We start from the raw sequence: 64,654 nt of genomic DNA, 5'->3' as shown, positions 1-64,654 counted from the left end.
TACATTTGAGTACAGTCATGGTACAGTGTTTTTTCAGCCCTGGTCCTCAGAGCTCACTCATGTTTTTCATGTTGCATGTTTTAGATGTTTCTCTGCTCCAACACACCTCTCATTCAAATGATCAGCTCATCATCAACCTGATCATTGGAATCAGGTGTGTTGGAGCAGAGAAACATCCAAAACATGCAGGGCAGTGAGCTCTGAAGGACCAGGGCTGAAAAAACACTGTACCATGACTGTACCCAAACGTAAAGATGCAACAAAGTTTAAAAAAAAAAGACAAGAAGAAAAAAAGTGTCAAGAATGACCAACACAGATCACATTAAGACTTGTTGTTGTTCTTCCGATGACATGGTGCCAGCAGCATAAACATGTACAAATTCCATGTTGTGCCTCTGTTTATCATATTACATCTGTAAAATATACATGATAGTAATCCTAATGCATCGAGGGAAGGGGGGCTGAAGTCGCAGAAGGGGGGAATTGAACTGGAAACCTCATGACAACAAACCCAGGAAGGAAACCACTACACTAATCCAACCGCGCCACCCACCCCCGCATTTTTTTTTTTTCTTAAATGTCAGAAACTCGGTGGACTCGGCAGACTCTTGCTGAGGTGGGACCGACATGGCTGTGCTACACTTGGTAGACGTGGTAGACTTGGTGCACCAACTAGACCTGCACACTTATGAACACCAGCCATGTCACCACTACGTCAGCAGGGGGCACAGTCTCCACCACTTGGACTGGCCTATTTTTCACACTGTTTTTCACACTGGCCTATTTTTCACACTTTATTTGGATCCTTTCAACTTTTTTTTTTAAGGTAAAATCATCTGTGGACTCCATAAACATGAAGACCATAACTAGATCACATAGGTAGACAATCTGAGTTATCTCAAGCGTAAAAAATAAACAAAAATGTCATAAAAGTGATCAATAAGAGTTCTCTGTGATTGTGATTCTTGTATGATAATTAAAAAATGAAGAAGAACTCTTGGGAACACATACACAGTTGGATTGAATCATATCAAATAATAATACGGTGGTGATAAATGTTCTCCTCCAATCTTCCAATCTTCAGACACTGAACTCTGGAGTCTAACCACCAGCCACAATTTCCTCAACTGTGATAGGCCAGTCCAAGTGGTGGAGACTGTGCTGCCCCCTGCTGACGTAGTGGTGACATGGCTGGTGTTCATAAGTGTGCAAGTCTAGTTGGTGCACCAAGTCTACCACGTCTACCAAGTGTAGCACAGCCATGTCGGTCCCACCTCAGCAAGAGTCTGCCGAGTCCACCGAGTTTCTGACATTTAAGAAAAAAAAAAAATGCGGGGGTGGGTGGCGCGGTTGGATTAGTGTAGTGGTTACCTTCCTGGGTTTGTTGCCATGAGGTTTCCAGTTCAATTCCCCCCTTCTGCGACTTCAGCCCCCCTTCCCTTGATGCATTAGGATTACTATCATGTATATTTTACAGATGTAATATGATAAACAGAGGCACAACATAGAATTTGTACATGTTTATGCTGCTGGCACCATGTGATCGGAAGAACAACAAATCTTAATGTCATCTGTGTTGGTCCTTCTTAACACTTTTTTTTTTTTTTTTTTTAACTTTGTTGCATCTTTACATTTGAGTACAGTCATGGTACAGTGTTTTTTCAGCCCTGGTCCTCAGAGCTCACTCATGTTTTTCATGTTGCATGTTTTAGATGTTTCTCTGCTCCAACACACCTCTCATTCAAATGATCAGCTCATCATCAACCTGATCATTGGAATCAGGTGTGTTGGAGCAGAGAAACATCCAAAACATGCAGGGCAGTGAGCTCTGAAGGACCAGGGCTGAAAAAACACTGTACCATGACTGTACCCAAACGTAAAGATGCAACAAAGTTTAAAAAAAAAAGACAAGAAGAAAAAAAGTGTCAAGAATGACCAACACAGATCACATTAAGACTTGTTGTTGTTCTTCCGATGACATGGTGCCAGCAGCATAAACATGTACAAATTCCATGTTGTGCCTCTGTTTATCATATTACATCTGTAAAATATACATGATAGTAATCCTAATGCATCGAGGGAAGGGGGGCTGAAGTCGCAGAAGGGGGGAATTGAACTGGAAACCTCATGACAACAAACCCAGGAAGGAAACCACTACACTAATCCAACCGCGCCACCCACCCCCGCATTTTTTTTTTTTCTTAAATGTCAGAAACTCGGTGGACTCGGCAGACTCTTGCTGAGGTGGGACCGACATGGCTGTGCTACACTTGGTAGACGTGGTAGACTTGGTGCACCAACTAGACCTGCACACTTATGAACACCAGCCATGTCACCACTACGTCAGCAGGGGGCAGCACAGTCTCCACCACTTGGACTGGCCTATTTTTCACACTGTTTTTCACACTGGCCTATTTTTCACACTTTATTTGGATCCTTTCAACTTTTTTTTTTAAGGTAAAATCATCTGTGGACTCCATAAACATGAAGACCATAACTAGATCACATAGGTAGACAATCTGAGTTATCTCAAGCGTAAAAAATAAACAAAAATGTCATAAAAGTGATCAATAAGAGTTCTCTGTGATTGTGATTCTTGTATGATAATTAAAAAATGAAGAAGAACTCTTGGGAACACATACACAGTTGGATTGAATCATATCAAATAATAATACGGTGGTGATAAATGTTCTCCTCCAATCTTCCAATCTTCAGACACTGAACTCTGGAGTCTAACCACCAGCCACAATTTCCTCAACTGTGATAGGCCAGTCCAAGTGGTGGAGACTGTGCTGCCCCCTGCTGACGTAGTGGTGACATGGCTGGTGTTCATAAGTGTGCAAGTCTAGTTGGTGCACCAAGTCTACCACGTCTACCAAGTGTAGCACAGCCATGTCGGTCCCACCTCAGCAAGAGTCTGCCGAGTCCACCGAGTTTCTGACATTTAAGAAAAAAAAAAAATGCGGGGGTGGGTGGCGCGGTTGGATTAGTGTAGTGGTTACCTTCCTGGGTTTGTTGCCATGAGGTTTCCAGTTCAATTCCCCCCTTCTGCGACTTCAGCCCCCCTTCCCTTGATGCATTAGGATTACTATCATGTATATTTTACAGATGTAATATGATAAACAGAGGCACAACATAGAATTTGTACATGTTTATGCTGCTGGCACCATGTGATCGGAAGAACAACAAATCTTAATGTCATCTGTGTTGGTCCTTCTTAACACTTTTTTTTTTTTTTTTTTTAACTTTGTTGCATCTTTACATTTGAGTACAGTCATGGTACAGTGTTTTTTCAGCCCTGGTCCTCAGAGCTCACTCATGTTTTTCATGTTGCATGTTTTAGATGTTTCTCTGCTCCAACACACCTCTCATTCAAATGATCAGCTCATCATCAACCTGATCATTGGAATCAGGTGTGTTGGAGCAGAGAAACATCCAAAACATGCAGGGCAGTGAGCTCTGAAGGACCAGGGCTGAAAAAACACTGTACCATGACTGTACCCAAACGTAAAGATGCAACAAAGTTTAAAAAAAAAAGACAAGAAGAAAAAAAGTGTCAAGAATGACCAACACAGATCACATTAAGACTTGTTGTTGTTCTTCCGATGACATGGTGCCAGCAGCATAAACATGTACAAATTCCATGTTGTGCCTCTGTTTATCATATTACATCTGTAAAATATACATGATAGTAATCCTAATGCATCGAGGGAAGGGGGGCTGAAGTCGCAGAAGGGGGGAATTGAACTGGAAACCTCATGACAACAAACCCAGGAAGGAAACCACTACACTAATCCAACCGCGCCACCCACCCCCGCATTTTTTTTTTTTCTTAAATGTCAGAAACTCGGTGGACTCGGCAGACTCTTGCTGAGGTGGGACCGACATGGCTGTGCTACACTTGGTAGACGTGGTAGACTTGGTGCACCAACTAGACCTGCACACTTATGAACACCAGCCATGTCACCACTACGTCAGCAGGGGGCAGCACAGTCTCCACCACTTGGACTGGCCTATTTTTCACACTGTTTTTCACACTGGCCTATTTTTCACACTTTATTTGGATCCTTTCAACTTTTTTTTTTAAGGTAAAATCATCTGTGGACTCCATAAACATGAAGACCATAACTAGATCACATAGGTAGACAATCTGAGTTATCTCAAGCGTAAAAAATAAACAAAAATGTCATAAAAGTGATCAATAAGAGTTCTCTGTGATTGTGATTCTTGTATGATAATTAAAAAATGAAGAAGAACTCTTGGGAACACATACACAGTTGGATTGAATCATATCAAATAATAATACGGTGGTGATAAATGTTCTCCTCCAATCTTCCAATCTTCAGACACTGAACTCTGGAGTCTAACCACCAGCCACAATTTCCTCAACTGTGATAGGCCAGTCCAAGTGGTGGAGACTGTGCTGCCCCCTGCTGACGTAGTGGTGACATGGCTGGTGTTCATAAGTGTGCAAGTCTAGTTGGTGCACCAAGTCTACCACGTCTACCAAGTGTAGCACAGCCATGTCGGTCCCACCTCAGCAAGAGTCTGCCGAGTCCACCGAGTTTCTGACATTTAAGAAAAAAAAAAAATGCGGGGGTGGGTGGCGCGGTTGGATTAGTGTAGTGGTTACCTTCCTGGGTTTGTTGCCATGAGGTTTCCAGTTCAATTCCCCCCTTCTGCGACTTCAGCCCCCCTTCCCTTGATGCATTAGGATTACTATCATGTATATTTTACAGATGTAATATGATAAACAGAGGCACAACATAGAATTTGTACATGTTTATGCTGCTGGCACCATGTGATCGGAAGAACAACAAATCTTAATGTCATCTGTGTTGGTCCTTCTTAACACTTTTTTTTTTTTTTTTTTTAACTTTGTTGCATCTTTACATTTGAGTACAGTCATGGTACAGTGTTTTTTCAGCCCTGGTCCTCAGAGCTCACTCATGTTTTTCATGTTGCATGTTTTAGATGTTTCTCTGCTCCAACACACCTCTCATTCAAATGATCAGCTCATCATCAACCTGATCATTGGAATCAGGTGTGTTGGAGCAGAGAAACATCCAAAACATGCAGGGCAGTGAGCTCTGAAGGACCAGGGCTGAAAAAACACTGTACCATGACTGTACCCAAACGTAAAGATGCAACAAAGTTTAAAAAAAAAAGACAAGAAGAAAAAAAGTGTCAAGAATGACCAACACAGATCACATTAAGACTTGTTGTTGTTCTTCCGATGACATGGTGCCAGCAGCATAAACATGTACAAATTCCATGTTGTGCCTCTGTTTATCATATTACATCTGTAAAATATACATGATAGTAATCCTAATGCATCGAGGGAAGGGGGGCTGAAGTCGCAGAAGGGGGGAATTGAACTGGAAACCTCATGACAACAAACCCAGGAAGGAAACCACTACACTAATCCAACCGCGCCACCCACCCCCGCATTTTTTTTTTTTCTTAAATGTCAGAAACTCGGTGGACTCGGCAGACTCTTGCTGAGGTGGGACCGACATGGCTGTGCTACACTTGGTAGACGTGGTAGACTTGGTGCACCAACTAGACCTGCACACTTATGAACACCAGCCATGTCACCACTACGTCAGCAGGGGGCAGCACAGTCTCCACCACTTGGACTGGCCTATTTTTCACACTGTTTTTCACACTGGCCTATTTTTCACACTTTATTTGGATCCTTTCAACTTTTTTTTTTAAGGTAAAATCATCTGTGGACTCCATAAACATGAAGACCATAACTAGATCACATAGGTAGACAATCTGAGTTATCTCAAGCGTAAAAAATAAACAAAAATGTCATAAAAGTGATCAATAAGAGTTCTCTGTGATTGTGATTCTTGTATGATAATTAAAAAATGAAGAAGAACTCTTGGGAACACAGACACAGTTGGATTGAATCATATCAAATAATAATACGGTGGTGATAAATGTTCTCCTCCAATCTTCCAATCTTCAGACACTGAACTCTGGAGTCTAACCACCAGCCACAATTTCCTCAACTGTGATAGGCCAGTCCAAGTGGTGGAGACTGTGCTGCCCCCTGCTGACGTAGTGGTGACATGGCTGGTGTTCATAAGTGTGCAAGTCTAGTTGGTGCACCAAGTCTACCACGTCTACCAAGTGTAGCACAGCCATGTCGGTCCCACCTCAGCAAGAGTCTGCCGAGTCCACCGAGTTTCTGACATTTAAGAAAAAAAAAAAATGCGGGGGTGGGTGGCGCGGTTGGATTAGTGTAGTGGTTACCTTCCTGGGTTTGTTGCCATGAGGTTTCCAGTTCAATTCCCCCCTTCTGCGACTTCAGCCCCCCTTCCCTTGATGCATTAGGATTACTATCATGTATATTTTACAGATGTAATATGATAAACAGAGGCACAACATAGAATTTGTACATGTTTATGCTGCTGGCACCATGTGATCGGAAGAACAACAAATCTTAATGTCATCTGTGTTGGTCCTTCTTAACACTTTTTTTTTTTTTTTTTTTAACTTTGTTGCATCTTTACATTTGAGTACAGTCATGGTACAGTGTTTTTTCAGCCCTGGTCCTCAGAGCTCACTCATGTTTTTCATGTTGCATGTTTTAGATGTTTCTCTGCTCCAACACACCTCTCATTCAAATGATCAGCTCATCATCAACCTGATCATTGGAATCAGGTGTGTTGGAGCAGAGAAACATCCAAAACATGCAGGGCAGTGAGCTCTGAAGGACCAGGGCTGAAAAAACACTGTACCATGACTGTACCCAAACGTAAAGATGCAACAAAGTTTAAAAAAAAAAGACAAGAAGAAAAAAAGTGTCAAGAATGACCAACACAGATCACATTAAGACTTGTTGTTGTTCTTCCGATGACATGGTGCCAGCAGCATAAACATGTACAAATTCCATGTTGTGCCTCTGTTTATCATATTACATCTGTAAAATATACATGATAGTAATCCTAATGCATCGAGGGAAGGGGGGCTGAAGTCGCAGAAGGGGGGAATTGAACTGGAAACCTCATGACAACAAACCCAGGAAGGAAACCACTACACTAATCCAACCGCGCCACCCACCCCCGCATTTTTTTTTTTTCTTAAATGTCAGAAACTCGGTGGACTCGGCAGACTCTTGCTGAGGTGGGACCGACATGGCTGTGCTACACTTGGTAGACGTGGTAGACTTGGTGCACCAACTAGACCTGCACACTTATGAACACCAGCCATGTCACCACTACGTCAGCAGGGGGCAGCACAGTCTCCACCACTTGGACTGGCCTATTTTTCACACTGTTTTTCACACTGGCCTATTTTTCACACTTTATTTGGATCCTTTCAACTTTTTTTTTTAAGGTAAAATCATCTGTGGACTCCATAAACATGAAGACCATAACTAGATCACATAGGTAGACAATCTGAGTTATCTCAAGCGTAAAAAATAAACAAAAATGTCATAAAAGTGATCAATAAGAGTTCTCTGTGATTGTGATTCTTGTATGATAATTAAAAAATGAAGAAGAACTCTTGGGAACACAGACACAGTTGGATTGAATCATATCAAATAATAATACGGTGGTGATAAATGTTCTCCTCCAATCTTCCAATCTTCAGACACTGAACTCTGGAGTCTAACCACCAGCCACAATTTCCTCAACTGTGATAGGCCAGTCCAAGTGGTGGAGACTGTGCTGCCCCCTGCTGACGTAGTGGTGACATGGCTGGTGTTCATAAGTGTGCAAGTCTAGTTGGTGCACCAAGTCTACCACGTCTACCAAGTGTAGCACAGCCATGTCGGTCCCACCTCAGCAAGAGTCTGCCGAGTCCACCGAGTTTCTGACATTTAAGAAAAAAAAAAAATGCGGGGGTGGGTGGCGCGGTTGGATTAGTGTAGTGGTTACCTTCCTGGGTTTGTTGCCATGAGGTTTCCAGTTCAATTCCCCCCTTCTGCGACTTCAGCCCCCCTTCCCTTGATGCATTAGGATTACTATCATGTATATTTTACAGATGTAATATGATAAACAGAGGCACAACATAGAATTTGTACATGTTTATGCTGCTGGCACCATGTGATCGGAAGAACAACAAATCTTAATGTCATCTGTGTTGGTCCTTCTTAACACTTTTTTTTTTTTTTTTTTTAACTTTGTTGCATCTTTACATTTGAGTACAGTCATGGTACAGTGTTTTTTCAGCCCTGGTCCTCAGAGCTCACTCATGTTTTTCATGTTGCATGTTTTAGATGTTTCTCTGCTCCAACACACCTCTCATTCAAATGATCAGCTCATCATCAACCTGATCATTGGAATCAGGTGTGTTGGAGCAGAGAAACATCCAAAACATGCAGGGCAGTGAGCTCTGAAGGACCAGGGCTGAAAAAACACTGTACCATGACTGTACCCAAACGTAAAGATGCAACAAAGTTTAAAAAAAAAAGACAAGAAGAAAAAAAGTGTCAAGAATGACCAACACAGATCACATTAAGACTTGTTGTTGTTCTTCCGATGACATGGTGCCAGCAGCATAAACATGTACAAATTCCATGTTGTGCCTCTGTTTATCATATTACATCTGTAAAATATACATGATAGTAATCCTAATGCATCGAGGGAAGGGGGGCTGAAGTCGCAGAAGGGGGGAATTGAACTGGAAACCTCATGACAACAAACCCAGGAAGGAAACCACTACACTAATCCAACCGCGCCACCCACCCCCGCATTTTTTTTTTTTCTTAAATGTCAGAAACTCGGTGGACTCGGCAGACTCTTGCTGAGGTGGGACCGACATGGCTGTGCTACACTTGGTAGACGTGGTAGACTTGGTGCACCAACTAGACCTGCACACTTATGAACACCAGCCATGTCACCACCACGTCAGCAGGGGGCAGCACAGTGTCCACCACTTGGACCTATTTTTCACACTGTTTTTCACACTGGCCTATTTTTCACACTTTATTTGGATCCTTTCAACTTTTTTTTTTAAGGTAAAATCATCTGTGGACTCCATAAACATGAAGACCATAACTAGATCACATAGGTAGACAATCTGAGTTATCTCAAGCGTAAAAAATAAAATAAAAAATGTCATAAAAGTGATCAATAAGAGTTCTCTGTGATTGTGATTCTTATATGATAATGAAAAATGAAGAAGAACTCTTGGGAACACAGACACAGTTGGATTGAATCATATCAAATAATAATACGGTGGTGATAAATGTTCTCCTCCAATCTTCCAATCTTCAGACACTGAACTCTGGAGTCTAACCACCAGCCACAATTTCCTCAACTGTGATAGGCCAGTCCAAGTGGTGGAGACTGTGCTGCCCCCTGCTGACGTAGTGGTGACATGGCTGGTGTTCATAAGTGTGCAGGTCTAGTTGGTGCACCAAGTCTACCACGTCTACCAAGTGTAGCACAGCCATGTCGGTCCCACGTCAAGCAAGAGTCTGCCGAGTCCACCGAGTTTCTGACATTTAAGAAAAAAAAAAAATGCGGGGGTGGGTGGCGCGGTTGGATTAGTGTAGTGGTTTCCTTCCTGGGTTTGTTGCCATGAGGTTTCCAGTTCAATTCCCCCCTTCTGCGACTTCAGCCCCCCTTCTCTCGATGCATGAGGATTACTTTCATGTATATTTTACAGATGTAATATGATAAACAGAGGCACAACATGGAATTTGTACATGTTTATGCTGCTGGCACCATGTGATCGGAAGAACAACAAATCTTAATGTTTGATCTGTGTTGGTCCTTCTTAATACTTTTTTTTTTTTTTTTTAAACTTTGTTGCATCTTTACATTTGAGTACAGTCATGGTACAAGACCTTGACTTTGACTTTTTTCCCTCAGAATTCTGACTTTAAATTTGAAATTCTGATGTTTTTTAGAATTCAGCCTATTATTGTCTCAGAATTATGACTGTTTTCCTCAAAATTCTGACTTAAAACTTTTCTAATTTTTCTCAGAATTCTGATTTATAACTCAGATTTTTGACTCTTTTTCTTGGAATTCTGACCTTAAATTCATGATTTTCCCATTTTTTCCCCTCCGAATTCTGACTTTAAACTCACACCTCTGCCTTTTCCTCCTCTCAGAATTGTGACATTAACCTCAGAAGTGAAATAAGGATGTTCACATGGCTTCTGTAGCTGACACTCTGTGTGTTTCAGTGGATTTCTGCAGGTGTGTGCAGTGTTGTCGTAGTGTACAGTGAAGTCAGCAGCTGAATAATTACTGTACACTAATAAAAGGGCTCTTTGAGCTGGCCTGTTTCCAGACAGCAGGCCCCTTCAGTGTTTCATTACTGAGGGTGAATTTTCCAACAAGACGAGCCGAAACAAAACGTATTAAAAACACAAGCGGGGGAATCTCCCGCCGCGGGTGGAGACTGTAATTTAAAGGATGCCTTAATTGAGCCTCATTACCAGAACCAGCAGGTGGGTTTACATAATACCAACAGGGAGACACTACTGGGTACATCTGTGTGTGTCTGTGGTACACAAAAGCTATTTTTGATGTTGATATATCTTTTTATATGTTAATTAGTATTTACCAGTTGTTGTGGGTCAAATAAGGCTGGTATCATGTGAAATGTTCTGAGACTGATGCTGATTCCACACCTGAAATTCAATAACTAAGCAAGTCTTTACTTTTAATTGTCTTCAAGCTGGCGTAAGCACTTTATTTTTTGCTGTCATTAAGCAAAAGTTCCTAATAATCTTTGAGCAGAAGAAAACTAAACTTCTGCTCCTCCTCTTGGCTGTTTTTAGGCTTTAGAACATCCTCTGGCCAATCACAGGTCAGTAAGACAGCTGATTGTTTAGTCTCATTCCTGAAAAGTCAGTATTTGACAACCTGGAAATGAGAGAGTCAACCACCAAGAACTTTTTCTAGATAAAAAAATTGAAAAATAATCCAAACTCATGGTCCAACTCACATTTTCCTCAGGCTTTCAGCTGTAGCCTGTGGTCTTCATTAGTGGATGAAAAAAAATGAAAGAGAAAAATGAATGTTTATATAAATTCAACTGTAAGTTAATTAATTTATTTCTAATAAATACATTTAAATAATAATGCACTTGCACTTTGCCTACAGATGAATGTGTTTCCCCCTGTACAAAACATTTGCAACACAGATTAAAATATAAAGTGATCCTGAATTAACCTCCATGTCAGTCTAGACTTATATAGTAAAGACTTTGAAGGAATTTAATAAAAGTTAGAGAGCTGAACATTATGATGTCACAGTGAAGCTGACCTCTGACCTTCTGGATATAAAATGTCATCACTTCATCATTTTATTCTACTAGATGTTTGTGTGAAATTATCTATCTATTTTTTTGTGAAAATGTATTTTTATGTTGAAGGATTTATATACAGTGTATGAAATATATGTATAATTTATGAAATATTCTGGTTTGTTTTGATTTTGTTTTTCAAATTCTAGACACTAAACACTCTCATCCCAACAAGAATTCACAACTTTATACAATTTAAAAATGTGTTAAAATCTAAAACTAACAATACCTGCTTATAACATAGGTTTTAAGATATATTTTTTATGACAATGTTGGCCCTTTAAATCTGGGACACGATTTCTGTCAACTCTGTCAGATTTTGACAGAAACGAAAAAAATGATTTAATCAGGCATAAAAATGGTCAGCTATACCCTAAGGACCCCTGTCTCACTTCCTGGTTTAAAAAAACGCAGAATACTGCTCAGGCACTGGTAAACTTTCTGTTTCTAGACAAATTCATTCAATAATATTCCTATCAGATGTGTCTCAGCCGTAACATTTTGGCAATTCTGTCAGATTTTCCGTTTTAAATAAATGTTATCACCAGGAGACTGGTTTAATATTGAAAAGTTTGATCTTTCAAAATATATTTTCCAGCATAATTGAGGAGTAAAAATCAAAACACCCTCAAAATAAATCTCTTTCCCCATAATACAAGAAGAAAAACTTTAAACATGCTTAATGTGTCAAGCCATGTTCCTGGGTTGAAGCCAGTTTTAGAAAGTCAAATGTGATTAATTTTCCTGCTGTTTGAGGCAAACGTTTCACTTTAAACCTCAAATAGAGCAGTGACAGTTCTTCACAGCTGTCACCGTCATCATTTCTGTTTTAAACCTGCTGTATTCAAGCGTGTGACAAACAAATACAGTGAACAAGAGGGGAACTCGAGAGTGCAGACATCCGCCAAGACCAAAAACCCCGTCTCGCAATGTTAACGAAAGTGAAAAATCATTTGCGTATCCGTCCCTTGATTCAGATCGACTCCAAACTTTAATGGAAGCTACAATCATCATAGCTGTGAGATGCTTTTAAGAAAGGAGGCCGTGGGTCTGTTGAGGAAGTAGAGTGCACAGCAGGGGAGCTCCCTCCTCCCACCGACTGTCAGAGAATATTTCACAAGAACTGCAAGAACAAGTATTGATGTCCGGTGCCAAGTCCTTCAGTCACCCTGCTGCATTGATATGTCGTAGTAAATTAAACAAAGGTCTTATTTAATGTTCCACTTGGTGCCGTTTGAGTATTAAGGGCCTGCCTGTGTGCAGATAACACAACAGAATCAATTAGCCTCCTTCCTCAGTGAAGCAGTACGTCTCTACAACATGCAAGTGTGTCCTGAGGGAGGAGCGGCTCTCATGCAGCAGTTGAACTGATGGAGAACCTGCTCACATCTCCCGACGCTGGAGGAAATCAAACGGTAACCCGGCAGCGGGAGAAAGCCGGCGGAAACGTCCGGCACTTCAAAGAGCGCGCGCCATCCTCGTGTCCTGGGGGAGCTCCCGACATCCATGACAGCGGCGTGGACTTCCTGTGAAGTGCTGCGATATCCTTTTTTTTTTTTTTTTTTTCCTTCCCTCACCGCTTCAAGCTGGGGGAAATTAAACGCCTCCTTGGAAAATTGATGAAGAGTCCATGTTCACATGAGGGCTTTTCATCATGTTGAGCTGCTGCCACATAGAGCAGAGGAGAAGCTCCAGACTGGAGTGTGTGTGTGATAACACTAAATCTGATTCAAGCTCACAATGATACACACTCTTTCACGCTCTGCTTTATAAATACACACCGAGGCCTTGATCCTGGGGAAAAAAAAAAAGAGCAAGATTCTGCCAAACAAACCAACACAGGTGGTGTTCACGGTCCACACAGAGCTGCTGCATCCATGTGTTTGAAGTTTCTACGCAACATCAAACCACAGAAACACTTGCTCTTGATGTTTTTTTTTTTAATTTTATTCAGAAAAACTAAAATCACAGCAGGAAAAAAAATACAGCAAAATCCGTACAATTCCCTCTCACTTCAGTAAATGGAACTTCATGCTTGTGCTTGGAGTCAGTTCTTCCCGTGACGGGACGTGACTGTCAGCTCATCCAGGACTCTCTCTTCAGGAACCTCACCGCGTCACTGAAACCTTCTTCACATAAACACTGCATGCGGCCGGTGGATGGAGGGAACAGAGCCTGGTTCAGGCGTTTGATGTTCTCCACCGAGAACTGAGGGAACCAAAGAAAAATGTTTCATTTAGGTCAAATCTTTGAGAAAAACCAGGGACAGAAAGTCTAACTGCGAGACATTGATCCCACTAAAAGGAACATACAGCAGTGTTTCCCAAACTGTTTATCTGGGGACACACTTTTTAAAAAGACTAAATAAACACATTTTGGCAGCTCACATTTTTTCTGCTTATCAGTAAGACAATAAAACACATTTTAAATCTTAAATGAGAAGAATTTCTTCCATTGTCTTTTATTTATTTGCTGACCCAAATAAAATCTCCTGTGACCCCCCTGTGGGTCCCGACCCAGTGTTTGGGAATGACTGACATGCAGCATTTATTATTATTAAAGGCATGGGAATGCTTCTCAAACTTTATCCTGACATAAATCACAAAGACTTGCCTATTTATTTTTTTCCTTTGGCCACACATATTCTAAATGTAGACTTTAAAGGGATAGTTTGTATTATTTAAGTTGTATAAGGTACTAATCCACAGTCAGTGTTACCTACAATAGATGGAGGTCAACACGCCTCCAGTTTGGAGAAGCAGCAGGAGTACTGGTGTAGGAAGCTACGTAATGTCCTGTTATTTTGATAGATGGTTCATCGTTTGTCATTTTCCAAGCAAAAATGTCAAACATTTGCAGCTTCCAGCTTCTTAAATGTGAGAATTTGCTGCTTTTCTTTCTCATTTATGATGGGTAATGAAGTTTTGTTGGACAAAAGAAGACATTTGAAAATGTCACTTTGGACTCTGGGAAATTATGATGAGCATCTTTCAATTTTCTGTTGACATTTTATTGTCTAAACTGGCATTTCTCAAACTTTTCAAACTGGCTGAACATATTCAGTTCGTGCAGGAGGCAGACTGTTGCCAGTCACTACCTTCACAATAAGACTCACTGCCATCACAGTTTAGCTTTAAACTAATTATACAGGACGTGTGTGTGTGCTACATGCATGAACATGACTGAGTAGCAGGCTGATACTGAAATAGAAATATTACATAAAATATAAAATCTACTTAAAATTACATTTCAGTGATCTCTCATTAAGTCAGTTTTTTATCAATAATTAAAAATAGTAAACACATTCAAAGGTTGAATTTTGGTGAAATAAAGGTCAGCAGGATAGAAACACCAAACTTGTTTGTCTATTTCCCCTGCATAGATCATATTCATTCAACTTTGTGTCATTCTTTACGTCTCCCCGGTTTTCTGGAACCCCCTAAATTTTTGTTTGATGAGCCGACACAGCGCCCCCTACTGCCTGGCAGCGAAAACAGGAACTGATGGAAAATCTTGTCATTGGTGGGGAAACATTGTGTCTTAAGATGGCATATTGATGGGTTCCTACATGTAGATCTGAACTCACTAACTGATTGAAGCAGCAGTAGACCAGCAACTGCTGTGTTCTGATATTTGGACCAAATATCAGCGGTTTCCCATCAGAAAAGTCTGTCTGGCAGCGAGGTAAAGTGCTGGAAATATTCTAAATATAGTGTACACTTACACTGATATTAATTTTTTAGTGTAGCTTCCTACACCGGTCCCTGGACGGATAAGTACCTCACACAAGCGCACTTCAAATAATATGAACGATCCCTTTAAGGGTCTGTTCAAATTACACAAAAACTAAATCGTTTCTTTTTTGCATCTCATCTCATCGTGCAGATAGTTTTGGGTTGAGATTTCTGTATCTACTCCAACACAACAGGTGGGTGGACTTTGGTTTGAGCTGCTCACAGCAGTGGAAAAATGACACTTTTCAGCAGCGACTTGTTGTTCCAGAAACAGTCTCCCTGTTACTGTGGCTAATCCACAGAACACACTGTCAACAGTTTTTGCTGGAACTGATTATTGCCAGTGTGCTCTGGATATTTTTTGATATTTTCAGCGGTGTATGCGTCAAAATAAACTACAGCGTGTTCATGGTAATAAACAGTGCAGTATGGCACAGTACAGCAGCCAGATGTTTGAGGAGAAACATCAGATTCTACATTTGTGAGTCGCTTTTACAGATTTCTGTCTTCAGTAGAAGCTGGTAAGCTTAAGGCTTTGAGAAGTCAGAAAGAGTTGAGAGACAGAGATTGTTGGTTTGGGTATTTTCAGGGGATTTGTTGATAACTCCACCATTATCCTTTAAAGTCTGCTGCAAAATGTAACACACCAACCGAACCATGCAAAATGTTTGCGGTGGATGCCGCCCGGCCTGTGTGGGGCTCATTAAAAAGACACAAGCATTTGTCGTATGCCATTTCTTCAGCTGCAGTGTTTCCAGTCTGTCCCCCAGAAAACAATAATCAGCACAGGAATCTGACTGGCGGAAAACTTGAGAATTACTTGCTGAAGATCATTATTTTCTTCCACCATTAGCTGGGAGAAAATATTAAACCCTTTGGTATGTTTCCATTACTCACCATAACGTTCATGTTTGCCAGTCTGAGTTGAGTGTTGTAGCGCCCCCTGTGGACAGGACACACGTCCTGCAGTCCAGCAAAGGGAGACACAGTGATGGTTCGTCCCACGGGCAGAATGGGCAGGCTGTCAGTGAACCCTCCGTCAATCCATTTCTAATAAAACAAAACCAACGTATGAAGACAGACAGTCATCCAGGTAACAGTGTCCACAACATGTCTGGACAGAAATATATTTCTATTTATTTATAATTTTTATATATGTTTAAATACAACCTATGATTTTTAAAACTAAACATTTAAAATTTTTTAACATGGAACTTTAACTTTGGAATTTCTTCAGATTGACACAGTAAATATGCATGTCATTGTGTGTCTGTATGTTGTCTGACTTTTCCTCAGTACTAGTATATTAGTCATTGTCAGGAATTATGGGTGATTAAATTTTTAAAGAGCCAAAAATTTTATTTTATATATTTTTGCCAAACATGGGACTCTTATTTTGGAGTATCTCCAGATCAACACAGTAAATATTAGTGATAGAGTGTGTGTGTACTGACTTTTCCTCAACACCACTTTACCAATCACTGTTAGGAATTATGGATAATTCTGTCTTTTTAAAAAATCTAAATTTTCAAAATAAAACATGTCCAAATATGAGACTTTTACTTTGGAATTTCTCCAGACTGACAGAGTAAAATACTTGTTAGTATGCTGTCTAAATTTTCTTAAGTACCAGTTTATCAGTCTCCAACAAATAATGGGCTACTATGTTTTTATAGAGCCTAAAATTTGAAAAATGAAAAATGAGACTTTTACTTTAGGATTTCTCCAGATTAGCACAGTGCTTTTACTTTGGAATATTTTCTAATTCATACAGTCAGAATACTTGATTTGTAACTGTGTGCAGACTACAGTAAATGTTCAAGCACAGTGATCCGTACCTGTCCTCTGAATTCCACTGGTCTGAGTCCAGCATAGACAGGGACGTAGCTGCTGGCCAGCAGAGCCTGGAGGAGACACAAGTGGAGGACAATTCATCAGTGAACGCTAATTAACCCACAGTCACAAGAACCGAGGACTCTTCAGCAGGAACGCTGCACACTTTGACCTCGTCCACATGTAACATGAGCAACACTTAGTGTGAATGTCACATATAGGACATTTGTTCCACTGCAGACATGCAGTATGTGGACATTCATTACACATGTAGTGACTTTGTTGGAGTAATTTTGTGGTCAAAGCAATAAAAAAACCAAACACTGAGCTGCAGAATGAAGGAAAACAAGGATGTAAAATGATCATAAACATTTATGACAGCATTTTAAACTGAAGGGATGGGCGTTGTGTTTACAGACTGGGGGTGTGTACCTTTATGAGCTCCTCCCTGGAGGTAAACCTGGATACGATGTGGTTCTTGCCACTTCTGGAGTGTGTTATTGAGACGTGGAGGCGGTCGGTGGCCAGACTGTGAGCCTCGCTGGGCAGAATCTCTTCTATCCCCTCCCTGGAGAGAAGCAACACACAGATGCTCATTTGTCAGCTTTTTAATAATAATATCCCCACAGGGCATCATAAACACAGTGCTTTTTTTTACTGCAACATGTAATTATTACTCAATCTGTTCAACATATACTGAAGCAGCAAAGCATACTAATGAAGGCAACAATGTGACGAGCTGAGCCTCACGCTTTTTTCTTTATCTGCATAAAACAAAGTAGATTTGAACAAATACTTCTAAAATGTCCTCATGAAGATTTGTTTAGACTGAAGGGCAACACACACTGACAGCATATGACGCACATTAAAACACCCACATCCACTGTTTTCTATGTGACCCTGGATGACGGTGTATCCTGCTGGATCCAGCTCACAGATGCTCTGTGGCTGTGATTTTCTCTGTTTTACTGCCACATCAGTTTCCTGAACGGTGCATGTTAGCAGCAGGTAAACCATCTTTTTTCTTTTTTTTTCAAGAACACAACTCTAGTTTTTCTCTGTGTGTTCTGTGTGTGTATATTTTCTTTTATTTTACACCTGCTATGGAAATGTAATCATCTGTTATAAAGCCATTAGCTTTGGAAGAGGATAAAGGCCACATGTGAATTCAGGTATAATAATTATAATAATTCAGGATATAAATTCATAATTCTGAGAGTAAAGTCAGAATTCTTACATTAAAGTCAGTCTTAAACAATCAAAATACTGTGATTAAAGCCAGAATTCTGTCTTCAAAGTCAGAATTCGATGCACAAAATCAAAGTTCTGAGGACAAAGTCAGAGTTCTGATAATTAAATCAGAACAATAAAGTCAGAATTGACAACAAAGGCATAATTTCTGAGTTTAAATTCAAACTTCTTAGAATAAAGCAGTCAAACCTGCTGCACCGCTTCAGATTTGTAGGTGGTCCATGAGGTTGCTGCTGTTACCCACTTTTACATGCAACTACCTTTTTTGATGCAGGTATAGTTCAGCTGTGGTTTAAGAAATGTTTGGCTACAAATTGAAGTACTGGACAGATTCAAATTCTGACCTGATGATGGCGCTAGACGAAAAGTCAGAGGACCACCAACGTTAATACAATTCATCTTGAGGGTGACGTGAACGTCTGGACCCAATTTGATCCAGCGGTTGTTGAGACATTTCATCATTACATTACATTTGATGTCCGATCTAAATTCAGTCTGCTTATCATGTTGGAGTGAGACAACTCTGATTCTCACTCTGAGGTGCAGAGGAGACGCTCCCCAGTGCTCCCACTGTCCCACACTGTCCCACACTGTCCTCACTGTGCACCAGCTCGAATATGTCTGATGAGGTCATTCACCAAATTAGTAATAATATGTCCTGCTGCAGAGGTGCCAGGCTCTTCACTACTGTAAAACAAATAGTGTAAATAAAAAAAATATGCGATCATATATCAGGCCAGTGCACCTGAACCTGAAACTTGTATATTCTACACATTCTGTATAATATATATATAATATCTTGCACAACCTACAAAAGGCGAAACATCCCGCGTTCATACAGTTACCTACTCTACCTCAGAGGCTCTGACTCTTTGAGAAGTAGGTCAACACAGCTGACTTCCCTCTGACATCACTTCCAGTCCACGAAGACAAACACGACGTAAACAAAACAACTATATATCCGTGGAATGATCCATGCGTCCTGTGCGCACGTCCAACCAAACGCGCAAAATGAGAATCAGCAAGTTATTTACTTCATATACACTATTCTATTCTTAGTTTGGGTGCTTCAAAGTGGCGGTGGTCTGTCTAACAATTTACTGTATATTTCTTTAAATGAGAAAGTATGATATGGTGTAGCTCGGTGGGGCGCACAGAACCAGAACCTGCACCCAGCATGATATACACAGTGTTCACCACTGTGTGGCAGCAGAGAGCGACGGGCTTGATCTACATCTGATAATGAATACAGTAGAGTGAGAAGTGTTGACAGGTGGAGTCGTCTCCTGAATCAGCATCATCATCATCATATTTTTTATTTATTTATTCTCAAATCTTGTTATTTTCTAACAGGTTTCAGTGTCTCCATACTTTTCTTTCATTTCATCTTTTCATCATTTCAGCACAACAAATTGTACAATAAAGAATAATTATTATAAAGGATTTAAACTAATTGAAGTACCTTAACTTACGTTAACTAAGCAAGTTCCATTAGGTTATAAAAATGTTTATTCAGCTCAGAAAATACAATTAAAGGCCTTTTTGTATATTAAATATACTTTCTGAAAGGGATATATTAAGGACAGCGCACTTATGATGCACCGTCACCTGTTAGTTTATTGTATTTTCATCTGTATGCATTTCGCTGTTGTTGGTCATTTTAAAGCAGCACGCTTTCACTTTTTTCATTCACTGACATTGCATTATATTACGTGTGATTGTGATGGGCAGGGCCTCGTTTAATAATGTTGCATTAGAGACCGGTGTTGACTCTTTGCACCACTGGTCAAACACACTGTCCAAGAGAAATGAGTGTATGAATAAATAAATAAATAAATTACCGTAGTGTGAGCATGAAGTCAAATCCTGGTGTGATGGCTCCAAACTTCTGTCGCCTCACAGTGTCAGCAAACTTGTAGGTGAACTCTTTACAGCGCTGAAAGACAAGGAAACACACACTGTGATGACATCACCTCATTCCTACCTACCTAAATACCTACCTAAAAAAAAAAATCAATTTATGATGACAAAACTATGATGAAATCAAGTGATGCCTTTCATCAACAAATGAACATCCTCTGCATGAAAACACAAAAATGTGCGTCGAACAAAAAGGCCTTTACAACATCAGACTCACTGTGATGCAGTGGATAGATCTCAACATCCATCCATACATATATGTACATATTAAAAGGTGTCTTTACATTTCAAGAATCCGGCGCCCCCTGACCTTCTGGATGGAAATATCAGACCTGCACAGATACATTTCATCAACTTCTACAAAGATTTATCTTTATTTAATATCCAAATGGGGTTATCCATGTATCCAAATATTATGATCTGTGGATGATACATTTTTAAGCTGGTGTGTGTTAAATATTAAGAGGAGAGACAGTCCTCCTGCTGGGATGTCAAGTTTTCATGTTGAATTTGTGAGAGCAGCACTTCAGCCCGGCAAAGTCTTTAATTCCACACTCAGTTTGTAAAACTGTCAGCACCACAGAAGAAGAGATTATACTGGTGACAGTTACAACTACAGCATAATTTTTTTATGAATTATATTCAACTTTCTTTTCTGGGACCTCTACCCTCAAAGACCCCTGAGGGTTCCCCCAACATTCCCGCTCGACTGTGAAACACTCTACCTCCAACTTGTCAGGAGCTGTGATCACCACAGCTGCCACCAGGGCCCCGGCCGAGGCCCCCGCACAGGCCCTGAGGGAGCCCAGCAGCTTGTCCCCATGGCGAAAGAGGGCCTCCACAGCACCTAGGTGGTAGATCCCCATGAAACCAGCGGCAGCAAAGGACAGGTTCACCATCCTCGACCTCTGCACACACACACAATGACACACATCAGCGGACAGTCATAATGAGTATCAGGGCTGAAAAATTCATTCATTCATTCATTAATATTACTGAAATAATAATATAGCCAAGTGCAACGTCCTGATCACAAATGCTGCAATTTGTTTGATGAAGGTAAAATGTTTCACAACACGCCATCATCAGTGACACATGCAACAGATGCACAAATTCATTATTTGTACTAAGGAGTGAAAACTGTTGGAGGTCCTACTAACTAACTTAAAAATGTTGAGCACAAGTAGTTTTCTTTCTTCTGTGTTAATTAGACTCACAAATATTTTAAGAGAATAATGAGTTTTATACCTAAAATATATTTACTTCCTTTAACTTAATGCAGTGAGAGGTGTATAATAAATAAATAAATAAATAAATAAAATAAAGTTTAATTTTATTGTAATCAAGGAGTGCATGTGCCTTGTGTATGTCATTGATATGAGCTGTATTTGGTGAAAAAGCTGTTCCACAATGTGGATTTGTGACATTCAGCCTCTATAACATGAAGTGTTACACTTTGTGTAGTTTGTGTGGTCACAGTCTGCAGGCTGTCTTACACTTTATTCATACCTTTAAATATTTATGTTTATGTCTGATCAGACATATTTAGTTTATAAAATAAAATCAGACAGACACAAACGTGTCTACAGTGTGTGGAACGGTGTAACCTCTGCTCAGGCGGAAGACAAGAAGAGGACGTACCGTGTTTACAGTCTCACTGTCACCATAGAAACCTGTAGCGTTATATCAGCTCATTGCGACACTTAACGTGTCCTCTAGACGTAAAACAACTCGTTACTGGTCCGTATAAGTAAGCATGCAGCCTGGGATTCGTTGTAAAACAACACTACCGGATGTTCCTCTCACTGTACTGTACGGAGTCAAGCAGCCTGACATTAAATAATACTGCTTCCGCTCGCGATTTTCAAAATAAAACTCCCATCCGCCATAAGTAATAACCACCGTGCTCAACCTGACTATCAGTTAACCTCCCTTTTTCATTCATTATTGTTCAATAGCGGCTCAGGCCTCTTATATAACTAAGTAACTAATTACAAATAGTAAGTAAGTCTTTTTGAGTACTTGTACTTTTATGAGTAGATGTTCAAGACTGTACTTTTACCTGTACTTAAGTATGCATTACACCATGTAATCTACTTAGTTACTTATAATATCATAATTGAAAACAGAGAATAATTTGAGTTATATCTAAACCTTTTATCTGCATTTTAGTAGCCAATCAGGTGATCTGATCACAAACAGGCCAATAAAAACTATGATATATGGATGAAAAATAAATCAAAATGAATCACTGCAGCACCACTGGTTTGGAGAAAAATGTTAATGAGTAATCATTAATCAATTAATCACCATTTAGAATGTAACCAACTAAGAATCTATTCATCAATATTTAATCAATTGTTTAAAATAGCAGTAATAAATAATTTATCATTGTTTTGTCTGATGGAGCCAAAAAAAAGAAAAGAAAACAGAAAAAAATAATATGAGAATGAAATAAAAAAAACCTATGTGTTTTGTATTTGAAAATTTATTGATGATTAATTGATCATTAGCTTTTTCATCGATTAAAGAAATTGCATTGCAATTGGAGAGGTGTCTGTTAGCACTGGACAGCAGAACAGAGCAGGAATCATTTAGACTGAGGATTTGGACAAACAGATTTGGACAGAATTGGAAACCGCTTTGGATTGATAATTAATTAAACTTCAGCTGTTACAAGGTAGTAAATACTCTGAGTAGTTTTTCTAAGAATACTTTATACTTTTACTACAGTATTTTCTAGAATGTTTCTAGAATTAGTACTTTTACTTGTAACTGAGTAATATTTTAGCAATGTAACAGTACTTGTCATGGGCGCTGACTTGAGTTGAACCTTGCAGAGTCAAAAATTGTCAGCCTATAATGTTAAGGTGTGATGGAGCTCACTATCCTGATGTATGTGGGTTCCAAACTTGATCACTCTAGTGTTTTATCAGCTGGTAGTAATAATTATTATTGAGGCAGAAGAACGCCATTTCAACATTAATCAACATTATAAACAACAATATAAACTGCTGCGTGCAGCAGCTAAAACCTGATCGAAGCGTAAAGTCTGTGGCACAGTAGGTCTGATAGCAACCAGTGCATTTGGTGGAGGGACACACACGTCTCCACAATCACAAAACACCTTCATTCAAGTTCAATATTTTCTCTACACAAGAATGTGGATTAGTAAAGTGTCCTTTGAACATATTTTCTATCAGCAATAAAGAGTAAATATTGAAGTTTAAAGCCTGCGGTGTGTGTCTCACCCTTGGCTGAGGTGCGCACACGTCTCCACATTCACAAAATACCTTTCATTTATGTTCAACAGCCGTGCACGCAAAGTTAATCTCACTAATAAGGAAAAAGTAATTATTATCATAATTATAAACCCTAATAAATCTCAACAGACCTGCAAAGTGTGCACGGGACGGGACCACAGCTGTCAGATCATCTTTTACAGATGAGTCAGCAGGACAGCTGGAGCAGCTGTAGTGTTTGTGTCTGTGTGGTTTTTTTTTCTGGATCTAGAAAAAAAAAAAGGATTACACAATTATGATCTGTAACATACAAAATGTACAAGACATACACCGATCAGGGATCATCTGGTGCCATGTGTTCACCAGGTAAGCAATACACACACACCTGGCCATCCACGTGATGTAAAAGAAAACGTGATTCATCAGTCCAGGCCACCTTCTTCCATTGTTCCATGGTCCAGTTCTGATGCTCACAGGCCCATTGTTGGTGCTTTTGTGGTGCACAGGGGTCATCGTGGTCACCCTGACTGGTCTGCAGCTATGCAGCCCTATACACAACAAACTGTGATGCACTGTGTATTCTGACACCTTTGTATCAGAACAGCATTAACAACAGTTTGAACAACAGTAACTCGTCTGTTGGATCGGACCACACAGGCCAGCCTTCACTCCCCACATGCATCAATGAGCCTTGGTTGCCCATGACCCTGTCACCGGTTCACCACTGTTCCTTCCTTGGACCACTTTTGATAGATACTGACCACTGCAGACCAGGAAAACCCCACAAGAGCTGCAGTATTGGAGATGTTCTGACCCAGTCGTCTAGCCATCACAATTTGGTCCTTGTCAAAATCGCCCTTTTTTCCTGCTTCTAACATCAACTTTGAGGACAAAATGTTCACTTGCTGCCTAATATATCCCACCCTCTAACAGGTGCCATGATGAAGAGATAATCAGTGTTATTCACGTCACCTGTCAGTGGTCATAATGTTTTGCCTGATCGGTGTATATCTGAACAAGAGTCACACAGAGAGAAAAATGTCTGTGTGCTTCTGTCATGGTGGTTGGATATATCTGTGCGTAATTTTGCACACTTCAAACTTAAGAAACACTTTGTGATTCTTTTTCCTACACCCACAGCAGTGTAGCATGACACAGGAGCGAGGACAGGAGGAGGAGATGAGGATGAGGAGGATGAAGAGGAAGAGGAGAAGATAGAGGAGCACGGACAGCAGCGTAACTTCTCCTGAGATCGCAGCTTTGTGATCTTTTTGCAGGCGTTCATGAAAAATAAACTACTTACACATGAAGCTGCTTTGGAGACGTCGTACTGTGCGTAAGATTTGAATATGAAATTAAACAAAAGAAGTCAGTGAGTCTCAAATAAAATCACACCCAGAGTAATCAGAGTACTGCTGTAGTATAATGTGAATTGTGCTAATTAAGGTCTCCTCATGCTGTTGCGACAGGTCTGAATAGTTATTTGTTGTTCTTTTAAGGGACTTTGCAACACTGCATCCTCACCTCCAACTGTGAATGTCTGTATCTTGTGTACATACTTCTCAAAGTTTCAGTATTTTTATGGAAATACAGTTTTAAGTTTCAGTATTTTTATGGAAATACAGTTTTAAGCGAGACACTGCAGGCAACAACTTTGTTCTTTCATGCACTGGTCGACTTGGAGATTTTGATCTATTTTCCTTCCATGTCTTTCTTTCAGAAAGAAAATATCAAAAATACAGATTTACACTTCTCTGCTAACGTCTGTGGATTTCTCCTAAATCCACCAAAAGTTAGCATTAGATAATACCTCATTTGCATATTTAAACATAAAATTTCCAAAAACTCGTACAAAAAATAGTTAAGTAGGTTAATCAACTGAGGAAGTTTTTTTTTTTTTTTACCCGACAGTAAAGACATGCACATGTATCATTTTGTACTTGTGAGGAGGAGAACTCTCGTCTCCTCTGACAGATTAGACCCATGAGGTTTAATTGTTGTGGTCTCCTGACAATACAGTACAACTAGTTCAGTCCACAAGCTCCAGCTGCTGACAACCACACAGAAACACAGGAGCCCAATTAAAAGTCTGGCAGCTTTAGTACAAGGTAAGACTCAAGGTCTGTTTGAAACAAAACACACGCCTCACATCCACAGCTGCTTCTACAACACAGGAACAATCATCCCTATGTGTGGAATTAGCTGTAGGTTCTCCAAGATGAAGATCCTGAACATCTTTAATGCCAACATGTCCTCATACCTGAACCACAGCGTGAGTCGATGGCCATCGATTCCTAAAAACGAAACATTGGAGAGTAGCAGTGACAGGCAGCGCCAGATCTTAAGTATGTCACATGAGTCACATGATGTTAAACACATGGTTAATGTTATCAGTCAGTCACAGTTTGGTTAAGTTTAGGCACTGAACTACTTGGTTTGGGGTAGTTACTAATAATCATGGTTTGGGTTTAAATAAGTATGTTACATTATGTAAGACACATTACTTTAAACACACTTAATGTTCTAAAATGGTCAGTTTATTCCGGTTTAAGAACTGACAAGGTATGAGGTATGTCAAGTTAGGTTTATGCATTAAACCCTTTTGGTTAGGTTTAGGAACCAAAATTGCTTTGGTCAGTTTAGGCACCAAACTTATTTGGTTAGGTTTAGGCACCAAAATTACTTGGCTCAGGTGAAATGGTCACAGTTGATTACGTTTAGACATCAAAATGACTTGGTTAGGATAAGGAAAACATCATGGTTTGGGTTAAAATATGTATGTTCACAAGTCATGTGACATTAAACTTCATACAATTAAACATTAATGTTGTGAAATGGTCTCAGTTTGGTTAGGATTAAGCAAGAAAAGTACTTGGTTAAGTTTAGGCACCAAAACTAATTGGTTAAATTACGGAAGAGATTTTTGTTTGGGTTAAAACATGTATGTTATATTAACGTGATGTGGTTAACTTTGTGAAATGGCTGCAGTTTGGTTAGAATTAGGCACTAAACTATGTGGTAAGGTTTAGGAAAAGATCATGGTTTGGGTTAAAACAAGTACATCATGTGACACAAGTACTTAACTTAAGCAACAGAATTTTTTTAAAAACTCAGTGTTGTCTGTTGGGACAGAAACCCCGGTCTCCTGGTTGTTTGACTCCTTCCAGCCCGTCTTTCTCACTCTTGATACTTCCCTGTTCTATGGCTGTTAGAGGTCACTGCCTAACAATAAACAGAAATGTGGCTCATAATAAGCAGCTTGAACAATGACCTGTATGGCCACTTTTCTGTTAAATGCAATATTTTAACAGAGCAGCTATATTTTGAACCCAAAAAGTTGTAATGAAACTCCCACAGGATGTCCGATAGCCTGTCATATAATAACCCAAATAATAAAGCAGAGTGCACTTTTATTATTAGCCCTACTTTGTCGTTTTCCCACCTAAAGCAGTGTCCCCAGAGTGCAGTTCTTCCTCTGCTACCACTTCAGTCAGCATTTCTTTCCCATGGATTCTGTGCGTCTTGCTCTCCCCTGCTTTCCTGGCACGTCAGCACAAATTTCCCGCTCCTTTAGTGTTGCTTATGATTATGTGTAGCCTGAAGTGGATTAGGTGGGTTACACAGTGTGGAGAAAAAGCAGAGCTGAACTCCACCAGAGGAGGCAATGGTGTCAGGGCTGCTGAAATAATGGAGGGAGGAGAATGTGTTTTGTTTGCTGAAGGACTAACAGAGATGCCACTGAGAGTTTTGAGGCAGCAGAAATGTTTCAGTGTCTGGAGTGAGTCACAACATGATGCTCCCAAGATAATACAGTTTCTAATTCAGGAAGTGCATGCTGAGAAATACAGGTTTTAAAGATTTTTAACCCAAATCTGCGAAAGAAGACCCGATGTGGACAAAATTCTGTCTGAAACCCACCCGAACCAGACTCTCATTAGCATATTTCAGTCTAAAGCCAATTACAGCCTGACAACAAGCTTCCCTCTGTGGACCAAACAGTAGGAGTTTTTAGTGACAGGGACAATACATGAGGGGAATTGACAATTTCTAAATTGGGGAAAAAAATTTAAATAATGATATGAGCTCATGAAATATGTGAGAAATAAGGCCCAACCTGACCCAAACCTGTCAGATTTTGTCGGGTCCCATCCGGTCCCATCAGATCTTGTTGGGTTCAGGCACAGAATTCTTTTGTCCAAAGTAATCCAGAATATGTTCAACCAATCTGTAGGAACAACAGAGAGATGCTGTCAAACCAGTTAGTTGTAGACCTCAATAAAGGTAGAAATGCCTCAAATAAAATGCAGTGAAATCTAAATAATCAAAAATTAAAGTACATACCAGACAGTACACCTGTAGTAAGGATTATAGCTTGCGATCTGTGCCTGAATCTGACATGACCTGGCGGGACTTGACAGGTTCGGGTTGGGTCCGGCCTTATTTCTCATGTATTTCACAGGCTAATGTTGGGTTCAGGCTGTAATATATATATATATATATATATATATTTTTTTTTATTTTTTTTCCCATGTTAGTTGTTGCCAGTTCCAGTTCCCTGCATGTATTGTCCCATCACTGAAAACTCCTAGTATTTGGTACATAGAGGGAAGCTTGTTACGAAAAATGATGAGCTGTAATCCAGTTCGGGCTGAAATATACTTATGAGGGTCAGGTTTGGGTCGGTTTCGTACAGAATTTTGTCATTCAGACCATCAGTGAGGAAATGAGAAACAAATCTGTTATTTTGTTATTTATCCCCATGCAGGCAGCAGCACAGTGTCTCTCTGTCTTCTCACACCGTGGGCCTCCAGCAGGAGACTGACAGCTTATGGGGACACTGTGTCTCTTTGCAACAAAAGGCAATAGAAGAACAGATGAACTGTATCATTCACTCACCACGAGTTAACAACTCATGAAAAATCTTGGTCTGCAAAATAAATAGCTATAAATACCTAAATAAGCTTCAGGACAGGGGTTTTCAAAGTTTGACACTGTGGGCTCCACCTCAGACAGGGTTTGGAAAAAGTCGCCCCTTTATTTTCTTGGTTGAGTTCAGTTCATGGATGCCTGTAGGATCATGAATATATTATTCAAAAGAGCTGTTTTTTTTTTTTTACCAAAAAAGGAAAAAGAAATCTGCCTGGAGTCTGAACTATAAATTCTCTTTTCCTCAGAGACATTTCCTCTGAGTTTGGCATCCATAGCTAGCCTTGGAAACTCAAGACAGGCTGTGATGCACATTTTAGTTGACAGAATATCAAAACTTCTATTTTTTTAATTTGGTATATAGGCTACATATTTCTACAGATGGAAAATATAAGACTCACTTTAGTGATAAATAGAAGTGAAAATAAAAATGTTAAAAAAATAATATATAATATTTAATATATTTTTTTGCCAAAGTCTGAGGGAGCTGCAGGAGCTCTGAAGCTGCTCAAAAACAATATTTTAGGATACACATCATTCAAATATTGAGTCACATAAAGAAGAAATACTAAGGCCCCATCATGCCAAACTGACTAAAAACCACATGCACACTGTCTGAACCGGATGTGTGGTGTGACGGTGTGCAAACCACATGTTAGGACTTTAGGAGACTTGGATTACACCAGACAACTAGTATAGAGGGATTTTATGTTTTTTTTTCCATTTGAAAACTGGTCACCATTCACTTCCATTGTTTGGGAGATTCTGCAACACTGTTTTCCTGTGAAACTCCAGCAGAGTTTTGTGGACTAAAAAACTAAACCTTACCTTAAATCGACATGAGGGTGAGTAGATAATGACTGGATTTTCATTTTTGGGTGAACTATCCCTTTAATTCCGACACGCAGTTGTTGAGTGATTTATTGTTACAGTCTAATTATTATCATTGTTGTCATTTATCTTATATCTATAGGAATATCAGCCATCAAGCAGCGTGGCTCTCCAACATGAAAAGGGAAAAGTCCCTGCAGTGATGGTCAGTGTGTTGTTATTACTTTTATGATATATATTATGTGAGCAGCAGACGCCTGCAGCCTGGTGTGAGAGGAGATAATTTAACAGTTTGTAAAACCTGCCTCGCTCTGCCTGCAGCAGCTGCTGACTCACCTAAAACTCTTTCATTAGTCTGAGTTTGAGAGCAAAGTTTTCTCAAGTGTCCCATGATGGTCGGAATGGTGTTTCAAAGGAAAGAGTGAACACTACACACCTCATAGACCTGTAGGCATGAACATATACATATAGAGATGTTGAATTTTCATGCAAAACACTCATTATGTGCAGTTTAAATCCTATTGTATCATAATGTTTAATGTGCATGCTGTGAGCATTTCTACCGTCACAGCATCGTCTTCATACAGATTGGGCTGAGTCATTCAGACTGGGTTTACCATCACATAATGACACTTGATTTACACCATGGAAAGCATCAACAATAGAGGCTAACACTGTACATAAAATCAGCCTTTATTCATTTGTTTTCAGGATACATTATGACAGCAAAACAAAGCAAAACAGCAGCAGACTGATTTCATTACAGGGTATATGACTTATTGATTCTCATGAAGTAGATTACATTACAGTGAAAGAGGTTTTTCAAAATAATGTAGTGCATTTGTTGGGGATTATTTTCAGCAGCAGAATAATCCACTCCAGTGAGCATTTCTGGCAGCAGGATGGTGTATAATGACTGAGTGAAAATAAACTACAGAGTGTGTGTTCGTGGTAATGAAGGAACATGTCAGGAGTGCCGCAGTGTGCCTCACTCGTGTTTTTAACAACAGTGGAGCTCTATGGCACAGAGGAAGAAGGATACACAAACAGTACTTACTTCTCTAAGTATTCTGTTAGTGAGATCAGTTCATTGTGTGTTTCTCATCATGTGGTTGTTGTTGTTGTGTGGTAATCATAGGTCATTGTCTATGACCCCCAAAATAATATATATGTGACAGGTGTATCAGATGTCAGATTTGTTTTCCCATATTGCATATTGGTTGATCAGCTTTAGGGAAGAGGAAAAGGTTGGGTAGAGTTAGGGTTGGATTCAGGGTTCCTTTTGGGATTCTTTTGCACTGGCCTATGGACTATGGTCTCTGTGGTTTCGCTGCCCCACATGGGAGAGTGCGGTTCAAGTCCCAGCCCCAGCAACCTGCAGATGCATCCAAGCACGCCAAACCTTTAGAAGTCCGTTGACCGCTTGGAGCAGAGGGGCGCAGGGTTGTCTAGGGGCAAGTTTTCGGTTATCAAGTTGGTCAGGTTGTTGGCTCATCAGCACCAGTCCAAAACAAAGATTGGGACTGGGATTGTGTCCTTGCTTGTTGTTCACAGGACAAAGGAACTTGCCGTCTCAGCCACCATCTTCGATGGGAGGAGGTCTGAGGCCCATAATGAAAGTTCAGTTGAAATCACAATATGAACAAGTTCATCTTTGGAGTCTCAGTGGTCCCAACAGTGGCCTCTGTGGAGGAGGAGCTGCTCCCTCTGTAGATATAAAAGGCTCAATTTAAGTTAATGAAAAAACAAAGATTGCTATTTTCCAAAACATTTTTTCTCTTACCAGGCTGTAAACATGCTTATTTCTTTTGTTAAATTGGGCATTTTAATATGGGAGTCTATGGGGATTGACTCACTGCAGGAGAAAGCCTCAAGTGGCCTTTGGAGGCACTGCAGTTTTTGTTACTTCCACATTAGCTTTACTTTTACAACCTCAGAGACTGCTGCTTGATCTCAGCCAAATGACTATTCCAACATTTGACAAGCACTGGGAATTAACTTACTGTTACTCTTTTCAGGTATTTGTACTTTACTTGAGTATTTTTTACTTTTACTCCCAACATTTTAACACAAATATCTGTGCTTTCCACTTTTTTACATTTTCATTGTGCATCGCCTTCTGTAATTGTTGCCATTATTTTGTATAATTTCTTTACTTTTTCTATGAATAGTATCATTTTGAGAATTAATTTAAGTTTTTGTTAAGTTGCCTTTGAGTCTCGTTGGCAGCTCTTGCATTGGTGGGACTGTTGACCAACAGCACTGGTGAGCGGTCAGGTGGACAGTTATGCTCCGGATGGGTGGAGGTCAACGGTGCTTGAAAACTGAAAGATGATTAATTTTTTGCAGCAGCACACAGCCAACTAGGTTTTATCTGTCTGTATTTTATTAACTAAAATGTAATTTTTACTGCTATTTTTTTCAGTTTAATTTAACTTATTATACCTTTTATTTTCATGAAAATGTCTTTAGTCTTGACGGGGGATTTGGGGATGCATCAAATAAACCAGTAGCAAGAACGCCACTTTGAGGAAAGTATACCTTCCAAATATCAAGACTGATTGCAACAGAAACAGACGGGACAAAAACACAGAGAAATGCATGTAAATAGACGCAACAAGATGAAAATGACGTAATAAGACGAAACAGAAACTCAACCATGGACAAGAGGTTAGCTTTGCACAAAAGTGACTTTTTAGTTTTAGATTTTGAATACATTTCAGACTTGAATAAAGACATTGAATCAGTACAGTTTTTTCACTTGATCTGTACTTTTCACACCTTTACATTCAACATTTTCTCAACATCTGAGTTAAATGAAACATACAGGAACAGAACAGGTTTATTTAGAGCCTCTTTTCAATCAGAAGCCCAAGGATAGTGACACAGGCACCAGAGCAACATTAACCTGACTCCTGCAACATTGTTCATGCAGCAGCAGAGGTCAAACTCCTGATGCTTTAGTACTGAGCTGTGATTTAATTATTCCCCGAGATAAAGGAGCTGGTACCTCGTCAGTGTAAAGCCTGTGGCGATGAAGCTATGAGAGAGAAGAGGGCGCACGTGTGGGACACACTCTCAGCCCAGAGTCCATGAAATTCACGGATAAAAGAAATGAAGAAGTCCAATTTCAGATATCTGTCTCATTATCCAGTGCAAAGTTATAATTAAGAGGCACTTTCAGAAAAATGCTGGAGGGAACATTATCAGAGTGCCATCCAGTGTGAGGAGTGGGCTGTGTGTTTCTGTGTTTGCCGGGAAACAGTGGGGGTAATTAGACTTCTCAGGGCTCGGGCCGGCAGCTGATAAAGTCCTAAAGGCTTTTTTATGGGCAGATTGAGGAGAAAGCAACCCCTCTTCACCACCGCCCCCACCACTGCAACAGCCTCTATCCCCCCACACAAGTGCTGTTGGAAAGGCGCCGCAAGGTCACACAGATAAAATAAATCTGTTAAAAGATCAAATAGTTCCTGTAGATCGAAAAAAAAAAAAAAAGGCAGAGGCAATAGAGGGGGAGAAATCAAAGTGAAATTGAAAGCGGAGCAGAGAGGCTGAGGGTGCGATGGAAGGAAGGATAGCACGTGGGCGTGAGGACAGAAAGAAAGAAGCAGACTGGATGTGACAGATGAGAGGGGAGAGGTGATGGCTCGCTGAGAGGCCATTAAGACAATCACATCAACACAGTGTAAACACGTACCTGTCACATCACTGCGGATCTGCATCGAGGAGCGCGCCGAGACGAGGATTACTCACCTCATCGGAACATGATTCATCATAATGTCGGCTCAGTATTAGAGGCGTTTCACTGCGAAGCCCAGATCCTATGAGACTAATTAAAGATTAGTTACTGACACACAACAAATACACAACAAGCAGCCGTGATTGAATTACATCTGAGCACACGCTGAGTTCAGGCGGTACAGTTTCAGGACTTTAACATTCAGAGGCAGCAGATGTGCAAAAAAAAAAACAAAAAAACAATTGCATCGATCACAGGAATGAGCAGCAGCCCATCGTCTCAGGCAATTTCTGAAATCTTACTGTGTCTCCTCAGGAAAATGGAGGACAAACTATGTAAGGAAGGGAAAATTGGATCTCCTTCAGGAGGAGGGAGAAGGAGGAAAAACAGTAATTGTGATTCTTAGAGCGGATGCACAGGCGGGGGAGGAGAGGAAGAAAAAAACAGTGTTCTGTATCACATTTAGGCCCAGTCGAAACTCAATCGCTCTCTGCGATGGGACAAGTTTACTTGAGAGAAAAGGGCTAAAAGTTTTGGGGTCTTGGTGTAATTGGACAACTTCACATCCAGCTACAAGACTGCAGCGTCCCAAATCTGAGCTTCCATTTGGACATGACACAACAAATGACAAATACACACACTGTGGTTTGTTTGTGAGCTGCAGTGTGAACTACATTTCTTCTTCTGATCACCACAATCTTCCTTCTTGGAGGAAATCTCCACCTCGTATGGACAGGGATTTGTATCTAGATATGTTGTCTTGATTAAGACACCTGATCATTAAACTTTGCATTCACACCTGCTACGTAATACATTCTTGTTAACTCTGTCCTGCGCACATTATGATTTGATCGCAATCTCAGAATTGTCAACAAACAGACAAACCTGCTAGATGAGCTACTTGTGACCTTAGTCTTGAACATCATATTGATCACAATGCTACTGTAAGGACTCCGCTTATTTTTCCTCTGCAGGTTTTGTCAGGCAGCTGGGCCACATTCAGCTCCAACAAAACAGAGCAAAACGTTTCTCTGAAAAGGCAGCACATTTTGTTCAACCCGTTGACAGTATGATAAATGGTATGTGGCATCAAGGTTTCTGAAGAAACCCTTTGTGAAGCTCACAGTGTGATTATATAAAAGGATCATACTACATGGGCTCAGGAGCACGTTGGAAAACTTTTGTCAGTAAACACAGTTTGTCGCTGCATCTACAAATGCAAGTTAAGACTTTACCATGCAAAGAGAAAGATATATATCAACAAGATCCAGAAATGCTGCCCGAGCTCATCTGAGATGGACTGATGCAAAGTAGAAAAGTGTGCTGTGGTCTGACGAGTCCACGTTTCAGATTGTTTTCACAAATCAAGTGGCCTTTTGAGGAACTGCAGTTCTTGGCACTTTCGGGTTAGCTTCATTTTTCAGCCCTGGAGGTTGGAGGTTAGCTCAACCCAGAAACAATTGTGCTGCGCTACATTACCTTACCTTACTTTGTCTTACCCCACTTCACCCCGAGCTTACATACATGAACTTGCATTAGTAACACACTTATTTTGACCCAAAACATGATGTTTTTTCTCTAAACTAAGTAGTTTTGTTTCAAAAAACCTACCCAAGTAGTTTTTGTACCATTATTTTGAAAGTCTGATGTTGCATCTTTATCATTGCTAACTTGGCTGTAGAGCCCTGCACATGCGTACTGACACTGGAGAGCTAGCTACAGCGTCATAGTTTGAAGTTTACCAAACTGCCCCAGCTGATGAGTTTGAAATTAGAATGAAAACTTTATTGATGTCATTTCCATTTGGCTGAGATCACGATGTGAGCCAGGTCTCCTCCACATCTGGTCTGGTCAGTCCAATAACATCCTGATTGCATTTATAACCTGTAACATGTAAGAATGAATATTCATACAGGTAGTGGATCTAACTGGACATTAGATTAACTTGGTCTGGAAGGTCACTACTGAGGCCATGGATTATAAAACACTGTTTCCTGGCTCTCCTGTTATCAGGGCTGTACAGTACTTTTGCTTAATTTTAATATTGGCTATATAACAGGGATAGAGTGTCCCTTCTTTTACTGATAATATTACAAACATCAAATAGAAATGGTCATGAATTATTGCTATTTGCCAAACCTTGAAGCTAGTTACAACACTGTGTCCTCACACTGTGGGTTTTCAGCCTGATTAAATATTTATCTTTTGTTCCAAAAATAAAGCTGAAAATCCATCTCTGAATTGTGAGGAACAGACACCAGGGCTTTTGTATCATTATTAGCCCCAGAGCACATTCTCATCTTGCCTTTGTTCCGTGTCCATATGACGTTACATTCCACTACAACACAGCCTGCAGGCTGTCCTTACACATTTTATCAATAACTAAATTCAAACTGGCTCACACTTCTTAAAGAACGATACCCACTGTCCTGTTAGCATCTTGAAAAGCATTGATATAACTCAGAGTGGCATAAAGAGCAGAGGGCTGACCTCGAATCCACTCGTGTCCATATTGATCGACCAACCCAGAATCCCAGATCTTACTTTCTCATAGGAAGGCTTTTAAAATTAAGATTAAATAATTATACTGTTATTATAATATTGTATTTGTATTGCCAGATTGAGTTTTGCTCAGAATCAAAGCAGCAAAGGCTGTGATATCCCGGCATTTAGTCCCTGGTATCAGTCAGTCTCAGAAAACACTGGATCATACATTTCCCATAATACACTATGACATAATTCTCCAGCTTGACCAAACAACTCCAGGTCCACAGTAGATGTTATCCAACTATTTTCAATTCTGTCCATCCATCCATTTTCTTCAGCTTGTCTGGGGTCCTCGGAGGGGACCCTGGGGCGTTCTGCCCAACAAGTTCTCTGCCTACCCTGTGGTGTCCTCCCAGTTGGACATGCCAATAAAACCTCCAAAGGAAGCCGTCCAGGAAGCATCATAGCCACCTAAGCTGGTATTGATGAGTATTTGATTGATGATTCCTCCAGATGTCTCAGCTCCTCACTCTTTCTCTAAGACTGAGCCCCTTCCACCCCCAGTTTAGCCTCTGCCTCTATAACCCAGGGTTAATTCTAAGGGCCAAAAACATTCTTAGAACCTTCTTTCATAGCTTTCACATTGGCACATTCCAAAGTGGGCCAACCATGACTTTAGTTAAGGGCTATGAATACACAGTGTGAAGAACCCAAATGATGAATGTATGATCAGTGTTGTGCATGTGTGCATTAAAAGAGCAGTGTTCATCTTGAGCTGATAGAAATGTCGATGTGATATAAAAACGTTCTTTGATCACAAACCCTGATGTTTCTCTATAATTCTGTGATTTATCAGTGAAGTGTATGAACTACACTGCAGGCTGGAGTCTGTTAACAGTGAGAAACACACCGATAAATCTGTGTTATACGCTCATCTCCAAATAAATTTTTCTATGGAAGCACATGACACCATTATAATTAGAAACTGTCTGAAAATTACTTATATAATATAATCATTATTTGAAGATATTAAGTCATTTTGAGATACTGACTCAATTATTTTCAGGTAGGGGAGACTGAGGGCAAGTTTAACATTTAAAGAAAAAGTCCTTATAACTCACAGGCTACTTGAAATACACAGGTCATCATCTGATATGAGAAACATATATATATGTGCACTATTTAATATAATTAAATTAATATAATAGGTATATTTTCATCAATAATGACAAGAATGTAATATTAAATTTCTTGTAAGAAGAGGTTGGGGCAGCTGAAACAATGAAAAGTCTGAAACTCACAGTATCTCACATAAAAGCACTGAATTACTTGCATATTGCACACCATTTAGTATAACGTAATTATATAGACTCTAGTGTTCCTGATAGAAAGTTTTATTTCAAATTAAATTAAATTTTTTTCTGGGCTGTGAACTTTTTGAGCTTTGAACTTTGTGAACAAAATTTAAAAAAAAAGTGAACTATGAACATGAACTTTTAATCTCTGTGAAATGAACTTTGAGTTAGCTGATTTTAAGTGTGAATGCACAGAACACTGTATAATTGGGGCTTTGGTTGATTCACAGAAATAACAACTTCTTGCCACATTCCTTCTAATCACTATGAAAAATGTCAGCTGCTCCCAGCGACTAAAATCGCAGCTTCTGTATCGACTGAAAGTGAAAATGTTGGGAGAGAGACATCATTTGTTACTGCTTGGTTAGAACAAAGTGACTCTTCTTGAACAGAAACTGGTGAACATGAACACACTGATTAATGAAGGGAAACAAAATGTGCATTTTTTGGGAGCATCAAACTATGACTCAAGTGGATAATGTCACATTTTTTTCCTTTTAAAACATTTTCCTCTATTGCTTGTTTAACCAGAAGCAGTCTTTCAGGATCCTCTGAGATCTTTGTCATGATCGTGTTCAATATTGTCTTTTATGTTTACATGATGTGGGATTTGCCTTACAAATATGCTCCCGACTGATTCAAACAACCGCGTTGATCCTTGAAATCCAACAGTCATTTCAGGGCTGAGAGGTTTACCTCCAAAAATCTCACAGCCTTGTAATTTTGAAGATTGCCTCACTACAGGTGAGATTTTTAACAATTGCGCTGTGGCCTGATTTGTTTTCTGTCAGCAGGTAGCTGCTGTCTGAGCGCGCTGAATCTTGTTTAAAATAAAGCGGGGCAGTCAGGCACGTTTTGTCTCCAATCTGCTGCTGTCAAATTTCCCGGCCGTGTATAATTTTCATCGGGGATCCCTTTTTCTCCTGCATTACACGCAACAGCGTTTCATGCTTGTATGCTGCAGGGCAGGCAGGTCTCTAAGGAGACAGATGCCATGTCCTGACTAATTTGAACAACATACAAACTGATTATATACAGGAGGCCGCGAGGCATTCTGTGTTTTCACTTTCAATGCTGCATCACAGCAGGAGAGGACGCAGCGTGTCCCCTCACGCTGCACAATGTGTGCACTGATCAATAACCAAGAAAGACGTCCACAGACTGACATTAGCCATTCCAGTGTTTTGTTTAGGCCCCTGGTCAAAGTGGAGCGTTCTCCTGTTAATTCCATTGATCACAGTCGGCCTGGAAATGCTGAGCAGGGAAGCCTGTATAATTAGCTGCAACAGTCATTAGAAGTGGCCTTAAACACAACACGGCATATTACAGACTGAGGAGCCCTGTTTCACTGGGTTAGGGTCAGACTCCATGTTAATCTGTTCATTCGATTCCTTCTAAAGCACTCATGTACTTCACATTGATTTCATTAGAGGTTAAGTATGTAACATTTCCGTCTCTATGGACAGAAATGGAATATAATATTCATCAGTATGTTTTCATCAGTGTAATGAGAATCACTTGCTTAGAATATGTCGCTGTTATCTCTCCACAGTAATAATCAGACCAGCGGTCCCTCTGTCCATGTAACTGTGAACATCCAGAAAAAAAAACTGACAGGATGTGAGCAAATAAGAACTAAATGAGAGTCTGAACTTAACACCATTAGATGACAGTTATGTAACAGACAAGGACGCTTAAACAGAGAGCTGAATCCAGCAGTGATGAGGTGGGAAAAAATTATTCACCCAAGTGTCATGATTTTATTATTATTGTCATTACTTTAATTACATTTTTTGACTTCTGTTTGTTTTCCTGTTTTGAGTTTTTAATATATATAAAAAATTCCATCAAATTAGCTCAATGCTAACACATAATGGGAATTATCATTAATGCAATGGAAGTTAGCATTGCAATGGTGATAATATTATTTAAACAAGCAATCCACCTTACTTCACATGCTTGACATAAATATAAATAAATATATATTACATATAAATTCATAAATAATAGCTACAGTTGGCAGTTTGTCTAGCTACACAGACTAACTGCAAACTTTAGCTACACAGACTAACTGCAAACTTTAGCTACACAGACCAACTGCTTATATTAGTTATACAGGCCAACTGCTTACATTAGATACACAGATCAACCACTAACTTAAGCCACACAGGCCGACTGCTAACATTAGCTGCACGAGCCAAACACTAACCTAAGGTACACAGACCAACCACTTACGTTAGCTACAAAGGCCAACCGCTAATGTTAACTAAACAGATCAGTCCATTTAAATGTGCATCATGACTCAGACTATATTATGAAAGTAACCCTCCCAGCCCTATTATTACAGGAGCGTTACAGGCGTTTGGTGTCCTGCAGTAGCTCCGGTCCACAGGACAGTTTTGCATCCGTGTCTCCACAGGGAAATAAGTAGTGCTTAGACTGTATCACATTGTTGTCTCATACTGGCCTTTAATAAGAGACAGGATGTTGACCAGTTAATGCCTTCGAGGCTCAGAAGAGTCTCTCTGAAAAGCTTCAGTAAAGAGTGGCCTAAAAGACTTTCATTAATCTGCTTTACAGTGGACAGTTGGAGCATCTAAACACTGAATATTTGTTATTTATTAGTGATTTTATTAACATAGAAGAACTATCAGCATTCAGTCAAACCTGTTACTGGTTACAGTCCTCAGTGTAGGTGGTGATGCTTATTCTGAATACTTGAAACACCAGTATAAATGTCAGGTTTGTTATTCTTTATCACTAGTTCACGTAACAGAAGTGAGTCAACCCACAGCACTCCCACAGCTTCAAAGCTTCTTCTAAACATTTGCTGGAGCTGCTCAGATCTGCTGCTGCAGAGGAAACATGCTGGATGCTTCTGTGATGTTTGTAATAAATCGAAGAGGAAGGGGAGAGTAGTTGGACAGAAACAGTGATGGCCACACAAACAGAAGGCACCACAGCAACAAAATCCAACAAAGACAGTGGGCCTAATGTGAGGAACGCTCATATGAACACATTTGTTCTTAAGTGGTTTAGGGGAATTTTTTTTCAGATATGAACATAATTTCATTTTCACTTAATTACACTTCATAATTATGACTACATTTCAAATTATAATACAATTGTTAATTTATATATAAAGCCTCTCATACATTCAATGATGTATTATCACCTGCTGTCAGGTATATTGATCATATATCTGTACAATCGGGTTTATGAAGTCTCTGTCCAGGTGGACATCCTCACTCATTGTGTCTTCAGTCTCTGTGATGAAAACTTCCCCTGACCCCCTCCTCCTGATGCAGTCTAGAGCTTTAATCAGGCCTGAAAAGTTGAGTCTGTTGAGGCCTGAAACCGACCCGAATCTGACTTTCATTAGCATATTTTAGCCCGAACCCGCCCACTGGTTTTCTGAACAAGCTTCCCTCTATGTACCAGACAGTAGGAGTTGGCAGTGACAGGGACAATACATGCAGGTACTTAGAATTGGCAACAACTAAATTGGGGAGAAAAGATCTCAACCTCTAATGCAGACATCGATCACCCCTTACTATGGCTGTGGCGAGTCTTTTGTTTCCCCTCTAGAGTCATTTTCATATCCAGATGTTTCTTCTTTATTTCAGTGACAGTTCAACCTTCTAGTAACACGGCATTAATGGCACTCGACGTCCATGATTTCTGAAAACGGCACACTTCTGAAGCAGTTCGTTTTAAGCATAGCACAGCCTTTACGGTAAAGTTAAACTCCTGGTTAGGTTTTACAAAAGCCGGGGTTACAGTTCAAAAGAGGATCGAGGATCACGCCAACAGACAAGACGTTTGCAGCAGAAGTCAGGCTCTAATGTGGAAGTCTCTTGTTTTTCCTCCTCAGCTGGTCTTATCTAATGAGTATATTTTTAGCCGGCAGAGTTTTGACATTGCTCTGTCAGAGCAGAACAGCCTCTGTGTGGCACACTGAGCAGAATGCAGATGGCCTTTCTCTCACTTCCTTCTATTCCCCCGTGGATCTGACCTGAAAAGGTTAGGCCACTATTCCGTAAAAGTCAAGCCGCCGCTCAGCGTTGGTAGTTTTCTTTAAAAAATGACATTTGGCTTGACGTGATTTTTTTCCTACTCTCACAGTTTATATATACAGCGTGTGTGTGTGTGTGTGTATGCGTGTGTGTGACAGTGGCGTTGATGAGAATGTAAAGCAGAGTTTTTCCTCCACTCTGACCTGAAAACCTTGTTATTAACAGCAGAACAATTTGTGACATTCTGTGTCTGCAGAGGACAATTTGCTCTCTAATTAGCTGTCACGTCATTGTGTTTAAAGATAATAATAGAAACATCAACAACTGTTGGGTGTAATAAGGAGCATGTAGCTTTATTAGAGCTCAAAACAAAGGCTACAAAAGTAGAGATGAGCGATTTAACTGTGGTGAAATACAATACTGCAACAAATGTTCCTTCCTCCTGCAATTAGACAAATAATAGTGAAGTTACTTATTTATATTTAATATCCAGTGTGTGTGATTTAACGGGATCTAAGTAGGTTTTCATTAGTGTATAATCACCTGAAAATATGAATACTTGTGTTTTAGTTATCTTAGTACAGAGGCTGCCATGTTAAACCACCATGTTTCTACAACAGGAAAGGACAAACGAAACACCATCTCTAGATAAGGACTTTTGCATGATTGATTTGCATGATCTACATGATTGGAAGAGGAGGGTGAGGTGAGGCGAGGTGTTTGCAATCTGCAAGCTCACCACTAAATCCTACACACTGGTCCTTTAACACTGGCTGCATTCCTGATCCTTTGGGTCAGCCTGGGACGTCTTTAGTCTGATGACCTTTTAGATGACAGTGATTTTGACACTGGAAAGATACAAACAGTCAGCACTACGGATGTTAAGAATTAGTGGATGATCGAGTAATCGGTCGAAAGAATTTGATGGATTTACATCTTTACATGTTTCACAGGCTGTGATGCTGTCAAAGAACATGCAACATGTAGCTGTGGAAATACAGCGTTGACTGAGGGAGAAAAACACACTTGTATTGTTTGGTATAAGCATTTTTTAAGTTTTTTTTAAAATAACAATTAATCAATTGCTGACAGTTTGTGACCCTGGTCAAGACTGATCTTGTTTTAACCATGACCACCATCTTTTTCTTGCCAAAACGTTAAGAATGAATGACTGTTAATTCTGTAGATCATGATGGTCATTTAATAAGGTACACTGACCACAGAGCTCGACAGTGACAGTGTCCACTTTTTGAACAGCTCTGGCTCTGAAATTGAATTTTCATATCATTCACTTTATTGAGAAAAACCTTAAATAAAGAGTTTTAAGCCCGGAAGCAAACCAACCAACCACAGGATGAATCATGACCAAAAAACATTTGATTCAGAGCAAAAAATGGAAACAAAGACAAACTCCTCATAAACCGTTGCAAATGATAAAATTAACTTTTGTCATTTTTGTAATATGTTGTAGTTTGTGCTGTGTATGATTTATATTCACTGGGGCGTAACAACAGTCTTAGTATGAGTCATGTTAGCTAATATTAGCTGCCTAACCTCAGCTCCACAAACAAAACATGTTTTTCTTAAAACAAGGGTAATATCATGTAAGGCATAAATGCATTCTAGATGACCTTTGGCTCTTTGGGGTCTCATAGCTCGTCGTCAGTTTACCTCGGACGGTTATGACATTGTGAATAATAATCTAAATCTTATCATCAGAATATGACTTCCATTTTCGACTGACAAAAACCAAGGAAGGAAATAAGAACTGGAAATGAACTTAATTGGAACTTAATTTATGAGACGTTAAATGTTCAACCAAACTCCACTCTAAAAGCATGGTTTATGGTAGCGACTTTTTCAGAATAAAAGCTGTAATTACATCATCACCAAGACTCGTTTCTGATTCATTTTGATTTACAGGCACACATGTCGTTTACTCAGTGACATCATTAACTAACCTGTGAGGTGTTTGACACAGACATGCACTGGGGACCGGACAGTTTACCACTTCTGATCTTTGAAGAGGTTCTGGAGTCTCTTCTTTCATTGTTCTTAACTGTTCAGAGAAAAAAAGAAAAAGGCAGCAGCTTTAGTCATGGTGCAACAATTTTTTTTTCCAGTTTGGCACCAGCGTTCTTGCGATTTCTGCTGCCTTGTTGAAAAAGGCCCTAATCCTGACCCTAACCCAGAGAACAGCTCATCTCCATAGGTGGCACATATCAGAAGAACACCAGCGTAAGTAGAACATGCATGCCATGCAGAGTAGATAGAACAAGATCAATAATACATGGTAAAATACAAGTAGCTGCAAGAGGACAACAGAGTGAAAAGGGATTTTAAAAATTCTTTTTGTCCGGCGTACAGCAGCTATCAGTGTTCAGGTTACACACAAAAACTATTGAGAGAGGAAGCAGTGGGAGATTTTCACTTACCACTGCTTTCATCATCTCTGGTTGTGTTGCTCCACCACCAACAATCCTTCATTATTGCTCCTGAGAAAGACAGCGGATATGTTTTCACAGTTATTGTAAAGATAAAGTAGTGCTCAGTCTAAATGAATGTCAGTCCAGTGGTAAATGGTGTTTCACCATCCGGAGTATGGATCTGTTTAATATGATAATCTGACTAAATATGATTTTTGAACAAAGTAGTTCTGGTAGATTCTACGGCAGAAAGAAAAGTAGTTCCTGCATAAAAGTGCTTACAACAAGGTCTGCAGAATATTTTGTGTTACTGGGTCATGATTCTTAGAAAGAGACACTGGTTTTGAATTTATAGAATGTATTTTCTTGGCTCTTTGAGCACCACATGCCGAGTGCCCTTTAGTTCCATTATATTGGAGAGAAGGCAGAACTCTGCAGCTAACACCAAATCTATGTAGATGGATAAATACCACAACAGGTAAGAGGGAAAAACTGACATTTTCCAGTGCAGAAAATGACACTTGATTCTGTAACATTCTCTTCAACTGGTCTGATTCTATAAATGAAATTATATTTTGGTGATGGCATCAACATGTATTCAGCTGATGACGTCTGCTACTGCATCCTTCAAGGAGGTCCACATAATATGCATCAGATATATCAGAGAACAAAGCTGAAAGTCTTCTGATGTCTGTTTTTTGTTGTGCTGTGGACATGAGTGAGTGCATACATGTGTCTGTGTTGGAGGAGTGTGTGTGTCTGTGGGGGCACTGGGTGCACAGTGTGTGTGAGCATGCTGAATTACATCTGATGCGTAGGTGTGTCCTCTGAGACGGCGGGGAGCATGGAGGCAAGGAGACGTGCGGTACCGCCTGCCGTCAGTTGGGGGAGCAGTTGTTCTGCAGCAGCTGTGTGTGCTGCTTGTTATTCAGCTCTCTAACACAACCCAAAGAAGCCTGCTCTGAAATAGATGTGCTTTAGTCCCGTCAACCGCTGTAATACAATCACTTACCTAAGAGATGTTACCGATATCCATCTATGCAGTGGATAGGGGGCTGATTTTGCAGCCGACATAAAGCATCCCAGAGTCGCCGTTGCCATAGTAATCCTCCACATCTCAAAGCTGGACCCCTGCGCACTCTTTGTCAAGGTGGATGGATTTGCAAACAACAAAATGGATGATGTGGATGTGAAAGGGCGGTTATGTCACAGCGGGTGGAGGGCAGGTTGGGGGTTATCAGGCTGCCGCTGCATCTCGCTTAAAGAGGTCATCTGTCTTTTTTTGTTTTCTGCTGCTATTTTCATCCCTTTCCCTCCGAGCCGATCGGGTATGGTTATCACCCGGGGATTATACAGCAACTTGATCCATTATTCATGACTCAGCAAAAGTAATAACACTTCCTCCCTCAGGCAAAGCAACCAATTCCTTCTTTTTAGGGTGTTTATATTCCCAGAGGTCTCTATTATGAGTTATAAACCATAATGTAGTGTACGGTGTAAAGGTAGACGCTGGACTGGAGTGGCGAGCGCGGTAAGTGGTTAGCAATCAGTTCAGGTGCACAACCAACTCACCACTGCCAGAGTGGCTATTTGTTGTGCACTGTGGTGTGAAACAAGCTTTTACACCTTCAGCAGTGATGCCCTTCTCCAGTTTAAATGTCCCCCTGGATGTTTTATTGGAGACAGAAGGAAACTGAGGACACAGAGGAGGGAAAGTCTGACCCTCAGAAATGTTTCAAATCAGATTAGACTGATCTGACAGGCTGCTGCAGAGTGTTGGACTGCATGTTCATTCAAAGACATATTATGACTACCCTAATGATGTTATAGTAGCTTGGGCTTGGAGACTACTGCTGGACAGCGAGGCGATTGCCCTCTGTTGGGCCTGTGTTTAGAAAAAAACTACAAAAGTGCCATCTTGGTTGCCTCTGTGGTAGATAAACATGATAAGGTGCCTTCTACAGTGCCCTCCCAATGGATTAAATGTGATAAACTGTCCTCTAAAATGCCCTTCCAGTGGAAAAAACATGATGAAGTGCCCTATGGAGTGTTTCTCAGTGGACAGAATGTGGTAAAGTGTCCTTGTGGATGGGATCCATGGTTCAGGGAGACATCCATCCTGAGACACTGGAGACTGTAAGATGGTGAACATGGATGTAAACATGCAGGTTTCAAACTTTTTTTTAAGCAAAACTGGCTTTGCAAATATTTTATAAGGAAGATTCAAATCATTAATACACAAGAAAAAAAACTTGGGGTATTCTCTGAGATTAAAGTGGTAAATTTATGAGATAAAGTTATACATTTTTGTGAGAAACATCTCAGAAATTCTCTAAGATTATAAAGTCATAAACCTGTGAGGAAAAAATTCTAATATTCTGTGAGATTATAGTCATAAACTTGCAAGAAAAAAATCTTTAAGATTATAAAATCAGAATTTTGCGAGAGAAATTCAAATATTCTCTCAGATTATTAAATCACACATTTGTGAGAAAAAAAAAACTAATATTCTGCAATTTTAAAATTATAAATTTGAAAGAAAAAACTCAAATATTGTCTAAAATTGGGAGTCATAAATTTACAGAAGAAAAAATAAAATATTGTATAAGATTATAATGTTAGAAGAAAGTAAGCAAGAAAATTCCAAATATTCCGTAAGATTAAAAAGTCATAAACTCGCAAGAAAAAAAAAAAATCTGTGAATTATACATTTGTGAGAAAAATTCAAATATTCTGCAAGATTATAGTCAGGAACTTCCAAGAAAAAAAATATTCTGTAAGTTTTTAATGTCAGAGATTTGTGAGAAAAAACTCAAATACTGTCTAAAAATATGAGTCATATATTTACAAGAAAAAAGTCATAAATTGGCAGAAAAAAGCCTCAAATATTCTCTAAGATTAAAAAGTCGTAAACTCACAAGAAAAAATATATTCTGTGAGATTATAAAGTAATAAATTTGTAAGAAAAATTCAAATATTCTCTCAGATTATGAAGTCATAAATGAGCAAAAAGTCTCAAATATTCTGTGAGATTAAAAAGTCATATACTTCCAGGAAAAAAAATCAAATACTTTGTTAAGATTTTAATGTGAGACATTTGAGAAAAAACTGAAATATTTTCTAAGAATATGAGTCATGAATTTACAAGAAAAAAATACAAAAATGTGTAAGATTAAAAAGCCATGAATGGGCAAGAACATTCAAACATTGTCTCAGATTATGAAATCCTACATTTGCAAGAAATATTCGTATATCCTCTAAGATTGTAGAGTCGTAAATTTATGAGAAAACACAAGAGGACACAGTCCCTGTCAACAAAAGAAGACAACAGGATTTAGAGGTAAAACGCCTCCAGGCAGCGTAAAACTGAGCGTAAATTCTCAGGAAATGTGCCTCACTCTCAGGACTGGATGCTTTTCCACACAGCCTCTTTTCAGTTAGTTCTGGACTATTTAAAGTGAAGAAATATGATATTTAATGTCATTTTCTGCACCATTAATTTGCCATGGCAGGTTATGTTCAGCAGCTCCTCCAAACTTTCAGCTGAGGTGAAGCCACACATTCACCATTTATATGTCTATCCTTCAGTTTGATTTATTTTTCATACCTGAACTAAACTCTTAATACTTTTTAAATTTTTAAAAAGGTAAAACGATATGCAGGAGGAGGCTTCCGGCCCTGCTGCAGGACTCAGTTGTTGTGCTGTGGAACAAATTCCCAAACAAATTTCCAATTAATCAAATTAACAGAGACCCCGGGGTGACTCGCTTCACTCAGCTTGTAATCCAGCCTCACAGAGGAAACTCTGACAGGATTTCTGGGATTAACTCAACGTTTATTTATTGCAAGGGTCTGGCATGAATTTAAAGGATCATGCCACTCTTTTTTCAAACTTTTTTTCAAGTTGAGTGTGAATTCAGAAATCAGAATTCAGAGCAAATTGGACAAACACCCAATAGAAATTATGCATTTAGAGTTCTGCAAAAGAATCTTGCAGATGCACAGAAAAACCACAAACAACGCATGCAGAGCTGAATTAAGCCGATACCCTTTATACATCAGAGCTCTAAAAAGAGCCATCAAATATTGTCTTCATCTAAGAAAGAGTGAAACCCACTCCTGTCACTATAGAGCCCTGCAGGTTCATATGCTTAGTTCACGTTCCTAACCTGTTCTACCTCAGGACCAGTCTGAGAACAAATCAACTGACCCTTCATTAAGCCCCGCCCTAATTAGTTATTGTTGCTATGCCTGTAAAACTTTTCATTCTGGCACTGCATTTATGCAGTTTATAGTGATAACGGTGGCAGATTTAACAACAAAACTGGGAGTAATTGTTGAAACACGAGGTCTGTGATTCCTTAGAGATGTAAACAAAAGCAGCTTCTTATTTCTAGCTGATGATGGTGGATTTCGTCGGCTAAAATAATGACTCACAAGCAGATTTCATAAGTCTAGCTGACTGATGTAAGCTAATGCTAACTCAACTTGAGTCAGCTGAGAAGTCTCCAGCTGTTTTAATGTTTCCATCTTTAAAACAAGAACCCTGTGAAAGTGTTTATGTAAAGTTAGCTAACAGCTGTGTGCATGATATAATGTTAATGCTAACTAGACTGAGACTAAAGCTAGCTTACATCTCAGCAAACACTGGTCTGATGGTGAAATACGGCAGGTATATCTACATGATATATAACAGAAAGGAAGTGCAGGGACTCGATTAGTGCAGCAGATTTTGAGATGGGTCACCCAGCCAGACCAGCCGGATCACGATCGCAGTCCAGAGCCAGGATAAGACCTAAACTAACCTGGCTTAGACCTGAGACAGTGAGCCGGAAAGAGAGACATTGCCGTCGACATTTTCTGCAATTTTTCCTCTTTGTTTTAAATCATTGGAATCTGATTTTGAAGTGTTAGTTTGCCAAAACAAACACTGAAAGACGAAGTGATGTAAATTTTCACAATATTTAGTTTATTGTAGCACCGGTATCACACCACTAACTGCGCCACTGGACCAGTTCTAGGCTCTAAGGAGTGGGGAGCAAGAATAATTACACCAGAGACCGTTACTTTACGTAAAAAAGGCCGGCAATTTACTGAATGCAAAACACATATAAAACACAGTACATGAAACAAAAATTACCCTGCAGGTTCCCAATAATGAGATAGGTATAAATGAGAAAAAAAAAAGTATTTCACTCTCTTTTTGTTCTTTAGTTCACCTAAGTTATTTTAGTAAAGCTAATCTAATTTAATTAGACCAGTCTCTTTTTCCTAGGTTGTACCTATTTTAAGATTCCTATTTTTCTTCCTGAGTTAACTCTTTTTCCCTTCTTTTACAGGTAAGAAAATACCTTCAAAACACAATCAAATCAAAGTGGACTACAGTTACTCAATTCACATTCAAAAAATATAATCATATGAAAATAAAAGTATGACACTTTAAATTTAAGTTTCACGTCCAAATGTGAATTCAAGTGTTCAGTTCAATGAAAAGTTTCAGTTCAATTCAGTCCAAAAAAAAAAAAAATTGTTCAATCAGTTCTCAGTTCTGTTCAATTCTGTTTAAACCAGTTCTTGATACTCCTACCACTCTGGCAGCGAGTTACCACATGAAGGAGGATCTCCTCAATGATGCGATGGAGAAGATGGGTTGAAGGTCTGGGTCTGGCTCGCCATCTTGAATCCCGTCTGTGGGTGTGCACGCCCTCACACGGCAGACAAATCCTCGCTCCGACCAAGCTTCCAACCAAGCGAAAAAACCTGACCTGTGTAACAGGCCATAAACACAATAAAACTCTTTTTAAATCCTTAAATCACACAAATAAATGCTTCACAGTCTCGGAGTTGTAACGTTACTGCTAAGGTGTTTTTTCCCCCAACTCAAAATAGCAGCGGAATGGTCTCTTTTATCTCACGGCTCCGTCTCCCGCACTAATTACCAAACAAATCTTCCATTTACACAACTTACACACACTTTTATAACATTCTTCATAAACCCAAAATATTAACTGGTAAACAGTTCATGACGGAGCATTTGTTTTGTAAACAGCTAGCTACGTTTTTAGCATTAGCTCTCCGCCAGAGGAAGAAAAAGTACAACACGGTGAAAATGCATGAAAATAAACACAAAACTCACCAAAACCGATGTGGTTTAGTCCTCATAAAATCCCCGTCAGTTCCCGACCAGGTAAGTTATGTTTTTCAACCGTTTTATCGACTTTTTCACTGCTTTTTCTGTTAATTAATCACCGCTCGTTTTCTCCGATTCCCCCTCTGCTCTCTTCCTCAAGTCTCTGCTGCAGCGTCACTAAGGTGCTGCGTCTGTGTCGCTGGTCCCTTAAAGGGGCAGCGACGTTATTTTCTGTCAACAGACTTCTGATCTTAAACACTAAATGATTGTTTTATTAACATTTTTTAATTAACTCTGATGAATTAATTGACATTAAATAAATCACTTTTAACTTTCAAACTTATTTATTCTTATTTATGTCATATTTTAACATGGGTTACATTATGGACAAAAAATAATTGGTGAAAGTGGAATTAGTCAGTTAACAAGTCTTGCTGTTGTTGATTAAAGTGTGTATGACACAGTGCAGTCTGTGTGGTAACCTGTGCATTGTCTTTTCTGCAGGAGAACCATTAGAAACAGGAGATGTTTTGCATCACAGCGGCGGCTGGAGAAACGTGGGTGGAGACGGTGATGAGTAACACTGCTGCTTCTGTCAGCAGCTCCCGTCCTCGAGCTCTTGAGTGATGCACTTAAAGACAGCTCCCAGGTGTTGATGCACAGGAGTATGTGTGTGTGTGTGTGTGTGTGTGTGACGGCAGGAAATAGCTGGAAAACAGCAGCGGGCTCAGCGGCTCTCTCTGGATAAACACGGCTTGGAAAACACACACCTCCGCTGACGTTCTCCACATGAGGAGGTGTAGGCTGATGGGGATCTGAAGGTGGACTCCATCTTTCTACCTGCAGCTAAATGCCCGTCTATGGGAGTGATGAAGCACATTAACAGCAGCTGCAGATAAAACAGACAGCAGAGGAGCATTTCACATTCCTATCTCTTTGAGGAGGTGGTGATCTCAGATGCTTAATAAAGCCCCAGGCTCTGGTGTGTGTGTGTGTGTGTGTGTGTGTGTGTGTGTCTGTTTGATTGTGGTGAGACCAGTTTCCATCATTTCTGATGAAGTTGGATCATCTCTGCAGGTCATCAGAGCCTTGACCAGCAGCTCAGATTAACATTGAAGCAAACGTGGCCTCCAGAAGTAGACTTCAATAAATGTTCTTTTTTTTTTTGACTAAATACTGAAAATTTCAATCAAATGTACTATGATGTGTTTTTGAGCACTAGGAGTGGAGCAGCGTCATGAGGACGCCATGTTAATGACTGGATATATATTCCTGCCACTGCTTTCACACTTTTCTACTAATTTACAGGAGCTCTGAGAAACACAGCAATGCATCAACAATAAGACTGTGAGACAATAAACATGCAGATTTCAAACTTTTTGGGCAAAGTTGGCTTTGTAAATGTTTAATAAGGGAGATTAAAGTCATTAAGATGAAGATTAAAGTGGTAAATTTATGAGATAAAGCTCACAGATTCTCCGAGATAATGAAAGCATATATTTGTTAGAAAAAAGATTATAAAGTCATACATGTGAGAGAAAAAAACTCAAATATTCTGTAGGATCATTAAATTGGAAAAGTCAGAATTTTGTGTGAAAATAATCTGATTTTTTCTGAGATTATAAAGTCATAAATTTGCAAGAAAAAAAACTTAAATATGTATTTATACATTTGTCAGAAACATCTCAGAAATTCTCTGAGATTATAAAGTAATAAATTCTCAACTCAAATATTCTGTAAGAAAATAAAGTCATAAACTTGCAAGAACAAAAATCAAACATTCTGCAAGATTTTAAAATCATTCATTTATGAGGGAAAACTCAAATATTGTCTAAGATTAAGTCAAATTTATGAGGAATCTTTGAGTTTTAGAAATCCCCCAAAAATATATTTAAGTATAAAAGCACTGACGTGAAAATTGGTGATGTTTATAATTTTTATATTTTAGCTAAACATTAATATTTTTTATATGAAGAAGAAAAGTAAATCATCTCAACTAAAGAGTTTTTTTTTTCAAAAGTCAGAAAGTTTGAGTTGGGCTAAAAACTAAAAAATCTATTGCGGCACATTGCCTTGAAATTTTGAGTTGTCTCAGTATCTTTTTTTTTTTTTTACAGTGTAAAGTGATTCTTCCTGTCTCCAACTGTCCTAAACAGTCTTCCAAACAATGGAAGTGAATGGTGACCAGTTTTCAAATGTAAAAAAACACCAACCCTCCCCATAAAATCTCTCCATACTGCTCGTCTGGTGTAATCCAAGTCTCCTAAAGCCTTGACATGATGAGTTCACTTGAAGGACGTCGTTTCCACCATGCCGCTTGAAGCAAGCAACCAATAGCAGGACTTATCCCAGCAGTGTGCATCCGATGAGTCAGACGCCATGGCAGTCTTCAGACAGAAAGGTTCCTGAACATACATATTTACCCATTAACCTCATTCAATTAACTCCACGGTAACGTCATACGCTGCCTGACTGGTCAACAAGGTCACAGGAAGCAGCGTATGGTTCAGCTGGGACCTCTGTAATGACACATTAACTACCACGGTCACAGTTTTAATAAGCCGTGGGATATGAAGATATACTGTTATGTATGGATCAGGCCTGTGAGCAGATCTGGAGTTTTAACTGCGTTGCCTAATGCCGTCATTAACTGAGAGAGCTTCCCGCCCACATGTGATCTGTATGCACACAGTCACATTATTGAGCTGGTGAAAAGGTGACACCGGCATGCTAATTAGTGAGCAGAATGCGCTCTTTAAACTATTATTGATGTTTTAGTAATCGTTGCTGTGCTTTGATTTTGGGCCGTGTCAAAAAACGCTGCCGAGGAAGTTTTTCCTTCCCTCCCACTGAACACGAACAAACCCCAGTGAGCGATGATCGAAGTGCTAATTTATGCAAACGGCCTCCCTTAATTACCGCAATTCCAACAGTCAGCGGACTTCTATTTGCCATGTTATCATTTTTTTGCTCATTGTTGCACTAACAAGTGTGTGTGGAGAGAGACAGAGTGTGATTTTCCAGCAGCAGAAGACAAGTGCGACGCTCGTGTTTTCCCCTTCAGGGCTCGTATCCCCAGTGTATCATGCAAATAGCAGACATAAAGAAAAACTGACAGTGAGGAATCACAGGGCGGTGTGAATAGAAGGCCTGCAGGGCTTTCTACATATCAATAATGAGGGATGAGCTGCAGCTCTCACATGTTCAGCTCTGTCTCGGGGGGGATTCATTCAGAGGGTGGATGCTGGTGCCCTCAGCAGGCCTTATACAAAGCCGCGGGTTTCATGTGGGATGCCAGGGCTTACAATCCACTATGTTTCCTGCTCCTGCTGGCATTTCACAAAGCTGACACACTGTACTTGTACAGACTGATAAAATGAGAAAACGTACAGGCAGAGGATTTTCATGGTATGTTCAGGATTACAGAGGAAGGTGAGCACATGGGAACTGAACTTTTCTCTGCCTTCTTTACGGCTGATGTGACTCTGTCTTTGTGTGTGCATCACACACTCATGTAATAAAGGGATGACTTGACATGAATTCTTGATTTATTGCAAGACTATCTGGAGTGTTCACACTGGAGCGTGGCTTGACACGACACCACAACAGAATAAAAAGAAAAAAAAAAAATCCTGTCCCGTCCCAGTCCCAGAAAATTTGTCCTGTCCCAGTAAAATGATCAATAGTGAACTTCACTCCCATCACAGGGGAATTCCCGAAAAAATGTCAGCTTTTAGTTCAGACTAATACATGAGTGAGTGAGCTTTAGAAAATGTGTTGACTTAAAGGGTAATGTCTGTATTTCCCAACTTGTACTTTTTTAAATTGGTCCAGTACTGAGGGAGACCGCTGCTGCCATGAAACTGAGCTACACCATCAATGTCTGTCCACTAGAAGTGCGTATTTTTGCAACTGACAGGCTCAGATTGTTATTCTCGACTCAGATGCGTTTATCAGTGCAGCTGTCTGCAGCAGCTCTGTGCGTCTGATGGGTGTAAAGGCAACCTGGAGCTTTTCTTTAGCCGTCAAGTCTTTTGACGATACGCACGTAAACTGGCGCCCTGTAACACAGCCGCAGTCTTCCTCGCTGTGATGTGGTGGATCTGTGGCATCAAGGCTGGAACTGGAGAGTCTGGAGGCTTTTTGCTTGACACAGATTAACAGAAATATGTCATTTTCTTATCTTAATTTGGTAATGCTTCAATGTCTTCTTTCATTTTTAGTCTTCTTTGTGTTGTTGCTGTCTTTTTTGTCTTGTCATTGTTTTTTGTCATGTCTTTTCTGTTGTGTTTCATCTTGTTAGGTCTAGGGATGCACCACTCAACTGGCCAGAGACTGAAACTGGCTGGTTTTCAGTGTGACAGCCCTGACTGGTGACCAGCCGGTCAGCATCACATATCTGATTCTGTGCCCGTCATTGTCACACACATGCTTTGCATGATGGTCACGTCATGCACACAGCAAACAAACTGTTTATTGCTGATCACGTTTGCATGAAGTCAGTGCTAACAACAGATTCCAAGAACAGTTTAAAGAGAAGGCAGACTGTCTACAACGAGACAGAGCAGCTGTCCGTGTCACCAAACAGACGTAAACTTTGTAGCTCTTCAGGCTAATGTTAGCCAGCAGCAGACTGCAGTTCACAGAGGGACAGTTAAAATCTCACCTCCTGTTCTGGCTGAAGAATAAACAACCTGTGTTGATGTGTCTCCTCAAACATTTTCTCATCCAGACTCGTTTAATTTCTTCTGTTTTTCTCACGGCAAAGTTTTAATGCAGCAAACTGTTGCACTGCGTCTGTCTCCGGTTTGTTTACATCTGTTTCCACAAGAGATCACATGAAATTATCTTGCGAGATTACATAGATCTCACAAGATCATGTTCCCTCTGGTACATAATCTTAATATAATAATATAATAAAACTTGGCTGTAACCTGGAGGACTTTTGGAGAAAATGTAAAATAGTATTTAATAAATATTTTATAGTCAGTGTTTTATTGCCAAAGTATTTGTGAATGCTGTCATTTATAGTTCATAGAAAGACTGAAAATCGGAATCGGCTAAAATCGGAATCGTCAGGTCACACCCTTAAGAAATCAGAAATTGGAATTGGCCAAGAAAATTGTAATTAGTGCATCTCTAATTAGGTCTTTTTCATCTTTTTATGTCACGTCATGGTATGTCTGTCATGCGTGGTATGTATGAATGGATATATGTGTTATTTTTTTTGTCCATTTAGGTTGAAATCACTCTTGATGATGGGGAGACAACACAGTGATGCACAATAAAAACAATCAATAACTCCCCACAAATGCGTTAGAAACTAAGGAGTAGAAAGTGGAGAGTAAAAGTGGGAAAAATGTGAAAAAATAAATACATCTAAAGTACAGATACCTGAAAAATCTACCTTAACAAAGTAAGTAAAGTATTTGTACTTCATTACCTCACACCTCTGCCTTTAATAGGATACACCAAAATAATTAGTGCTGCAGCCAACTGCTTATAAAAGTCACATAATTGGTTGAATGGATCACATCAGTGTAGTCCAGGGGTTTCACCAGTATGTAGTCAGTCAGTAATGTGGCAAAACCAACACCATGAAGACTCGAGAACATTCTGAGCAGGTCCTTGAAATGGTGACTGCAAAGCACCAGTCAGAGGGTGGATATAAGAAAATTTCCAAGTCACTGAATATCCCTCGCAGTGCAGTGAAATTGATTATGAAGAAATGGAAAAGTTTTGGCACAGTTGTCAATCTGCCTGCAGCAGGCCGGCCGCAGAAAGTGAGTTACTGTGCAAGAGGGATGACAGACCAGAAGGAAGGAGCGTCTGTGGCTGAGACTGGAAACACTGTGCATGTGACAACTGTTTCACACATATCTCATCTAATATAAGACACAAATAAGAATAGAATAAGAGAGCAACTATACAGAATGATTCAATTACAATAACAAAACACATACTGAACCTAATATTGTAATATTGTCACAACTAAAGTGACATAATGAAGAGTGATAGCAGCAAATATGTAAGATAATGTCAGATAACAATGCACACCACAATATTATATAATATGATTATGATTGGATAGACAGGATACTTATTAGTCTCAGCTGGAAAATGTATAATATTAAGGCCTGGGGGATTAAACTATAGTGATATCTATCAGCAATGAACACATCATCAAAAGCAATAAGAAGGTAGTTCAATAAAATGTTTGATAGTGTTGCAGAGGACCATGAAAGCACAAACAAATGTGCTGCAGCTCTTAAACAGCCTGTCATATCCCTTGATAATGGAGTGAGCCATGAGTGGCACACGAACAGCCAATCATTAAGAGTAAAAACCCACATGTGCTCCCGCCCTGCGCTCATAAACCGTCGATCAAATCTCCAGTATGGATGTGCGCTATTAGTCGACTACATGGTTAAACATCGCCACTCTCGCTAGTCGGCACCAGAAATACTAGTTGGTTAAACTGTTTAGCATTATTTTATTCATATGCAGTGCCAATTAACTGCTGTAAGGAGCAACATGTAACCACAGCCAGCACAGACACGGACATTAACCTGCAAAGCAAAGCAAGCAAAGTTGAAAAGTTTTTGTAACTCAAACAAGACGAACTTGATAGCTGGTGCTGGAGGGGGTGTTGGGTCAGAGTTTAGAGAACATTGCTGGAGCTTGAGTGTCAGCTGGGACACTGAGAGCAGCCTGAAGTCCAGTGGTGGTCTGTTAGTTGGAGAGAGCATATCATATGATTTTTGTTTGAAGTTTACAACATACTTATTACCTCTCCTTTGAATATGATGTGAAGCTGAAGTGTGAAATATTAATAGAAACATTCGTGTCCACAGTTTTGCTCATGTTAAGAGTGAGACAGCAGTGTTGTTCTAGCATGGATGTAAATAAATGTATCATCTGCATACATCTGGATGTGATTCTCTGTGTAACTTGAGGGCAGATCTGTAATGTTAAAGCTGAATAAAATCAGTCCAAGGACAGATCCCTGTGAAACAATACTACAGTCAGTGAAAAGATGAGTAGTGTCAATAATTCTTGTGCAAGTCCGAATCCATCCAAGAAAATAGTGCACAAGAATAAATTACACACGCTCATCTTTTCTTTTTTTAAGTGTGAACATAGCTGCACCAGTTTTGGTTTTGTGGACCTGAGCAGTCAGAGACTGAAGTTACCCAGCAGCATGTGAGATTTTGTGCGTGACAGAGGGATGGACAGACGGACTGAGGCAGATCCTAAATTTCTCTGTGGTTAACAATTATTTTTCTTCAGCTGGGGGGTTCGTGTGCTAACATAACAATATTTGCTTTCAACAGAAAACTCTGTTATGATTCACAGCGATAAATACACAAATCATAGCTATCATCTTTTATGTACAAAATGGCTTTGGATTGGGCTTGTTTGTCCCACCCAGAACACCTGCTGTGTCACCCTCAATGGGAAACTGTAACCACTGGCACTTGTTCCCCTTCATGTCGCTGTATTGACAGTGAAAGCCAGACCTGACATATGACATGCTGTGCTGAAACAGGAAAACAGGGGTTGTTGGTGTAAATATGATGGCATCAGTCTCTGCGCTTGGCAGACAGAATGCTTTTTTTTTTTTTTTTTTTCCTGCAGTAGACACGGTGAAACGGAGCAGGCAGAGTGAACTTGTCACCGGGATCAGATGCCACTGGGCTGGCAGCAAAACGGCCCACAGACATGGGGTCCATTTTGTTCCACACGCTGCTGACTCCGTCGCTTCTGTCTCGCCACAGACATCCAACCTGTCTGCACCTGTGCTGTGTGAACTTAATCTGCTTAATTACAACATGAGAAAAAAAAAAAAACTGTTGTGGTGTCTTTTTCTTTATGCAAGGCTTATCCTCTGTTCTTCTGTGCAAACAGTGGAGAGAACCAACACAGCAGCATTTGGAGCATTTTTATTATAGTGCTGGAGATGGTTTACATACAGTATAAGTGCCTTCAATTATTAAACACTGAAAAAAACAATCATTCTGCAGCCTCTGTTGCCATGCTAATATTAGCGTTGCTCAGAAGAACTTGCTTAACAACTCTACCAGCTCACATCTTATCTCAAGAACCACACTTGCATGTAATTTGGAGAGAACCTGCGTCTAAACCTTGCAGCTTCCCTGCTGTGGTCCCTCAGGGTTCTGTTCTTGGTCCCCTTCTCTTTTCTCATAACACCAGGTCACTTGGCTCCCAAAAGATCCAAAAATAAATCAATAAATTCAAAACTAGTGTCTGTTTCCATAAATTATGGCCTGGTTACTCATGATGATCCACACACCTTGTTGTGAGCAGTTTCATCAAAGAGCTATTTTCTTTCTGCTGTAGAATCTAAAAGAACTACTTTCTGTCTACTAGCTTATAAGAAAGTAGTTCCTGCATGAAACTTCTCACAACAAGGTCTGTGGATTATCTTGAGTAACCGGATCATGATTTTTGGAAAGAGACACTGATTTTGAATTTTTCAAATGTATTTTTTGAGCTTTTAGCAACCCAACACAAAAGGCAATAACACAAACAAGAAGTAACAGAATAAAAAAATGACATAAGACCAAAAAGACATAAGAAGACAAAAATGATGTCAGAGACATAACAGTATAAAAAAACATGTGAGAATAGGAATAATGTAACATAACAAAACAAAAGTAATGTAACAAGCTGAAAAGACATGAAAATGACAGGGAGAAACAATGAGGTTCAGTTAGCTTTGCATGGAAAAAGCTGCATTTCAGAGCCTGAACTTATTCACTTTTACTGCAGTGAAAAAGTTGAATCGGTGCTTCTACTTTCACAACAGTATGTCTTCTTCTACTTTAGTATGGAATGTGTGGACAAATGAAATTTGACGGCGGCCAATGAATAAATGAAAATTTGTTTAACTGGTAATGACTAACCTGCGGAGAAAATTAAAATAAATAAATTGATAAATAAATATAGTACAGCCCAGACCTGACATGAGTCAATGAAATATGTGAGAAATAAGGCCTGACTCGACCTGAAAGTGTATCGGATCTCAACCTCTAATTTAAATTGGAAACGACAAAATTGGGTAGAAAAATGAAAATAAAACAACAACAAAAATAATACTAATAATACTACTACTTTTTGGGAGGTAAATCTGGGATTGGGACTTGCTTCCCATATTAGTCTTTTAAATCTAGATCTATTAGTACTCATAGTATGGGTCAATATTAAGCCGTTTAATGATTATAGCTATGACGATATAGCCAACTTTATAGCTATAAATATATAAATATTGGTTTCTAGGGACCTGTCTTGTATTGAATACATCAAAAAAGAGTCAGAGAGCATCCAGGTCACATATCCACCAGAACCACTCAGCTCCCCAGTTAACGGCTACTGAATTTGAATCAGTTATTGAAATGATTTCTGTGTTAATTAAACAGTTGAACCTGATCATGACAGATCATTCAGTCATGCTCTCTCCTGGCACTGATCTCAAATAAAGCAGCACTGAAAAGCTTTTCAAATGTTGTGCTGGAACACGGCACAAAAGGACATGTCAGACACAGTGAAAGGCCTTGGAACATAAGCAGATATTAAAGCGAAACAGTCCACCTTCAGATATGTCTCTCTTTTAATAATCATTTAGTAATTTATTATGGTCATTGCATTCAAGGTTTTTGTGATGATGTGGCATCATTTACCGTTTCCTCACAACCAGCATCCGACCAGTGATGCTTCTAACACTCATTCTGGTATATAAGTCAGAACTGGAGCTGTATTTCATTCTATTTGATTGAGGTCATCACTCTCAGCTCTCTAATGGATTTATCTCTATGTGAATACTGACATTTGCTGCAAACTGATAGACTGATTTCAATGGATTTCAGGTTTACTTGCCTTACAGAGGACTCACATGTAGACAGTCTCTACAATATTACCAACATCTCACCCGTGGTGGTTGGCATAGTAACTCTTGAAAGTATGAATAACACTCTGGAGTGTATTGTGCTCACATCGGAGGTGGAAATTACAAATCACTTTGCTGATTCAGTTCAAAGATTCTTAGCCAGTGTGGTTTGAGGGCCCGTTCTCACTCCAACCTCGTGAAATGCAGCAGCTTGGTCAATGCCTCGACACTTCACACTCTGACACTGTAGTGTCATTTCACAATGTCATATAACTCACATACGCAGGTTATGTTGTGTTACATACTTACATACATAACTCATGGATCTGGACGTAAATGGTGTACTTATTTAAACCCAAACTATTGGCAGATTCGGGCTTTCTGTGGGGCATGGGCGAAAAAAATAAAAAGGTTGCAGCTGTCTGCATTGGGGCACCTCTGCACCAAAAGTTGGGGTGTATTAACTCTAACCCTAACCCTAATAACTCCAATGGCTGGCTTAGATTAAAACTTAGTAGAGCAAGAGTTCAGCAAGACTTTTGTTGGGCTTGGGCCTTTTCAGACTCAACTTTTCAGGCCTGATTAAGGTTCTAGAACTTAGCCAACAGATCTATTATTTGGAGGTAGAAAAGAAATAATTGGCTGGTCATTTCTGCTCTATAGGTCTTCTAGTTAATCAATTACTGACTAGCTATATTACCACATAGAACTTGATTTTGAGATGACTTTTTCCAACTACAGAAGCCATTTAATAGCCACATGATGTATATAGAAATCACTTTTGCTCATCCAAATGATGTGTTGGTATCCACAGCAACAAGTGCCTTTTAGCAAGAATCTAAGGAGCAAGGGTGCTTATTTACTATCTATTCATTATGCTGTGGGCCATGAGTATTTAAGTACACTTAAATAGTACTTGTCTAAGAAAGCGAATTGCATATTAGACACAGAATTGTAGACTCCACAATGTTTTATATGCTACAATGACCTTTATCAGCACCTTTTAACAATTTGTTTATTCATACAAATACTGTCATATAACATATACCCTAGTGCAATGTCTGTCCAACGCTATTGGACACTCGCCTGGCAAGGACGGGATAGGAGCCAGAGATTTGGGGACTATAGCAGTGGGTAAATTGGCTCGTCATCTGAGATGTTTCACTGTGGACGTTGTCATATGTTGATTTAGTAGACAATGCCCAACTCCACATTGAACCAGTTAGATAAACCTTAGTAGAAAATAATTTGGAATAGTCACACATTCTCATCGTCAGTGAAAGTAGCTCCTCTTTTAAGAGTCTTCCATGAAAAGGAAGATGGGTCATTTATAACAGTCATTCCCAAACACAGGTGGGTCACAGGAGCTTTTATTTGGGTTGCCAAATAAATAAAAAATTAGGGGGAAAAATCTGCAAATTTAACATTCATATCAGCAGTTCACCTTTAAGAAAGTATTTATATCTATAAATGTATGTACTTTTTTTGTCTCGTTTATGAACTAGACTAAAAAATGTCCTCTATTGGTGTCCTAATGATAGGAAATGAAGACAGTGAGATGGCCTGCAATGATTATTCAATTACTAATTGAGTATTAAATTAATCGCCTACTATTTTGATAATTGATTAATCAGTTTGAGTAAATTTTTTAAAAAGAAAGTCCAAATTCTCTAATTTCATTTTCTTCAATGTGAATATTGCGAATTTGCTTTCTTTACTCATCAACAGTAAACTGAATATCTTTGAGTTGTGGACATTTGAGGACATCATCTTGAACTTTGATCAACATTTTCTGACATTTTATGGACCAAACAATTAATCGATTAATGGAAAATTATTGCCAGATTGATCACTACTTGAAAAATAGGTCCAAACATGCAAAACTTGTTGGAGTTGGAGTTGGAGTTGTTCAACATATCAATATGTTCACATTGAATTTATCTGCACAAGCCTGGTTTTTGGGGGTAAAGTACATTTTTGGTGGCCCAAATGGGAACATATTTTATAAGCAGTGCAGAAATGGGAATTTAACACAGCTTTCCTTAACTGTGATGTTTCCAGTGGAAAACGAGCTAGACTTCTTGGTGAGTTAGGAATCAGGGGGATACACCACATCATGTCCTTAGAAGTGTGGCCACTTAAACTCCTGGGCTGAACCTACCCAGAACCATATGCTTCTGAAAAGTCCTTTTTTTTGAAGAAGTGTTTCCTCAAGGGTTCCTTTAAGAACCATTTTCATCTAAAGAATTCTTTTTAGAAAAATCTGTGTTTCAAGGATTGTCGAAATCCTTGAAAAACACTTTCCTGACTTTTGTACCGTAATATAAAACAGTTCTTGGTATAACCCCTTAAAAGGGTTCTTGTGAGCATCCTTAGATGGTGGAAAGGCTTTGGACAGGACCCCCAGATAGGGTTCTGGGTGGAACCATTACATGATAGAAGAGTTCTCTGTAGAATCTCTCATAGGGGGTTCTGGGTGAAACCTTTCACAGATGGTTCTAGGGATAACTAGGGATGCTGATTCAAGGTAGAACTGTTTGAAAGGGTTCCAAGTGGAGCCTAAAAGGATCAACTAAGAACCATAAAGGAATTTCATATGTGGACAAACTGAAGAAACTTTTATGGTTCTAGTTAGCACCTTTATTTTTAAGAATGCATCGAGGAGGAAATCATGAGAGCAGTTCATCTGTTACTGAAGAAGTTTCAGGAGACTGTGGTGTTTTACACAGAAGCATTTGTTAAAGCGTGATTAAGGAGAATAGAGGAGTAATACAAGTCATTCACTGTGTAACTGCCATCAATTTCTGAAGGTTAATCCTCTCAGAGGACTATTTAATCTGTGCTACACCTGGAGATCCATACAGGTCAACATTATGACATACAGTCATACATGTGAAGATTGCATTGGCTGGTGGATCCTCAACAAAAACTGTGATTAGCTAAGTTAACCTCAATCACTCAGGTCACATACAGCACTATCTAAATGAAGACAGGCTCAGTGTGAGTCTGAGACAGAGGACACTGTAACCTTGGCCTCGTTGGAGATAGAGGGGTAGCAACTCAGCCTTTACATTTAACGTAAAGAAGGAAGAATTCATTCAGGGAGAACAGTTGTGATCATCCTTGGTCTAAGCTAATGTCTATTCCCACTCTGGTCTCCTCAGTGGATCTGCCACCTGTAGAAACCACATCCAAGAACTCAAACACATTGAAACCCACATAAAATATGTAGACCAGAAGGAATAATTACAAAAAGGCTTTAAAATAAAAGTTTCTCCTGTAACCAATTACTGACTGTTGCCTAAACTGACCCATTTTGAGATAACAGTTGTTAAAAATCCAAGATTATTACCATATTGATTTATGAATAGTCGGCTGCTTTGCTCCATGTGGTTTACAAAACTTTATATATTTTTAGAGACATTGTATTCACAAGAATGGGATGACCTGAAAACATAATGGTCTTGGCCTTATTTTTCCAAATTCTTGAAAAAGTGTGACTACTGCAGCACCATTAAGTGTAAATGAAATGAAACACGTATTTGTCCTCACATATCTACAATCGATTGTGACTAACTGAGCTGTTTCCTAAATTGTAACAAGATTGTGTGAAACCTAGTATATGGGTGGGCCATGTGTGGTCAGTGTGTTAAACTGTGGCTAAATTGTTACACAGATGGTCAGTGGTTGTGTTTATAATGAGAATTCCTGGATATTAAATGTTCATCTGCAATTTTTTTAATGGTCCCAGTAATATTTGTTCCTGGAGTGTGCTGAAGCAGCAGATCAAATGACATTTTAAGCTACATTTGAGTCAAAAAATGTTATAAATGCAGTTGTAAGATCAAAACTTTCCACTCACATCTTAAAATGTTTGATTTGGAAGAACATACAATGATGAAAATGACACTCAGTATTCACACCTATCAGCCACAACAATAAAGCCTGCCACCAAAACAGCTCTGGCCTGTCAAGGCCTGGACCCCACAGACCACTGAAGGTGTCCTGTGGTATTAGGCAACATGATGTTAGTAGCAGATCCTTTAAATCCTCTAAGTTGTGAGGTGGGACCTCCATCAACTTCCACTTTATTTTTATCCCCAGAGGGCAGTGGGTTTTTGTAACTTGTTCCAGCACATCCCACAGATGTTCGATTGGATTGAGAACTGAAGAATTTGGAAGCAAACTCAACACTATGCCAACACCAGGCCACCTTCTTCTTCAATTGCTGCATCATCCGGTTCTAACACTCACATGTCCATTGTAGGCCCCTCCAGCAGTGGACAGGGGCCAGTGTGGGCTGGTTGTGCTACAGTAGCTCTTCTATGGGAGAGATGGGCTATCCTTCACTGCCCATAAGTATTAGTGAGCCTAGGGCACCTATGACCCTGTCGTCCCTTCACCGGTTGTCCTTGCTTGGACCACTTTTGGTAGTGTACTTACTAGGGATGTTCCTGGGAACTAATTTCCCTCACTTAAACGCAAAATTTAATTTAGACTAGTCGACTAGTCTAACACTAAGAAAACACTCAGAAAGCAGTTAAAATTTAGCAGAATTTATTAATTTATAATGTTAAACACTGGCCAAAAAAAGTACTGTGTGTATTAAGAGCCATTTGAAGACGTTAATCACAATCTACAATCGCCAAATCGTACTTTAAATGCAGCTGAAATGTGTGCTACTTCGCACTGTGCAATACAAGACTTACACATTAATGTACAAAACATGACAACAACATAAACGCTTCACCTTTTCAGACCAAAGAGGGTCACAGTGTCTGCAGGAAAAGGACCCAGAGCTAACGTTAGCTGCCAGCCTGACACACAGTGTGGCTAACGTTAGCAGCGCTAGCAGCAGCAGCTTTGCTTGCAGGTTTATGTCAGTATGTGTGCTTAATGTGGTCACGTTTCTTCAGTCGAGTGAATATATATCAGCTTATTTTGTCACAGTCTACATTCATCTGTCCGACTTTGCTGATATAAACGCACTAGGCGAGAGGGGCTGCAGTCTGACAGTGCCGCAGCCCCGACTAGTGGTGGGTGGCTGCATAAAATCTTAGCGGCAACAGATAACTGGCATCGTGCATGAATGAAATATTGATAAATATTTTAAACGACTAGTATTTCTGGTGCCGACTAGTGTGGGTGGGGACGTTTAATCGTATAGTCGACTAATCGCGTGCATCCCTAGTACTTACCACTGCATACTAACCTGCTGTTTTCAGAGATGCTCTGATCCAGTCATTGTCTAGTTGTCACAGTCTGGCCCTTGTTGAAGTGGCTCAGATCCTCACACTGCCCATTTTTCCTGTTTTCAACACATCAACTTAAAGAAGTGACTGTCTGCTTGCTGTCTAGCATAGCCCATACCTCGAAGATGCCATTGTATTGAGGTGAGCAGTGTAATTCACTTTAACTGTCAGGGGTTTCAATGCGATGTTGAAAGTTCCCAAAAAGCTAGGTATTGGACTTCAAGTTCTTTTTATGTACTGCTTCTTGTCAAGGTGTTATCTCCAAGGTCAAGAATGAACTTCAGTGCTCCAGGGTTTATTAAAGATTTGTCTACCTGAAAGG

The 64,654-nt window shown here is 39.7% G+C and overlaps 1 protein-coding gene and 1 long non-coding RNA gene across 2 annotated transcripts; both read right to left on the bottom strand.

Annotated features, from left to right (window-relative positions):
- Window positions 1-13,208: 13,208 nt before the first annotated feature.
- On the bottom strand, window positions 13,209-21,823 carry pnpla4 (patatin-like phospholipase domain containing 4). The gene is made up of 7 exons (XM_084713607.1): window positions 21,663-21,823; window positions 20,747-20,929; window positions 19,943-20,037; window positions 17,283-17,418; window positions 16,856-16,921; window positions 15,915-16,067; window positions 13,209-13,491 (listed from the first exon to the last, which is right to left on the bottom strand). Exons 2-7 carry the CDS (start codon window positions 20,918-20,920, stop codon window positions 13,360-13,362), a joined length of 756 nt encoding a protein of 251 aa, XP_084569733.1. The 5' UTR covers window positions 20,921-20,929; window positions 21,663-21,823; the 3' UTR covers window positions 13,209-13,359.
- A 26,287-nt stretch (window positions 21,824-48,110) lies between these two features.
- Window positions 48,111-49,523, bottom strand: LOC146304490 (uncharacterized). The gene is made up of 2 exons (XR_014769293.1): window positions 49,180-49,523; window positions 48,111-48,808 (listed from the first exon to the last, which is right to left on the bottom strand). It is a non-coding gene; the product is annotated as an uncharacterized LOC146304490 (long non-coding RNA).
- Window positions 49,524-64,654: the final 15,131 nt, after the last annotated feature.

Source organism: Lutjanus erythropterus, chromosome 24, assembly GCF_056507025.1.
Source record: "Lutjanus erythropterus isolate fLutEry1 chromosome 24, fLutEry1.hap2, whole genome shotgun sequence".
Classification (NCBI taxonomy): domain Eukaryota; kingdom Metazoa; phylum Chordata; class Actinopteri; order Lutjaniformes; family Lutjanidae; genus Lutjanus; species Lutjanus erythropterus.
Note: the sequence above shows the minus strand (reverse complement) of the source record. Positions and strands in the feature narration are given on the sequence as shown.

Bases quoted from the DNA above. Each gene is read 5' to 3' on its own strand.
- pnpla4 (XM_084713607.1), bottom strand. From the start codon at position 20,920: ATGGTGAACCTGTCCTTTGCTGCCGCTGGTTTCATGGGGATCTACCAC. The intron at 20,038-20,746 runs GTAGAGTGTTTC...CTTGTCTTTCAG, and splicing joins CAGCTCCTGACAAGTTGGAG to CGCTGTAAAGAGTTCACCTA. The intron at 17,419-19,942 runs GTAATTTATTTA...GCTTCTCTCCAG, and splicing joins GACTTCATGCTCACACTACG to GGAGGGGATAGAAGAGATTC.